At 37.8% G+C, this 72,089-nt stretch overlaps 4 protein-coding genes across 5 annotated transcripts; 2 read left to right on the forward strand and 2 right to left on the reverse strand.

The window, feature by feature from the left end:
• The first annotated feature begins 6,111 nt into the window (after positions 1-6,111).
• LOC131691265 (ATP-dependent RNA helicase DDX24) lies at positions 6,112-8,905 on the forward strand. Its single transcript, XM_058977536.1, has 5 exons — positions 6,112-6,418; positions 6,482-6,901; positions 6,958-7,571; positions 7,624-8,661; positions 8,719-8,905. The coding sequence occupies exons 1-5, from the start codon at positions 6,218-6,220 to the stop codon at positions 8,852-8,854; spliced, it is 2,409 nt and encodes an 802-aa protein (XP_058833519.1). The 5' UTR covers positions 6,112-6,217; the 3' UTR covers positions 8,855-8,905.
• LOC131691266 (sister chromatid cohesion protein DCC1) lies at positions 8,903-10,585 on the reverse strand. Its single transcript, XM_058977537.1, has 4 exons — positions 10,363-10,585; positions 10,221-10,302; positions 9,103-10,160; positions 8,903-9,044 (listed from the first exon to the last, which is right to left on the reverse strand). Exons 1-4 carry the CDS (start codon positions 10,377-10,379, stop codon positions 8,945-8,947), a joined length of 1,257 nt encoding a protein of 418 aa, XP_058833520.1. The 5' UTR covers positions 10,380-10,585; the 3' UTR covers positions 8,903-8,944.
• Positions 10,586-14,449: 3,864 nt separating this feature from the next.
• Positions 14,450-39,332, forward strand: LOC131692296 (uncharacterized). 2 transcript variants are annotated; one of them, XM_058979265.1, is made up of 5 exons: positions 14,450-15,016; positions 15,676-16,710; positions 16,773-17,573; positions 31,552-32,444; positions 33,098-39,332. In XM_058979265.1, the coding sequence occupies exons 2-5, from the start codon at positions 15,685-15,687 to the stop codon at positions 33,189-33,191; spliced, it is 2,814 nt and encodes a 937-aa protein (XP_058835248.1). In that variant the 5' UTR covers positions 14,450-15,016; positions 15,676-15,684; the 3' UTR covers positions 33,192-39,332. The 2 variants fall into 2 exon arrangements, with proteins under 2 accessions (XP_058835248.1, XP_058835249.1); XM_058979266.1 differs by having other exon boundaries at positions 14,450-15,003.
• Positions 39,333-43,501: 4,169 nt separating this feature from the next.
• On the reverse strand, positions 43,502-45,457 carry LOC131691860 (DNA polymerase interacting tetratricopeptide repeat-containing, protein of 47 kDa). The gene is made up of 4 exons (XM_058978536.1): positions 45,179-45,457; positions 44,368-45,125; positions 43,942-44,106; positions 43,502-43,876 (listed from the first exon to the last, which is right to left on the reverse strand). Exons 1-4 carry the CDS (start codon positions 45,317-45,319, stop codon positions 43,768-43,770), a joined length of 1,173 nt encoding a protein of 390 aa, XP_058834519.1. The 5' UTR covers positions 45,320-45,457; the 3' UTR covers positions 43,502-43,767.
• Positions 45,458-72,089: the final 26,632 nt, after the last annotated feature.

A 72,089-nucleotide genomic window follows, 5' to 3' on the forward strand; every position in this document is an offset into this window, starting at 1 on the left:
TATTCTTAAAAATGTATAGTCTTTTGAATAAAAATAAGAAAAAAGGGGTTAGGTCGGACGAGAAAGGTCTATTGAACCAATTCAAACGTCATGCTAACATTTCGATTCAAGCTTCAATTAATTTTGAACAAGAATACAATGTTTGGTACACCATGTATAAGAAGTTTGGAAGGAACAGGACCTTGGCCAACTAAATAGAAAACCTTGTTTGGCAAGCGATCTGCGGAAGTGGCAATATATTTATTTCTTCGTCACATCTGGGTATGTCAACGGACAAATCCACATGAAAGCGTCCAAAAGTGACTCCTTGAGATCCTATGAAGGCTTGACACTTTCTTGCCGGATTTGGCATGTTTCACTCTGCCCGGTCAGTCTTAGACTGGCACAGAACCAATAATGTTGCTTTGGCACTAGACTCCGCCTTATCAAAAAACTACAAGGGGCAGCTCTATGGGGTTGCACGAACTGTACACATAGGACTATACTACTTAATGTAAAATATTTATTTTCTTAGTACATTTAGAATAATAATAAATAAAATGTATTTCTTACGTACAGTTTAAGCACAACCAATCAACAACGAATGTTACATATTGCACCAAACATTCTTGGTTATAAGGTCGGTCGTCAAACAGTGAGATAACATAGTCTTCACTAAAGGGATTAGAATGGCAAGGCGACGCCATGTTCCGTTTGAAATTTCAATTGAGCTGTAGAAGCTTATAGCTGAGTTCGGATTCAGGACGGAACATGTCGTTTCTTTGTTTTTTTAATCTCTTTAGTTCTCTCATGCCTCCACGCGAGTCTAAGTCTATTTATGACATTTGGTCCTTAGACCGGCGACGACTGGGTGCTATCAGCCTTCTGCCAATAGTAGCAAAATGAGAGGGTGCGAACAGATCTAATCAAGGAAACACTACCGTAAAAATGAATATCTGATCGGAAATCAGCCGCACAAAACTTTAATCTGACTAGTATTGATGATCGCGGGTCAATACGTACTGAAAATTTACCGCGTCTGTTTTTATGAATCTAATTTCAAGTTCCGTTATTGCTAACCAGCCCGTGTATCTGGTTAACAATTTTTTGTATTTCTCTTCAATAGTCGTTATTATCGCTTGTATACGTGTATTTTACAAAACATCCGATACGTAAAATAAGAAATACATACCTTGATTTATAACATATCGCGCTATCATAGCTCTTTGTCTGTATAACGTGTTCACTCGGAAGTTTTCAACCAAATAAATATACCGTAAAGAAAAAGTAGCGAATTCTGTCCAAATACTGTTACAATAGATAATGATCCGGCCCATTACGCAGATAAGGTTAGCTTTTCTAGGCAATACTCCCACGGTCGGCTGAGTGGAGTTCAAAGTGCTTTTGTTTAGGAAACATAGGATACTCTCGGTAGCCGGCTGCCCAGAGTTAAAAACGAACCAAAAACTAAACAAGTTCATTTCTTTTTCGAGTGATCGTGTACTCGGAGACTAACTAAACAACTACATAATAAAATATTCTTTACATCGCTACGCATCGCTTGATTGAGGCGAATCCTAGACCTTATACCCTTCCAAACCACCAACTCCACGACACCTGTGGAAGAGTCTGATGAATCGTCGTCCTTCCGTTAAGTAGGTGGAGCATCAACACTTCCCGTCTACCTTATTCTTTATCCTTCCCCGTGAACGATGGAGATGGGGGCGGCCGGCAATGATGGCTATCATGTGTTGAGGATTTAATATGGGTCGGATTGGTGTGAATTCCGACTAACCACTTGTCCACTTCCTAAGCTCTTATTAGATAATCAGCAGTCATACGTAATGAAGTCAGTGTGCAATCCGCCAAAATCGTCGTCACAATACAACGCAACGCAAACATTCTTGGTTATAAGGTCATGGTGATCGGATCTGATTAAACTTATTCGAGAACATCTGAAGAAAAACGACAGAAAACCGTGATCGAACTAATATCTAGAACTACATCTTTCTAGCACAAAATCAGCTTTTAAAAATTGTAAAAACTTTTCGATTGTGTGTGATAAAAAACCCGGACCGCTGAAGAAAAATCTAATTTTAAACAATATAATGCCATTTCAGCTTTCTAGTTATATTTCACCATTAATATAACTTTCCTAAAGTTCGCATACAATTGTAACGAATGCAATGGTCTTAATCGTATATCGAAACTATAAATATACAAGTATCGAAAACAATTTTATATATGGACTTTCGTTGTGCTTTTCATCGATTCGCGTAAATTTGTTGCTAAGAAAGTTTTCGTCTTTGCGCAATGAAAGCACAGATTGCCATCATGCAGGTTACACATACAATCACTAACAAATTAGATATATCTACACATTCGCCTAAAACATTGAACCCAAGCGAACAAAGCAAAATGAGTCAACGCTGATGATGATGGGTAGAGCGAAAGAGACAACTATTCCCACGACACTATGTTAACCGTGTTTACAAATGGAGCTCGAATGTACAAACGATTTTGTGTACGAATAATTGTGTTCGAGATTGTACATAAAAGAGTGCTGGAAACGAGCACAACACAAAAAAGCATAGTGTTTGAATGGACGAGCTCAGTGGCGTGTTGGACGACACTGAGTAGCGTACCTTCACAACGATTGTTACGGACTTCTATATCAGCTATACTGGCTGTGAAAACACATAGCACAGTGATCTGCTCCGCCTGCCGTTCAAGAGGCAACCAGGATTGCCACTATTTTTCAAAGAATATCTGGCAGATCAACTAAAAATGTCTGGCAAAATCTGTCACTTAACAGCGACCTCAAAGTCATCGAAATTTATCAATCGTTTTTTGATAAAATTGGGAAAATATGCCCAAAAAAATATGTGTGCAAACGCTTCTAAAATTTAAAAATCTTGAAGGGTGGGAGCTTTGTCTTTTTGGAAATTCCGGACAAACCGTTACTAACCGAACACAGTTCACAACAGTTTATGAAAGAAAAAACTTTTCTCTTTCGTTTACTTCCAACATCTGTGATTGGCGTGTAACGGTTTGTCCGGAATTTCCATTCAAAGTGGATTTTGACAGTTGGCTTTTAGGCCGTAATCATATGTTTGTCGAGTATTGGAATTTATTCTTAGAAGTATTTTGGAGCGATATGCGCAAAACATTTGAAAAATTATCGTGAGATAGCTAATTTATATGCATTAAAAATTCGTTACATACCATTTTTGTAGAATTTACAAAGTGCACCCCCATATCGAAAACAAAGACGTAGTCCTCCGTCAAAAAAAAAAAAATTAAGCCGTCATGAAGGCAAAAGTTCGTGAAATCCCAAAAAAAATAAGTGTAAAAATGTTCCTGTGAGAATGTCTTCACGTATCAACCACACCTTTACCCTAGATTTGATTAAATAGGCCACAGCAAATGTGCTTGCATTTGAGGATATTTGTAGAGCCTCGGACATTTAAATATTTTTATAAACATTCTTGTATTGTGGTGTGTTCTCCAACCCAGTCACCGTGGCAAGCAGAAAGTTAGCAAAAGTTAAGTATTTTGCGAGATTTCTGGCAAAGAATTCGCTCAAATGCAACAACCATTTCTGACAGAAGCGGTTAAACCAACCGATGCTGCTCACTTTTTCCCAAAATCCAGCCAGAAATGTACGGCCACGCTTCCTGCCACATCTTTGTCAGATGTTTTCCTCGATTCGTGCTAAATTCTACCAGGTAGGAATTGCCAGAATCTTTGCACAGTTTATGCCAGGGTTTAGCTCGGTTTCTGTCGAAATTTGCCAGAGAACGCGAGCGAAACCGCGTTCGCCCTAACTAACCCGACAGGATACGCGCAGAAATCTGACAAGGCTGCCAAACCAAGACTTACAGAAATCTAGCAGAGCGGTTTCTGCCAGAAAATTTGCTCTCTCCCAGTTAAGCTCAGCCGGAAATGAACTGGAATTCTGGCTGGTCAAGTTCGTATACCGGCTCCAGTGACACAACTAGTTAGAATCGGTTGTGTCACTGGAGCCGGAATAAGAACTGGAACCAGCCAGAATTCAAGTTCATTTCCGGCTGAACTTTACTGGGCTGGAGAGATCTCTGCTGAACAACAGGGTTGCCAAAATTAAATCTGTATTTTTGTCCTAAAAAAATCTTTTCATCTGTATTTATTCTTCGAAAAATCTGTGTCGATATCTGTATCGAATCAGTAGAGTCGTTTAACCTGGATTTTGCTGAATTATCTATCGAAGATATTAATTCCTCTGGTTTAAATCAGTCAAGCAAGCACCTGTCTACGTCTTCATAAAAAAACACTACAAATCGTTCTGATAATTTCCAGAAATTTGAACTTTACCGATGTGCACAATGGAAAAATAATTTTCTTCTTCATTTAAATACTTTTGTTGATATATAATGTTATATATATATATATATATATATATATATATATATATATATATATATATATATATATATATATATATATATATATATATATATATATATATATATATATATATATATATATATATATATATATATATATATATATATATATATATATATATATATATATATATATATATATATATATATATATATATATATATATATATATATATATATATATATATATATATATATATATATATATATATATATATATATATATATATATATATATATATATATATATATATATATATATATATATATATATATATATATATATATATATATATATATATATATATGACGACCCATGTAGCTATCGAATTTTCGGACAAAAAATTGAGAATTCACAAAGTCACAGAGCATTCCAATCAACGTTTCTGGAAATAGACTTTAGCCAGGCGTTTGCTGAGTGCTAACCTGAGTGTATTACAAACCTTTACCTTACAGAAGGTGCGACCACTCTCATAAGTAAAAATATATTTTAATATAGAGGGCTCAGCTGAGAGAGAGACAGAGGATGTATTACTGAAACTGAAAAAAAATATTCAAAAAATAGTTTTTGTAACATCATTTCTCAAAAATCTGCATATCTGTACATACACACAAAAATCTGTATATCTCGACAAACATATGATTACGGCCTAAAAGCCAACTGTCAAAATCCACTTTGAATGAAAATTCCGGACAAACCGTTGCTGGTCGAACACAGTTCAAAACAGTTTATGAAAGAGAAAACTTTTCTCTTTCGTTTACTACCAACATCTGTGATTGGCGTGTAACGGTTTGTCCGGAATTTCCATTCAAAGTGGATTTTGACAGTTGGCTTTTAGGCCGTAATCATATGTTTGTCGAGATATCTGCACATACATACCCAATAAGAACGGTTGGTTTCAAAATCGTCCAATGACGGACGTTCGTTGGACCAATTTGGACAACGTCCAAATAACCGTTCAACGAACGTCCATCGTTGGACCCGTGTTGAACGATTTTGAAACAAATTTTTGGACGTCTCAGTGGGTACCCAGTGAACAAATCTTCTGGCAGAGACCGCTTTGCTAGATTTTTGTAAGTCTTGGTTTGGCAGCCCTGTCAGATTTCTGCGTGTATCCTGTCGGGTTAGTTAAGCTAGGGCGAGCTCGGTTTCGCTCGCGTTTTCTGGCAAATTTTGACAGGAACCGAGCTAAACCCTGGCATAACTCGGACCTAAACTGTGCAAAGATCCTGGCAATTCTTACCTGGTAGAATTTAGCATGAATCGAGCAAAACATCTGACAAAGATGTGGCAGGAAGCGTGCAGAGATCTTGGCCGTACATTTCTGACCAGATTCTGGATAAAAGTGAGCAGCATCTGTTGGTTTAACCGCTTCTGTCAGAAACGGTTGTTGCATTTGAGCGGATTCGTTGCCAGAGTTCTCGCACAAATCGCGCAAGATGCTCGCAGAAACTCTGCCAGCATCAATTTCGCTTTGCTCAACTTTTGCTAACTTTCTGCTTGCCACGCTGACCGGGTATTCTTGGTCTGAAAATGGCTGAAAAATCTGATTATTCTGTATTTTTGGTAACCCTGCTGAACATGCTCTTGGGAATGAAATGTTTCTACCTTTCCTTTTCTGTCTTGATGATGACAATGACGACTGGTATAATTTTGTTTTGACGGCAATACGTGTTTTGATTTCACGCCGTACACGATCGTCGACACGTGCGTTTCTGCGGTTTCCGCTAATAGGCATATTTTTTAAGTGAAATTAAAGTATGCTAGTAACTATTTCAGGCGGAAAGTGAAAATGGTTAAAAAATCGTCAAATTTTAGGACTAAGTCCAGAAAAATTACACTAACTGGTGCTAAAACACTCCCGGATGCCTCGTGGAAACAGGTAAAGCTTAGCGGGCCAGTGATCTCAGACGATGGAGGCGACCTGGCCGGGTTGATTGGTTTGGAAATTCTAGAAAGTTACGACCGATCGCTAGTCAAAAAAGATAAGAAGGTAACGAAACTTGTTTAAATTTTCCTATCAAATTCTAGACACGGTTTATTCGTAATGTTTCAGAAAGTAAAGAACGACTCTGATGATGACAAAGGTGAACAGTCTAAGCAAAAATCCAAGCGAAAACGGAACAATTCTGACAGTAGTAGCGACGAGGACACAAAAATATATTCCAGGAATGAGAGACGCGGAAAAAATGGGCATCAAGTGAGCACAGTACCTAGTGATTCGGACGAAGATTCCGACTTTGATGATAAACATCGCAAACAAAAATCAAAAATCGAGCCGAAAAAAGCAAAACGAGCAGCTGTCGGCGAAGAGGATGTATCGTTTCCTGGTAAGTTTGTTCTGCTGAAGAAGCCAATTGATGTTACCAACAAAAGCCAAAAAACAAACAAGAAACGAAACAGTAAGAAATCAAATCGGAAAACCACTTCTGTGACAACTATTGATGCTAGTGCTTATTCCGTAACGGAATATTTTGTAAGTAAAAGCAGTTATTTTCAATTTGAATGTAGTTAGTCATTGTCAAATTACAGCAATGGACCGAGTTGGGTGTATCGGAACCAATTATCCGCGCCCTGGCTGACAGAGGTTTTCGTAATCCAACGGAAATTCAAAAACTTTCCCTGCCGGCTGCCATTATGGGGAATCGTGACCTACTCGGTGCAGCAGAAACGGGTAGCGGAAAAACTTTGGCATTTGGTATTCCACTTTTGGAGGGTATCATGAAGCTCAAAGAAACTGGGCAAACGTCTGCAAAAATACCAGTGAATAGGAAGGAACCAGAAGATTCTCGCAAGGGACACGAATTAACACCACCTCCGGAAGAGCTGGAATATTACCCGGATCCAATCGTTGCTGAGGCAGACGTTGGCATGACGAATGGCCTAGAGAAGGTACAGCAAAATAAGCCTCTTTACGCGCTAATAATAACACCGACGCGTGAGCTGGCTGTCCAAATTAATGATCATTTAAAAGCGGTCGCCAAGTACACGGGAATTCAAATAGCCACCGTATTCGGAGGACTGGCCACCGTCAAGCAGGAAAGAATACTAAAGAAATGTCCCGAGATTGTTATCGCCACCCCCGGTCGGCTTTGGGAACTTATTCAGAGTGGAAATCCACATCTCGGTAAAGTAGGGGAAATTCGGTAAGTTGCCTTTTATGAATTAAGTCGCCAAATGCTAAAAGCTTTTATGTAGTTTCTTAGTCATCGATGAAACGGACCGGATGCTCGAAAAGGGTCACTTCGATGAGCTTAAGCAACTGCTGGAAATGATCAATCAAGACGAGGAAACTACCAAACTTAGGAGAAATTTCGTCTTTTCTGCTACGCTTACGATAGATCACGATTTGCCAGAGAAGCTACGGTTAAAGTCTAAAAACAAAAATCTTCAAATCACCAAGGAAACTCCTGGCCAGCGGCTAAACAATCTGATCCAAATAATCGGAATGACCAACCCGAAAGTAGTGGACATCACTCAGCAACACGGAACGGCTTACAGTCTTATCGAATCGCGAATCCTTTGCAAGGCGGAGCACAAAGATTACCACTTATTCTACTTCCTCCGACGTCACCCAGGACGTACGCTTGTCTTCTGTAACTCGATCGAATGTGTTAAACGACTTGTTTCGCTGTTTGGTTATCTGAACTGCGATCCGCTCAGCTTGTTTGGAAGCATGCAACAACGTCAACGATTGAAAAATCTTGAACGTTTCACCCAGAATCCAACTGCTTTGCTGATTGCGACCGATGTTGCGGCTCGTGGTTTGGATATTCCCAACGTGGATCACGTTATTCACTATCAGGTTCCAAAAACGACGGAAAACTATGTGCACCGTTCCGGCAGGACGGCTCGCGCCAGTAAGGAGGGCATCACTGTGTTGTTAATTGGAGCGGATGAAGTGAAGGATTACGTCAAGTTGAACCAGAATCTTGGCAGGACCGAAGATTTACCCATGTATCCAATGTCCGAACGGATGATGAAGCAGATTAAGGAGCGTGTTAATCTGGCACGAGATATAGAGCGCATGGATTTGCATCAGAGACGAAATAATGAAACGCAAAGCTGGGAAGAGAAGGTAGCGAAAGAATTCATGAGTGATTCGGATTTAGACAGTGAACAAGAGGAAGAACGGAAATTGGCAAAAAGTAAGGAAAAACGACAGATGAAGGCGAGGCGTTTAGAGCTAAGTAGACTGCTTGCCACGCCGATCATAATGGATCGGGTGATGATGAAGTAAATAGTGATCAAACTTACGATAATGACGTACTAATAACGGTTTCCTCTTTACAGATTTCCCACTTCTTCTATGACAGATAGTTTCCCATCCCAAAAGGAACAGTCTGCTATCAATTTAGTTCGACAAGTAGCCGAAGAAAATATTCAGCTAAAAAAACAGCGAAACAAGAAACGGAAGAGAAATGATTAATCAATACTTATGAAAATGTATCCTTAGATTATATTTTGTAAAACAACGTAAGCCTATAATACTATTACAGTAAAACAGAGAAAAAGAAATCTAATGCTTCGAAACGTAGATTCGTACTCCATTAACGACCAACGAACGGGTGTGCTTAGCCAAAATTGCTGTTACTCCTAAGGTGGGTGTCGTAAAGCATCTGAAAACAAATTGAATATTAAGAAAAAAAAATCGAACTCAGTTCTATAAACACCCACTCTATGTACGGCTCTATTTGTTCCAAATTCCATCGTTCTTTCGTTTTGAAAAGCATACCGAGTCGGACAAGCAGATTGGTTGGCAAGTCTGCCTCATTCAGTCCACGCACACAGGGAACCGTTCCTTCTCGATCGATTATTCCGATGCCTCGAAGATACTTCTCATTGACCGTAAATCCTTCCGGTAGCATTTGTTGCCAGTTGCTTAGAAAATCGTCGATGTGGAATTTCAAACCTTGCTGTAGAATGTTCTCCGCAAAGAGTGCGCACACCAGATCTTCGCGATACCGAAACCAACCTTCCTCGCGTTCATTCGGTACTGTGTAAACATCGAAGATGCGATCTACTATTTCGTACGGCACAATACCATCCAGCGCTTCAATGGTAGTAGCTTTATCAATTTCATCCAGCTCCCACGAGTTTTCTGCAATCAATACTAACATCAGTGTAATGATTCGATACTCGTACTCGCTGTGCAACATCCGAATTCTATCTTCGAATTCAATCGCTCGGTATTTTTTCAATCCCTCTTGGAACTCCTCCTTGCTACATTGAACAGTATCCAACAACTGTGTAAACCGAAACAACAAACTGCGATCCACTAGATGTTCATTCTCTGCACCGGAGTAACGCGTTAACCGTAAAAGGTCTATAATTTTTCTGTACTTCGGTTTTACCTGGCGACATTCAAAATAGTCGTGGAAAATCTTCACAACATTCTTCCTCTCGATTTCATCAATACTGTCCACCTCTTCTACTACCTCTTCCGTGCTACTATCCAACGAGGTATTGACTCCTCCCTTAGGACTTTTGATGGGCGAACGACTGGTCGCTTGCGCCTGCTTAAGATGGGGAACCAACAGTAAGCTGTTGGAAATTTCAGCTTCCTTAATTTCGTAGGTGCGCGACTCGGTGCAAAGTACGACCTTCTCGTTCAGTGCTCCTTTGAAGGAAACCACTTTGCCTTCCTTGATTTGCTCAAGTATATGCTCGTCTGCTTCCAACAGCTTGAGATTAGACAAATTTGGAGAGACATCGGTGTCCGGATAGTAGATAGCCTGTGCCGTCACTTAAAGGTTATTTCATACGAAACTAGATTATGGACTTGATGTACTAACCTGAGCCGTGTTGGTTAGATTATTGTGGTCCAATTTAGCATATTTAATAATAGTACGAACGTCACTCACCGTACGTTCGTAACTGGAAACAAAAATTGAATGATGAATGAATGGTACTATTACTTATAATGATGTTTCTTACTCTTGACTGAATATCATTTTGAAACTGTTCCCAAGGTACTAAATAAAACAATATTTCCAAATAATGGATAATATGTAACGACTGACAATTTCTTGAACTTCTACACTGGGTACACGAGTGGGCTAGTTTTCAATGCGATTATTATTTTAAAAATATTAAATCCAGTTAAAAAAAAACTTAAGAACTCACTCGATATACGGTGCACAAATTCAAAACAATTCGCGCCATGGTTTTGTTTTTGACGTTTGGAATTAGCTATTTGCCCCAAACTGGTATAATTAGGCTGCAAACTTTCAGTTTAGTGTATACACAACTGATTTATTTCAGTTTACATGGTTAAAATAGAGTCTGTGTACACAGAAAACTTGCTAGCAGTAGGTAATTTTAAATCTGTGCATCCCACTTCCTCCAACGAAAAACGAAAGAGAGGGAGTCCAAATTTACCCCAAAGCCGACAAAATTTCATCCAATTAATTTTGAGTAAAAAAATCATTCCCTCTCCCTCCTTTTCCAGCAGTGAAATAAGGACAGCAAATTAAAATTACCTACTGGTAGGTAATGGATTTTAAGCGTGTATAATACACTCAGCACGCCCACTGAGTAGTCCAAAAAATTGTTTCAAAATCGTTCAACACGGGTCCAACGATGGACGTTCGTTGAACGGTTATTTGGACGATGTCCAAATTGGTCCAACGAACGTCCTTCATTGGACGATTTTGAAACCAACCGTTCTTAGAGGGCGGAAACGAAAAACTACCTAAAATCACAGAGAACAGATATACATGCTTCTCAGTGCTAAAATTGAGTTCCTTTGACTCAATCTCGTGGTGTCGAGGGGGAAGTTAAAATTAGGTAAAGCGTGTTGAAGGTACAGTCGTGATTCGATGGTTGGACACTTTTTAACTGGACCGCTTTTTAGTTGGACCTCCGCTAGTTGTAAGATTTTTGATTTGCGCGGATTTCGCAAAAGTCCTTTCGAATGCAAAGCAATTTTGGCAGTTTTATTTGCACGGATTTCGCAATTAACGCGGTTGTTGCCAAAAATATTCTAAGTCCTTCTGAATGCAAAATGCTCTAATATTTACAAAATCGTTACAAAAGTGACAGCTCAGAGCGAACCTAGAGCGACTCGTTTCTAAAAACGAAATCAGCATTAGATTTTCGGAAAGATGGAAAAGACGGGTCTGGAAGACTCCTTAAGGCCCGCACCTCAACAATATAGGTATATTCGGAATAGACTTCCTCGAGTAGGTGCCAGAAATTGATTTTTGACACCATTTTGAAATCCAAGCTGGCAACTTCAGGTTTAGCGAAATTCGCTATAACCCATGCGATATGGATATTTTCGGAATGGTCTTGATGCGAGAGGCAAGCACTAAATCTTTAATACTGCGCAGTGCAGTGTCTTACATAATTAGTTGGTTTAAGTTCCATAAAATACATTAAGTACTGCAAAGATTTAAGAAAGTATGCGTCAAATTCATTGTTCTTTAATTACTGAAACGAAACTGAAACGCTGTACTTCGCTTTCTTATTTTAAATGCGCAAAATATTTTTCTTACCGTCAAGATGTACTTTAAATACTTTAAGTAGATACATATCGACATTAATTACCTTAAGTACCTTATTAAGTACAACAGAAGTATTTTTAATACTTTTGTTACTTATTTTGATTATAATCAAAATACATTGGTATTTTCAATACTACGCGCTCAAACCTGCCCTCGCGTGCATCTCTTCTTCAAATTTCATGAAAATATTGAAATATTTGAATGTTTTTGTGCCACAACCATCGAGTAAACAGGATTAAGGTAGCTATTTTTATATAATACAAACGTAGTTGATCCGAAATCTTGAGAATAATAACCATTCGCCCTAATTCTGACCGAAACTGTAAATTTCGCCTTTATATTCTATTTGAGAAGAAGGGTCTAAGTCGAATTCTCGAAGAGAAATGCATGTTTCGCCGTTTTGTTTTCTTTAATTATTAGTCGAGATGCTAATGAAAGATCTACGTCGATGCATTTCAAGTGATAAGAAAATCGACATAGATCTTTCATTAGGGCCTAAATTGCAAATGTAAACAAACTGCGTTTTCGTTATTATGACATTATGCGACTTAAATACTACAAGATTGAGATGAAAATTAGTTAGAATGGTTTTTAGTTTTATTTATAATTAAAAAAACAAAACGGCGAAACATGTATTTGCGTCGAGATTTCGACTTAGGCTCTTTTTTTTCTTATATGGAATATTGTGCACGTCACACCAACCTGGACTCCGCACTTTCAAAGTGCGAGGGATCTTAAAACTGCAAGCTGTCAAAACACATGTATTCCAAAAGATAGAGATAGTACCTTCATAGACAGACCAGTCGAACTAACCAGTCTATTGGAAGAATTATAAAGAAGAATGACAAGTGCTTACCAAAAATACAGAATAATCTGTATTTATACAGATGTTTCAGCCATTTTCAGACCAAGAGTCTGTGTGTACAGATATACAGATTTTTCCGTGTATATACAGATTTACAGATTTTTGAGAAATGATGTTACAAAAACTATTTTTAGAAATATTTTTTAAGTTTCAGTAATACTTCCTCTCTGTCTCTCTCAGCTTAGCCCTCTATATTAAAATATATCTTCACTTTTGAGATTGGTCGCTCACTTTGAAAGGTAAAGGTTTACAATACACTCAGGTTAGCACCCAGCAAACGCCTGGCTGAAGTCTACTTCCAGAAACGTTAATTGTAATGTTCTGTGACTGTTAATTTTTAATTTTTTTTCCGAAAATTCGACAGCTACATTGGTTGACTAAATGTTTATAATATTATATATCAACAAAAGTCATTAAATGAAGAAGTAAATTATTTTTCCATTGTGCACATCGATAAAGTTCAAGTTTCTGGATGTAAAATATCAGAACGACTTGTAGGCGGCGCCGGTGGTTGAGTGGTAAGCGTTACCGCCACTCATTCCAGTTGCCTGGGTTCAATTCCAGCCGAGGTCGTTGAGATTTTTCTGAGGTGAAAAAATCTGTGGTCACGTCTTCCTTCGGAAGGGAAGTAAAGCCGTTGGTCCCCGGTCTATGCGTTTGGTGGATCGATATCTAGTCGAGATAGTGAAGTCATCTCTCTGGCGTCGTTAAGGAAGAAGTAGATTACTAACAGAAATATCCTCCTCCTGTGATACTTGTGGAGTGCGCAGTAGTATATACGGCCTCTAACAAAAGCAAGTATCGGACTAACCATTCCGTCCTTTTTCTTCCGCGATCTACGTTCGGGCCTGGTCGGCGCCGGTATTGAACAATAAACACTTTAGGATTACCAGGAGTTGCACATTGAAAGATGGTTCGCTACTCCCAAGCATAATTATCTACTTATTCTCTGTTCAACATCAGCTAGTCCAGATCGATAACGGATTGGCGGCCAGGGGTGGTCGCACAAGCTCAAGTACAATATCAGAACGACTTGTAGTGTTTTTTTTATGAAAATGTAAACAGGTCTTTGCTTGACTGATTTAAACCACAAGAATTAATCGATAGATAATCCAGAAAAAAGTTAAACGACTCAACTGATTCGATGCAGATATCGACACAGAATTTTCGAAGTGTAAATACAGATGAAAAGATTTTTTAGGACAAAAATACAGATTTAATTTTGGCAACCCTGTTCCTAGCTGCTTTCCAGTGAGGGGAGGCACTCTTTTTCGTTTTCAAGTTTCTCTTTGTGCAGTCGTTCTGCACATCGCAGTGTTTTTGTGCTGCTCTATTTTAAATCGGTGTATTTCTCTCTTTGTGGCTCATTGTGTTAGCAAATAACAAGCCTGCTTTCCTGACAGCTTGTCAATTTGAAACAGATTTACATCACAGCATTGCGACCAGCCTAATTACGGTCAGTCCGATTTCCGGCTCATTTTCTGGCTGAACTGTATTCGGAATCGGGCTGATTTACGTTCAGTTCGGTTACACTGTTCGCCTAAATGGCTGCGTGGCATACGTTGCGTACTGTTGCGTCAAAATCAGCGAAATCAGCTGTCATGTTTTCGCCATACAACAAAATCCAGCCAACCAACCATCAGCCATCTTCGGTTCGTGGTTTTCTCTCGGCTTTCTCTCCTCGACCGAACAAGGTGTATGCGTTGTGCGCCCTGCTGCTGGTTTCCAATTTTTTCACAAAAGTTTTAAAGTCGAAGAGAAAACGTCCATTTCGGTGTAATATAATCGAATCTAGTTTCCAGTGGTGATCGGTCATAAAGTGAAACGAAAATCGAGTGTTTGCGAAGCGGAAAGTGTACGGTTAAAGTGTGATACTCGAGAACTGGAAAAATTTTCACTTTGGAAATCGCCATCTTTTTTTCATCATCGTGTCACCCCAAGGCGGAGCGCCAGTGCAGCAGGCAGTAGCGCTACTAGTTTTCCTCGTTATCCCACCCCACCGCAGTGTTTGAACTCGTTCGTTGCACATGAAAATTGTAAACCGCGAGGTAGCGTATAGAGGAAACAAATTGCAGCACTAAACGCCCAGGGAGAAGGAAATTGAATCGGAGCAGTGAAGTGTGCTTGTGAATAGTTGAAGCAGTATTAAAAGTTTTCCCCTGTCTTGTTCGTGTCGGTTGCGCGAGGAAGAGAAAGCTCGAGAAGGTAAATTGAAAAGGTACATAATCTGTTATAAATTTCATAGTTTTTGCGTTTATATTCGTTATTTATATTTATTTTTATGCTTCATAATTTATAATTTTGTGTTAATTTTGACGAAAAACTATTGACTAGTATAACAAACTATAAAAAAGTAAACGTTGAAAAAAGGGTTTTCGTGACGTTTTAATAATTAGCAATAGTGAAATCAACATGAATTTGATTAGTAAAAAGTGGAACTTGTAATTAGAAGTTATGCTTATTTCAATGACTAATCTAATTTCTACTTTTCATGATTTGAAATACTAACAGGAACCACGATATACGTATGAGGCTCAATACGAAAACTACTGTTTTATCGGAAACACGTTGACAAATTCCACTGATCACTTTCTCATTAGAAGAGTGATAACCCTCACCATGTGATTATTGCGTAGCTAACGTATACCGGAGTCCAGATTTCACTATGCTCTATATTGATAAAAATAACAATAAATATAGTCAAAAAGTGTTTTCAAATTTCTAGATATTCAATTTAAATGAACACAGGCCTGTAATATGTACGTGTAAGTCCCTTAGGCGCTGATTCATTTTTGTATTTAAGCAAAAAATTCATTAAACGAATAACTACGCAAAAAGTTTGACGTCTTACTATTTTCTGTTCCTTTCTTTTCTCAGATAAAAAACATGCAGTTTCAAGGAAATGGTCAGCCACATCCGGGAGGCTTTCGTCCCCGTACCGAGAAACCGGACTTTTATGGAGGAGCAGGTGGAGGACCCGGTGGTAAGCCTCACTATATGAACAAAACGGGCGGCCCACCCTCGATTCCCCCGTTCAACCCGAACGGTTTCGGTGGGCCGAAGCCAATGTATAACAGCGGTCCGAACGGGCCCTCTGGTGGTCCCGGTGGATACAACAAGTTCCGCAGTAACAATTTCGGAGGACCCGCTGGTGTCGGTGGAATGCCGATGAAGAAAGACTTTGGAGGACCGAAACTTTACGGTGGTCCGGGAATGAACGGCAATGCAAAGCCGTTTTACGATAAGCCCATGGATTCGTTCGGGGGTCCGAAAAAGTATAATCCTATGCCAAGTTCGTATGGCAATAGGAATGGGTACGGCCCAAAGCCAGATTTTAACAATATGAGCAAAGAAGATCGAGCCAAGATTCAATCACTGAAGGCTAAATTTCCCGGACAAGGTCTAGTGGCCCCGCACTGGGAAAACCTGGAGCCCTTCCAAAAGGACTTCTATCAGCCGCATCCAAACGTCTTGACTCGCACCCAAGAAGAGGTGCAAGCATTCCGTGAAGATATGCAGGTCACTGTTATGGGTAACAGTGTGCCCCATCCGGCACAAAATTTTGAGGAAGGCAACTTTCCGGACTTTGTGATGAACGAGATCAATAAACAAGGTTTTCCAGCACCTACCGCCATTCAGGCGCAAGGCTGGCCAATTGCACTTTCCGGCCGAGATTTGGTCGGAATCGCTCAAACTGGCTCCGGTAAAACGCTTGCCTACATGCTGCCGGGTATTGTACATATCTCGAATCAAAAACCGCTGCAGCGCGGCGAAGGTCCAATTGTACTCGTGCTTGCCCCTACTCGTGAACTCGCACAGCAAATACAGACCGTCGTGCGAGATTTCGGTATTCACTCGAAGCCACAGATTCGCTACACTTGCATCTTTGGTGGTGCGTTGAAGGGACCACAGGTACAGTAGACATCCCCACGTATAACTCGATCCAGTTTACTGATATTCCATCTATTTTGTAGGTTCGCGATTTGGAGCGCGGTGTCGAAGTGGTGATTGCTACCCCGGGGCGCCTGATTGACTTCCTCGAACGGGGCATTACCAATTTGCGTCGGTGCACCTATCTGGTGCTGGATGAAGCGGATCGTATGCTGGACATGGGCTTCGAACCCCAGATTCGCAAGATTATCGAGCAAATTCGACCGGATCGGCAGGTGTTGATGTGGTCGGCGACCTGGCCAAAGGAGGTACAGGCGCTGGCAGAGGATTTCCTACATGACTACATCCAAATCAACGTTGGATCTCTGAATTTGTCTGCGAATCACAACATTCATCAAATTGTTGAAATTTGCGAGGAAGGGGATAAAGAAGGTAAACTTCTTGGGCTACTGAAGGAGATCGCAAGCGATGCGAACAATAAGATTATCATCTTCGTTGAAACGAAGAAAAAAGTGGAAGATCTTTTGAAGAACATCGTCCGAGACGGATATGGAGCAACTTCGATCCATGGCGATAAGTCTCAGTCGGAACGGGATTATGTTTTGCAAGATTTCCGACATGGCAAGAGTACCATCCTGGTTGCAACAGACGTCGCAGCAAGAGGGCTAGATGTCGAAGATGTGAAATACGTGATCAACTTTGATTATCCAAATTCTTCAGAGGATTATATCCACAGAATCGGTCGCACTGGACGGTGTTCCTCGTTCGGAACGGCATACACCTTCTTCACACCTGGCAATGGGCGTCAGGCTCGAGAACTGCTTTCAGTATTGGAGGAAGCCGGTCAACAGCCGACAACGGAGCTGATCGAGATGGCAAAGCAGGTGAGTTAGCGGTCCCGGATTATGTCTATATTTTCTACTAATTTTAACACTAATAGCTTTCTCCATGCTGGACTAAGTGTTTATCAATGTTATGCAAGGTAAAACTTGTTCAACCGTTGTGTCCAACAAAATACCGTTAACAGAGGACGACATTTGAGGCTTTGACCTCGGAACGGCCAACCGGAATTCCGAAAATCTTCCGGAATGATCGTTCCGGGGTGAAACCATCGAATGGTTCCACATAATGATAAAATGCAATTCCTTCCTAGAATGTTACTAGGGTTTTATTGAAACTATCTGCCCTACTATTGAGAATTGAACATTTTTCATCTGAATATTGAAGTATTAGAAAATTTCATTTTTTATTTTATGCTTTCATTTTTCATTTATGCTTTGGGATGTTCTAAGATGTCACTAAGTATCAGTTACGAGCTATGGAACGAACAACGCAACTTCATGTTTTGAAATCCAAAATGCTACTCGGGTTCTCTGTGAGACACATTACACATATTCATTACCTATTAATATTAACATCAAATCAAACTATTCTGACGACTCAAGGACGATTCAGACGATACATCAGCTTCCGTCAACGTCAACGGAACGTTACCGTTCCGTCAGGATAAGTTTATTACTTTTCACTTGTGCCCGTTCACACGTGCCGTACGTCAAAACGTTCCGTGCCGTTGATGTTGTGCGTGAATGCCTCCATTTAACTGCATGTAACTTATCCTGACGGAACGGTAACGTTCCGTTTACGTTGACGGAAGCTGACGTATCGTCTGAATCGTCTTATACTCGATCCACCGCAGTCGTTCAGTTTTCGCTGTTCGAACGACGGGTAGTTCTCCAAACTACTGTTGCAATTCGTAGTTCATACATCGTCTCCATATTCCGTCTTTCAACTGCACCGTAGCTCTTTCGCAACACCTTCCGTTCGAAATCACTAAGAACGTTGCGGTCCCCGGCCAGCATTGACTAATCCATGTGTAGTTGTGTTAGAGCGAGATTGTGGTTAAATCGGCTGGAATTTTTCCCAAATGAGGTTAAATCAGATGGCGAATTGAAAACATCGCGTTAAATGTATGTTGTCTATACACATTACAATTGAATTTGGTGTCCTGGACGTCAAATAAGTCAATAGTCCAGATTTTGTGACCGTAGAGGACTACCGGTCTAATGAACCAATTCCGTAGGCGGTTACCTTAGTGTGGTAGCGCACTTTATTGGACCGAAGGAGTTTTCGAAGCCCAAAGTAAGCACGATTACCTGCTCGAATTCGCCTTTGAATTTATCTGCTTGTGTCATTATCGGCGGTCACCATTGAGCCCAACACACGAACTCATCAATAACCGATATCTTCGCCATCAATCGATATATTCGGTAGGCCGTGTAATGTTTCTTCCTTCGAACCTTTTGCTCTCGTACAGTCGGTCTAATTCGCTTTACTTCAACCTTCAGTAGGTTGTATGTCTCTACCATCGTCTTAAGGTTACGTGCCACAATATCAACGTCGTTGGCGAAACCAAAAGGTTGAACAGACTTCTCGAAATTGATACTCCTCGTGTTATTTCTCGCGCTTCTTCTCACACCTTCCAAAGCGATATTGAACAGTAGACAAGAGAGACCCCTTCAAGTTACCGTCGCCCTTACCGAGTTTCAAATGTGCTCGAATGTGTCCTGATACTCGGACGTCGCGTCCATAACTGAACTCAATCGACTGTTTCATGTGCGGGTTTGGAATCTATAAACAGGTGATGACTTGGCACGTTGTATTCGCGACATGTTTTGTAGAACTTGTCGAATCGGGAATATTTGGTCTGTAGGGGCAGGTGCACCAACAAATCCGGGGGAAGCCGATTTGGCATAAAGTCATTTGGCATAACCATGGCGAGATTCAAATGGTCATTTTGCATAAAGGTCATTTGGCAATATTGAAGATAGATAGCCATTTGGCATGATGATCACTTCGCATAATGCCCTTTTGGCATAAAGCCATTCGGCATAGTACCCACTAAACCTAATTCTCCAGGTTTGATTAACCAGGCATGTAATCGAAATAATAGGATACCAAGTCGATAATTTTCTGGCATGGAGATTCCCGAATTACTATTGCACGATATGGACTATACACATTGCACGAATTTTTCGAAATCCCAACAAAATTAGTCATTACACAGTAGGGTTCGTAGTACCGACCCATTTTGGCGAGAACTGGTACTGCGGTACTGAAGCCCCCAGTACCGGTAGTACCGGTATAATACCGGTACTCGAATATTTTTTTCAAAAGATACGAGAAATACTGAATGCTCAAACTGATTTCTAATTACAGCAGAAGGTTTGTTCGAATGCGGCATCTTCTTTTATTCCGAGATCTAGGCCAATTCAATAACTGTTAAGCAGTGCGACCTTCGTCTACTTCAACAGGTGTTAAATGTAAGAAACTCTATTATCAACAGTAAATCGAAACGATAATGTAAATCCGTCTACGTTGGTCGCATTTTCTCACGGCATTACGCGTTTGCTGTAAATTGGTTTCGACTTCGACTTTCGAGTTTTGCTGACTTGTCTGATCACCAAAAATTACGAATCTCTCCATTCGAAGCAGTTCATCAACTCTAAAATTGTAAGCTACTAAATCGGTGTTCGTTCTTTTATGTAGAAACAATTAGGCGCAAAAAATACAGACATGACAGCCCACAGTCTTATTACGCACCCCCCAGTGAATGACTGGAACCAATCAAAATGTTGCTAAAAAACAAAAAAAAATATTTTGCGTCTCTTATGCTCGATGTGAATACTTCGACCAAATAGTGCAGGAATTTGAACATATCGTACAGTACAACGAGAGTTAGTAATGTTTAACTTCTAGAATTATTATGATGACGGCCCACCTCATTTTTCCACAAAGTAAGCTGAACGGTTTATCTAGAAGATAATAAAATATAATTAAAAGCCACCTTGCAGACCCATATTTGGAAACAAGTCCCACTACACTACATATTTTTTATAAAAAAATGTTGTATGGTACTGAAAATACCGGTACTGGCTTTTGTTCAGTACCGGTATTACGGTACCAGTAATAGGTCGGTATTTCCGGGATTTTCGGTACCGGTACCACAACCCTATTACACACTGAACTTGTTTTAGAGGACCTACTATGCAGCCAACTGCATTTTTAGCATTACACTTTCTTCTGATCATGAAAATTTGCTTGAATTTTACTGGTTTTAAATGCAATGAAGAATTTCTAAGAGTTTACATTATTCAGAATATTGTCAATTCTTCGGAAATATTTTTTGAATATTTTTGATTTTGATAATAACTTAAAGCGTCTGAGATGTTGGCTTTTTTATTCATATGTAGTAAATTGCTTTTAACTTTTGATTTTATTGCTTTGAGCTTTTTTCATTTATTTAATAACAATTAGTCGTGAGATTTTCCTTCTTTTGAATTTAGACAACAAACAAAAGTAAACGTCAAAAGAACAAATATTTGGATACTGTATAACACGAATTAAGTTATTATTGCATAAAGTGATATAAAATTGTAGCAATTCAACTATACAACCAGAAACATATCTCTTCTTCGCCCATTCCCTACAATTGCTTTGATCTGAGGTCTGTAGTTTTAAACTAGCATATCATTAGCAGATTACGATTGTACGTCGATTCCCGGTTTACAATTTCCCGGAAAACCATTTTCCGGAATGTCATTTCCCAGAAAACCATTTCCCGGAATGTACCATTTCCCGGAAAACCATTTCCCGGAATGTACCATCTCCCAGAATATCATTTCCCGGAATGTACCATTTCCCGGAATACTATTTCCCGGAATGTACCATTTCCCGGAATACCATTACCCGGAATGTACTTTTTCTCGGTAAATATTTATTGTATTGAAATCTAAAGAAAACATGTAATTTGAACTTTAAGAACAAATCCAGAGCTATGTTGACTTACATATATGGTATTCTATAGCATTCAAAATCTTATCATTTTATAGAAGGCAATATCATGAACAATCCACTAGAGATTTTGAGCCGAGTTTATAGAAACAGCCCAACGAATCATGTGTTTTTTACCTTCCAAGATGTTTGTGGACCTGCATACACGTGGCCTGGTTACATAGAGAGAATTCTGGTTTCTAAAAACTTTAATTATCACGAGCGTTTACAATTAACCACTTTTTTCGTGAATGGTCTTCGAGATCCAGAGGAATGGGTTAAATTTATCGTCGAAATCAAAGGATTTCATTTTCGCCGTTACAGAAGAGTAATCTTGGATTTGTTCAATTATTTTAACATTTTTATTCCGTGAAAAAGAAATATTTTTCCTTTTGTATGAGTCATTCCATTTACGTATAGATGGAACACCGAGAGAGCTACCAACTTTTAAACTAAACTAACCTATTCTCCTCTATTCTTTATTTCACATTATTCCGCGACAAATAAAATTTACAATCAAGATATGATAAGCTTTATAGATATTGATTGACTGTGCTGGAATAAAACATGATGACATTCTTCTGCATTCCAAGTTTTTGTTTGGTTCGCTTGACATCTTATCTTTGCTCTCTGATCATATTAAGAAAAAAGAAACTCTCATAAACCAATAAAGTACCAGAAAAGAGATTATGCTTAAAAAAGGCAAAGTCTCAAAGAAGATTGTTATGAATTATTAATTTCCAAAAAAAGTATTCAAATTTTAAAGAAGACAAATTCAAAAATTTTTTTCATGATTTACTCATCTCCAAAAGAAGGCGAATAAGCTCATAGAATAACAATTATAATTCAAAAAGTTATAACCCCATAGAAAATCCTCCCGATTTTCCCACCGACTAAATCGGTTTGCGTCGGCACAATCGGCCGACTATGCCACCAATTGATCGGTCGATTGTTGCACCGACTCTTATGGGGGTTTAATATGGACGTCAGCCAACGCGACAACCGATTAAATATGACAGACGAAATCTGTTGAAATCGGTCTATTTCAACCAATTAAATCGATCGATTAGTTGATAGTTTAAAACTGGAACCAGATTCACACAGATTAAATCTGGCGATTAATACGGTGACGAAAATTGTCCACCGACGAAACCCAACTTGGTCGTTTAATTATTCTATCGACCTCGAAGCACCCGTTTTCGTCGGTCGACTGTGAAATTTATGAACTGTCAAATTTTCTATGGGGAAGGCATGTTAGAACCACTAGTACTTAAATCCAATAAAACACCAAGAATATTTTGAAAGAGTACTTAAAAGAATGTGAAACTACATAGAAATAGAAAGTACATATAAATCAAAAACATGCCAAAAATAACGACAAGGAAGCATGCATGTATAAAAAAGAAAAACTGGTTTTTTTAGATGCACAATCCATAAAAATACCAAAATAAATATATCTGAAGCATTGTTGATATGTTATTCTAACTTACATTTAAAATCAATAAAATTCCAAACTACTTTTTGTGTTCTAAAATAGAGAGAATTTCGTAGTTTGTTTGACATTTGCTGCGTAGCAAGTGTAATCAAAATGAGTGGTGGCAAGGTACGTGGTTTAATTTATTTTCCGGGAAATGGTATTCCGGGAAATGGTTTTCCGGGAAATGGAACATTCTGGGAAATGGTTTTTCCGGGAAATGGTACATTCCGAGAAATGGTTTTCTGGGAAATGGTACATTCCGGGAAATGGTTTTCCGGGAAATAGTACATTCTGGGATATGGTTTTCCGGAATATGGTATACCGGGAAATGGTATTCCGCGAAATGACGTACAACCGCAGATTACAATTATAGATTTTGTGTTGTATGACATTTCACAAATGTTTTAACTTTCTTACAAGATGACCAACATAGTTCTAAACGCAAACTCTTCTCAATGCACAAATTCCATGCTTGTGCTATGTAATCAACCTGACACAATTATTCTTCGTCTCGCTGAGATTGATTCCTTCTTTCAAACATGAGCAGTTTTTTGGATCGTACTTATTTTGAGTCAATCAAAATGCAATAAAAATTTGAATGAGTGTTTTCATACTTTATGCTAAATGGCTCTTATGCAAAACGACTTTTATGCCAAACGATTTATGGCAAACAACCAAAATACCATTCAGTATCCTGTACATTTTATGCCAAATGATCGATAATTTTTTTCTTATGCTAAACGAGCAACTAGCCAAACGACTTTATGCCAAACGACGTTATGCCAAATGGCTTTATGCCAAACGTGTTAGTACCAACAAATCCTGCTTGATATGACCCTATGAACTCCCAAACGGTGTTTGGCGGCGACAAAGATTTTGAGTAAGCACCTTGTTGGCACCATTCAACAACGTGATTGTTCGGTAGTTGCAGCATTTCAGCTTATAACCTTTTAATAGATGAGAGTAATTCCTCCACCCCATTCTCCGGAAAAATCTCCTCTCAGATCCAGTGTTGTCATAATCATAATCAAAAAATTAAAAATCAGATCACAGTAGCAAAAAACCGTCGATGATAATCGCTTCCATGATTATCATCTGACTTCACCATTCATGTGAACGTAACGGTAACCAAAACAAGACCGTCACACGATTGCAACACATTTGAGTAGAAGAAATTTTAATAAATGTTCGTCAATATTTTTTATCAGAGTTGTACAGTTAGTCTCTGGTTGATTGCGAATGAAAAATTTATTTGAGAAAATGGAAATAAAATAAAAGTTAATATTTTTAGCAGACGTAAAATTGCTAAAGATAAATTTAAATCGTCGCTCCTAATCCTTGAAATGCCAACCGTTAAGAATATCGGTGCTGGACCTGGTTCTACTTCTGCGTGAGTGAAGCTTTCAACCGAGCAAAATGAACGACGACTACTAGCCTCTCCATCTAGTATGCATTATCTCGAGAACAAAGGAAACGTATTTATTGTTGCCATAATGAGTAAAGTTGAAGTAGGACCGTTGATCCGACCTTACGCCGCTATCGTTGACTTTGAACATTGTTCTATTTGACTGAGTTTTCGTGAAGCGGAATATTTTTAAAATGTGAAAATGGAGCTTTAGGAAGTCGCCTATCTCTTCTTCTTCTTCTTCTTCTTCTTATTCTTCTTCGCTTCTGTTTGGCTTGTTTGTGAAACAAAGCCCAAAATGGCACAGCATATAAAGCTATATTGCCAGTTAATTTTCGTTTATAGTCCAATGGACTTTACTTTTTGTGACTAACCGACGATAAACTCGCAGCGCCACAAAATTGGTCCACCACAGCACGAGTAATTCGCCCAATCAAGGTGAAAAAAGCGAATTATCTAGCACTCGGTGAAAACCAACATGTCGACACGTTGAAATTTTCACCGGAAGTCCGTCGTCTATCTCCAGAATCAGCACCTGCGCAATGCAACACTGATCTCATTCAACATGTTAGAACAGGCAGATATATTCGTTTTTCCGAACAACAAAACGGTTGAAAGTGACAGCATAGCGATTAAGATTCCCGCTTATATGAAAAATGACGATATAGATGGTAAGGCATGTGGTCGCATACCCCTTCTGAGCTAATTGTAAAATGCATGTCGCAATACGCAGATGTAGAATCTGCTAGACCTGGCACTTGGAGAAATTTCTTTATGCTGAGAATGCGGATGGAAAGACCCTACTTGACTACAACTCACAAATCACAAAACTATTAAATAAACCACGCTATGCACCCATAACATATAAATTCCTACGTGCAAGTATTAAATGAGACCAATGAACCATGAACAATCTTTGCAAATACGAAGATACAGATACAGCGGAGAATGCATCTCAACAAACTACCGACTCATCCACGATAAATTAATCGAAACAGAATTTTCCATACAAATATCTGAACTATAAACGGTTGCCTAATTTGTGACAGTTGTTCAGGCCATAATGATAACTGCAAACCAGCATCCACGTTATAAACAACGATGACGGGTTTACGTTGCTCATGCGCAAGTGCACGAAGCAAGTAACAACGTCCGAACGTAGGGACCAATACAGCTTTAATTACGAAGATCTCGACGTAAAACATGAGAGAAGCAAATATTCCCAAAGGTACCATAGGCGAGCAGATAACTATCCCCGCCGCGAAATAAGGTCTCCGTTCTGAATAGAAAGTAACAATAATGTTTTTTTTATTTATATCTTTTATGTATTGAAAATATATGTTAAGCTATCGCTATGGGCCGTGCCAAATAAATTGATAAAAGATTTAAATTTGAGTCTTGCTGAAATATTGAAATAGAAATTAACGGGACGTTTTCTGGGTTACTCCGATCTGCACTCAATATTTTGCACATATCTCGTTAAAAAAAGATTCTTATCATGACAAAATAACTCTGCTTCTAATACAGGTTAAACATCGAATCTAACAATAGGCCCATATGTTACTAAATTTGCGGCAAAGTTCTACTGTATCGATTTTGTAGGCTTTTTCGGCGAATTAAAGGCAAAGAGAAACAAGATATGCAAATTGAAAGGCGGATGGACATTCTAGAGAGAAACGGTGATGGACTTACAGAAAACCTTCCATCATACCGTTATGAGTATTTCTAGTACTAGTTTTCCGTTCCACGTTTTGTTTCGGCAGACTTTGTAGCCAGGTTTTCGTAATGTACAGGGCTATTGCATGGCTAGTGTTATGAGGCGACTAGCTACAAAGAATCTTTCCTGACGGTGGCTCGAACATACGACGGGTGACTTATAAGACCACCCCAGGAACAACCAGACCAAGGTTAATTGTTAAAAGTCGTACGGGTTGGAATACTGTATCGAAGGTATGACATGACGTGAGTTAACTTCCGAGGCCTGGTTTCAATATCGCGAGTAGTCTTAGCATAAACGATTAAATAGGATTTCCTGTTAAATATATACCTGATTACATAACTGAGAAATGACAGAATTTGTTACGTAATAGGGGGCGGGGGGATAAAGAAATTTGTGACAGACAGCGGAGTCAATTTTGGGCAATTTTTGCGTTACATAATTTATGAATGGTCCCTTACCGACCTATTCGGCTGATATTCGCTTGTTCAATCTTTTAACAGCGGAACACTATATGTAAATTCGCAAATCATAAGTATCAAACAGCTCGCAAACATAGCGTCAGTTGAATTGCTTGAGAAATTTCCGTGCGGGTCGACATGACCTTTGTTTCCATATGGACTACGATATCCTGCCTGAAATTTTGAATGTAAAGAATCACAGAAGTGTTATATCCAACAAGATCATCGTTTTACACAGAGGATACAAAAATTCATTCAGTCTATACACATTTAGGTCAAATATGGAATCGGCGCGGGTTTAAATATGATCGGCGGCGCAGTACAAAAAAGGCAAATCCATCGGAGGCGGCGGCGTGGCACAGTGGCGCACAACTCTAGTCTCAATAACCCTTTAATATAGCAAAATATGGTTTTATACCGGTTTTATACCGGACCATGGTGATTTTTTTTGAACCCATTTAAAAAAACTATAAAAACTCCATGCAGCGGGAGTGAAATTCTCGCGTTTTTTTTTTAAGAGCCAATAAGCACGCTGTGAAAATCCACTTTGGGAGGAAATTCTAGCCAAACGATTAATCGCAGTTTATAAATAACAGCAGTAAACGAAAGAGAAAACTTTTCTCTTTCATATAACGTTAACACCCAGTCTCGACGAGCTACGGTTTGTCTGGAATTTTCTCTCAAAGTGAATTTTGACAGTATGCTTATTGGCCGTTTACAAAAAACACGCGAGAATTGGACCATGACATAGGGGTATTATCAGGCATTGCCTTTATCGCTCATATGAGTAAATGCGCCCGTATAGTTTGCTACTGCGACAATAAAAACTCACATTTTCACACGAAAAGTTATTGGCACTCACAAAACTTCTCCGGATAAATACAACGTGTTATTTCTCCGGATAAATAAAATAGCCGAAGAATGAGTGAATTAGTTTATCACGCTATCCTTTTTGCGTTCGCTGCTTTGCTTTCGTTATTCCAAAACACGAAAAAACAAGTCTATCATACTTCTTTGCCGCTTTTCTTTGTAATAAAATGTATTTTTTGAGTTTTAATTGATTTCCACGAAATTAAAATTTTATCACCTTCTCCGGTGAGAAGGAAAAAGTCAAATACATTTTATCCGGAAAATCATTTACACGCTATTTGTGGAGACGGAGAATTTTGCGACTCATCTTATCTCGGAAAAGTTGGACATCGGATAAGCTTCTTGTCGCGTGAGTGAAAGAGAATTACAATGCCTGGGTATTATATTTTTTGCGTTGCCGATTTTATTTGATAATTTCTCAACGCTGCATATCTTTAAAATCGCCTAGTGAAGTACTCTAGTCAATGCCTCTCCTCCGTGTTTGAGTAGCTCACATAGCAGTTGCCCATTGTCAGCGGTTATTTCATAACCATCATGTACACGGAAACAAAAAACTACCTAAAATTGAGTTCCTTTGACTCAATCTCGTGGTATCGTGGGGGAACTTAAAATTAGGTAAACCGTGTTGATGGTAGTTTCCATTTAACCACGGCAAAAATTACAACTCATTGATAGGTTTTTTATATTCAAATTTAAGTTGAATTTACCTAATTTTGAGTTCACCCCAAACAACTCAAAAGTAACTTCCCCCACGGAAGATCTCGACTGAGTCGAACCTCTCGTTTTGTTTTTGACAACACTAATAAGTGCGAAAGCGACGCACAACTCAAAAGTAAGTTAAAAGAACTTTTCTGCAGGTTGTTTTATTTAACCGTGTAGATCCAGTACTGGGAATCTGTCATCGTCTGCATGCCTGTCCAGGTTTTCGGCGCCTGCCATTTAGTTGTTCATCATAACACTGCTTCCACCTGTCGGTCACCTCACATTCATTCGTGAAAAAATTACTTAGCGTCTCTGCACATGTTAGCACATAGACTTTGCACGAGCAGTTCACTTTCTCATTAACGCGGTGCAGCTGCACAATTGGCTCGTTAGCCAGGACATTCTGTAGGCGTCTTTGTCTACTCTGCGCTTGTCTGGATCATTCCTCGATCGCTCTAGTATGGTTCTGCAGTATTCTCGCTCTTGCTGCATTCTTCTCCTCATCCAAATGCTGGCCCTCGCCGTCAAGCCAATTATTTTCTCAATTCGGATCGCGACAGCATTACCTATGACTGGTATCACTGATTCTAGCTACTGATTGAGTGTCGGCGTCCGTGCTCAACAGAAGTTTGTAGACCATCGGCGTTTTTCTGTCAATGCTGGTCTACAGGATGAATGTCATCGATAAAATTCATCATTTGACGACCAAGGGTTGCTGTAAGATTATTCAACTCAAACGACACTACAGTGACGCCGAGATAGAGCACGTTCCTCTAATTTCTCGGTTGTAAAAATTCAATAAAATAGTAGTCTGACGAAAGACGTACTTATCTAAGTATTTTAAAAATTATTTCGAAGTTTTAGTTATAAGGATCAAATTATAATCGCCTACATTTATTATTTCTGTCAACACTGCAAATGCATTGGTATTTAAACCCAGATATGTTCTTCGCAGAGACTTAACATATTACAAAAAACATTAAAAAATTATTCGCTAAGAGGCGAATGATTTAAGGGTAAAATGTTTATAATGAAAAAAAATATGTGGGATTTTTGGTGGCATCCATCGGGGAAAATATCGAAATGGTAAGTGTGAAATTGATTGGCCTGTGTTAAACCAAAGGGGACCATATCGCATACAATGTAATTTCAGAAACACCTACATCAAATTATTTTAGAGAACTCAAACAGTCAATGAAAGTAAATTAGTGTCCTTCAACTTTCTAAGTTAATGACAACTTATCAAAAAATGAATTTTTGCTAGAAAAATACCGGAAAAAAGTCATGGCGCTTAGATCGGTAAGGCTTAACGCAGGCCAATTATGTCAAAGAAATGATTTTGAGAAAGCAGTCATTAGCAGTGCTTTGATTTGTGGTCTACTTGTTGGCACCGCCTATTTCACAATGAATCGCATCTCAGACTGGTGCAATCAATTGTTTATAAGTAGAAAAATTCAATTTGCATTTGATCGTGCGGTTGTGTAGTCCTAAATGAGTCAATGGCATTGAGGGCTTAAAATGTATCCACTGATAATATGGTCGCATTTGCAATGTCGTCGTGGTCATGTATTGTACATTAATTATTAATTTTTTTGAAAATGAGCAGTTCTTCGAATCTGTGTACCAAATAGACCTCGCAAACATACGTGTGATCCAATTGTCTGCTTAGGTTACTTAAAACGATGCATTCCTTCTTTTAATCATGATCAGGTTTGTGAATATGTATTATGCTTTTCGATTGATGTACACCGGTGTAGTGAAGTGCACTGGTTTTGCACTTTCTAGAAGTGTCAATGGAACATCCCCAGTTGTCTGCACTTCTGCTAGAAATTGTAAAAATAGTGCACTTCACCGGTGCACATCAATCAAAAATTCTTTATATGAATTTTGACAGTATGCTTATAGGTCCTTTAAAAAATCCCCGGAATATTCGGAAATATCTAATAATGTATATTCAACAAATTGTAGGGGAACCCGGGGCTACTCGGACCTGCCTAAGTAAATCGCCCTTTCAGGTGGATAGAAGGGAAAAAAATTACCGGTCAAAGGTCTAATTGTTAGTTTGAAACCAGCTATATTTTGGTGCCATAAAAGTTCATTTGCACCACACCATGGCAGCGCTAGGCGACGATTTGCAAAACTACGTTTTTTCATGTTTTTACAATGAAGGGGTAACTCGGGCCTCCCTACGGGGTAATTCAGACCGTCAGTTTTTTAATTTTTTTTATTCACCTATGAAATATTTATAGAAAATATTTCATAGGTGAATAAAAGACACACATCAAAACAAAGGAATGTATACATTTCATCAACGACTGGATTTGTCGTTGGCATCTGCCGATAGGCTTTGAGGCAGACATCAACATGCCCTCTCCATAGCTTCAACCCACTGTCAAAATCTGGCAGCTACTGAGGTAGGTAGGGAGCAAACAGTGATAATAAATATCTCAAGCCTTGAGCGCAGTCCACTGGACCTAAAAATAGATAACGAGAGAGATGTGGCCCGATCGATGAAAGGGAGAGGTGACGATCTGCTTATAGGAGACATTGGGGGTCGATAGGTCAATTGGGAGGAATTGGAGGCTGCCGCGGTAATCACGACACTATTGTGAATTTGTGATGACATCATCACAGTTCCTCGATGGCGGAGTGGTTAACGCACCCAACTAGAGACAGGTTCGATTCCTGCTTGAGGATATATCTTTTCTCGGTGTTTCCAATAAAAAGGTAAATTTTCACCGTTTCTTCATTCTCACCGTTCCGGTCATTCTTTCTCTGTCTGTTTTCCAGTGGACACGTTCATTAAAATCCTTAAGAAAGGAAAAAACAAAGACACATCAAAACAAAGGAATGAAAAAAAATTGCTGTGCGAAAACTTAATTTGGTTAGACACAGAGGTCGATTGGCGCATCATCGTGTGCGTAACCGCAAGCCGCTGAACCGTGGTTGATGGAATAGGGGGTCTGAAGAGCCCCGTACGCTTATTTCACACACAAGTGAGCGTCTTGAAAATATGGGTTTTCACCCATACACAAACATCATAAAATAGGAGCCTCAAGCTTTTCAAAAAACTTTTATCACAGTTTTACGGTTAACATGATTTTTGTTTAGAAGATGGCAAAAAATGAAACATGTTGCATCTCCTTTCTAAAAAAAAAAACTGCAGAATAAGATCAAAATCATTCGTCAAAATTAATGTTTTAGCATGGCGATTACACAAATATGTACGACAGTCAGAAAGTCTTGCAATTTTTTGAGAAATCGATGGGGTCTGAATTACCCCCGGTCTTAATAGCCCCGGGTTCCCTATAACAAGTATCAATTAACATCCATTGTTTGTCATGTACCAGATTTAAAGTATGTATTCTTACGTAATTTCTGTATTTTTGCAATCCCTCAGGTTCCTGGCGGAAAAGGTGGGCGGTGTAGATACAATGTGCGCGGAGCTTTAACATCCATGAACGGATACGGCAGTCGAATGGACCAGAATGGCTTCGGTGGAGCAAGAATGTTCCAGAAGAAGCCATTCGAAAACCGATACGGAGCGCCTCCTGGCGGTAGTCCCGGAGGTGGTAACCGTTTCAACAACATGAATGGTGGTTTGAACAAGTTCGGTGGACCTGGGGGATACCGTAGCGGAGATAGCTGGAATAAGAATGGTGGTGGGTACCAGCAGCAGCAGCAGCAACAACAACAACCGCAGTCTCAGCAGCCACAGTCTGGAGGTCAGCCACAACAGCTGTATGAGCCGCACCAGCAAATGCGATTCCATCCTAAAAATATTTATCAGAATCACAATCAGTACGAAGACTATTCCAACCAAATGGTGGGAGGAGCTCCTCAAGCTTTCAATGCGCATAACGGAACCCGTTTCTACCAGAACAAACCTCATCAGGGGGTTGGAGGAATGCAGCAATCTCAACCAGGTGGTCGCTATAACCCGACCAACCAGTACAATACCGAAGGTGGCCCTAAACCTTCCGGCGGTCGTCCGCCGTATCAACCGAAGCAGCAGTACAGCAGCAACTATGCCTCAGCTGGAACTGGCAATCCGTACCCAGCACAGCTAGCGGCCGCTGCGGCAGCAGCTGCTGCTGCTGCCGGTGGCGGACAAACCATTCCGACAGCTGGATTTGCCACTGGCTATGATCCGCTCGGTGGAGTACAAGGTGCCATGGGCACTTTCGCTTCGTCGTATCAAATTCCGGCCGCTACGGCTTACTACTCATATCCGGCAGCGACTGCCCCTCCACCACAATCACAGGCTCCACCAGTGGTTCCGGCCGTTCAGCAGTAAGTTTTCTTTTGCTCCATGAATCCGAGACCTACATGGAATTAGTGGTATTTGTACTACAAAAGCATGTGATTACCAGTTTAACCCATACAACTCATTCATAATTTAATTGGTGACTAAAAGAAAGGCGGGAGTAGAATCTTTCCCTGAAACCAGTAAAAGGTGTGGTGTGGTTTCCGCTATGATTAATTTAACCTTTTCCTTGTTTTTTTTCTATTTAAACCATACTACATAACGCATAAACGCGCTTCATAATCTATTATAATAAAGATGTAATTGTGAATTCAATTATCGGAAATAATTATAAAATAACCATTTGAAATTGGAATGAAGCAAGCAAGTAAACTTCATCAAAGTATTTAGTATCGAATAACTAAAACATTTATATGAAGCATGTTTGTTAGATAGTAAGTCTAATCGGAGAAGCCATCCTTCACTTAAGCAAGGCACGACACTAGCAAAGTCGGTGTATAACTGCTGCGTAACATCTAAGATAAATTTATTGAACGTGTGACGGATTCATACCTAAGCAGATAAACTATGCATTTTCCAATCATGATTTCATTTTTGTGTTAACGTTATATCGGTAGGAAGAACCAAATTTTGATTCATTTGTGCGTTTTTCTTTTGTTTTTCTTGCTTTCCGTTTCAGAGCTGACGATGGTCGACAGATGGGTTCGTACTCACCCGCCGGCATGGTACCGTGTCAGTTGGTGTCGGTAGAGGATTATCCTCACGGGTGTTAAGTAGGTAGTGAAGAAGAAGAAAAAGTACATTGTCCCTGGTGGTGTGACCGGTGGTAAAAATTGTGATTCTCCCGAACAATTTTCCGTGCAAAATGGACAAGCTCTTCACACAAATCGCTGTGCTCTTGGAAGCTGGTTTACTCGATTGTCCGAAAACAAACGAAGGATTTTGTTAATAGCTAACAGTTTTAATTAGTATTTTATAATTGATGCCATTCAACACTAACACTTTTTTCTACAAGCAGAATTCTGAATGAAAACCAAAAGAAGAAATGTATGATTTTGAGTGATATGATGTGTGCTGGGCGAGGACTGCTCTGCTTCGGCACATTTGATCGACATGTTTCTGAATAACAACATAATTATTGGAAAACGAAAAAAAACTGCCATATCTTTGCATATCGATCCGGAAGCGTGAATCTTTTTTGTACCTCATTTAACCGTTTCTGTTGAATGAGATCTACTTGCTACACTCGTGTTGAAAAGTTCGCCCGCTGATATTTTAGTATTTGAACTTCACCGAGAAAATTCTTCAATTGAATCAACCAATCACATGTTGATAAATGTTTGACGGTTTGAAGAGTGATCGATGAACGAATGTCAACTAGTAGGCTTTATGTGCTGTATCGTTATGGGTTTTGAATGCATGTATCAGTTTCGATATGTATCATACGTTCTATGTTTCGATTTTCGACAAAGAGAATCTAGACGACCCGTTCTACTGCTTTCAGCATAACGGGTTCGATTTTCAAGTTTTGTTCTGAAGTTGTTAAAATAAGCAGATTGATTCTTTTAAAGAACACAAAGTGGTGTCGAAAATATGCATTGCATTAATTCAAAAATAGTTCTACAAAAGGTTCCACGTAACATCCACCCACCTTTGGTCGGTGTTAAATCAGAGCAAACTAAATAGCAAAATCTCAAAAAGTGAGATCAATAATTTCTTCAGCTTCATTTCACATTGGTCAGCTTTGGTAAATGTTACTAATAACAAGAATTACAGCAAAAATCCATTTCAAATTGTACGGCAAAGAACACCGTGATTGAAAATAGAGATCGATGAAACGTTACTTACTTCGGTCTGACTTAACACCGACCATTTGTTCTATTCAGCAAGACTCACAACATGCTTTTGTCCATCTGTCGAAAATGTGTCGATTTGTTTTAACTCTGCAACCAACTCTGCTTCTCTCAATGACAAATTTCTTCCATTACAATACTTATACTACGCGAGAAAACTATGAAGATAGAGCTAATTATCTCGTGAATTTTATCACTTCCTTTTGTAAAATCTGAAAGAGTCTGAGTCTGCTGATCGGCAACCTTGAATACAATACAAATAAATTGTTCAAATGTTTCGAACTACTACTGATTTCTGGACTACTATTGGAGAACGATATAGATTTTTTTCGACTAGCTCTTATTTATAAGGGCAAGGTATTTGTGTACCTCGATGAAAGCGAACCAGGTTCTCACAGTTCCAAGACCGGGATTATTGAATTCTGTTTATTTACTTTTCTCATTTAAAGTTGCGGACTGCAGACAAATATGTTGCAGGTTTTTTACGTGAATCGTTATTTTGGATGAATGCGGGAACTACTGCTCTGTCCGTAAAACCATAAGAATCCCAATAGGGATTTTTGTCGAAAATGAGATCTATTGGATTGTATTCTGTATCACCACTAAATCACAATGAACAAGTAAAATTATCAGGTTTGTTTAGAAAATATCGGGAAAAAAATACCAAAACATGTTTGTCCCATCCATAATGCTTAATGAAAATGTAAATTTTGAACAGCGTTTTTCTCGGCTTTCTGTTTTTCAATATGGGACTCTTATGCTTTTATGGGCAGTGCTAGTATCACGATGTCTATTGTGCATTACGTTGACATAGGCAATACCTATTAGGCATTATCAAATTAAACATCGATCTTTTTCCTCTTTCAAAACGTAAACATTGACGGACGAAATTGTCTGTTTGTTCAGCAATTTTGACATAAAACGCCACAAATTTTTATCTTTCAGGCAAGTTTTTCTAGCTCAAAATTTCTTGGTTGGATCTCATTAAACATTAGGTGCCCTCATACGAGATGAATTACTGAAATTGTATCAGTTATATGATAAATATAATACCGATAAAAATATTTACAAGTCTACTTCCACTCGGCAACCGCATTTGAATAATATGTAACAAAAATATTTTTTTGGGGGGGCGAATGACCCATCGAGGTTAAAGCTCCAATAAACAATGCAATACAAATATTTTCTAGAAGATCTGCACCATCAATACATCGATCAATAAGTGACGGTTCGCTTAAGGGCCTTAGCGCAGGAAACATTTTTCTCATTTTATTCACATTTAAATTGAATCACGCATCGATTTGGCATCTTTGTTACGATGCCGCGACAGAAGAAGTTTTCAATAGCTCCACGACAATAAATTCGAAAAGGCATTGGAATGCTCAAACTTATATTGTATGGGCACACCATCCTCATCGTAATACAAGGCTGTTTTGATAAATAAACCAGTCTCCCAAATACTTTGCAATACTTTCTTTCGAGTAGTGGCAGTAATAGCACAGACTAACAGACATAACACTATGAGAGAATTCCCTCAAATAACATCGATCCGACAATTTTCCCGGAACACTAGCTCCACCTTTTATTCACAGTCCCAAACACTCATTTACTGGTGGGTTACCCCTCAGGTTTGGGAACAATTTTTCACTAGTGGTCTATCCCCCATATGCTTGTTCATATGCCAGTGGCGTCATAATTTCAAATGTGGCTACAGTCCCAACTACAAATATATTTAAAATGGCAGTTAAAGCGGGCGAAGCTTTGTTTTGGAGTGTTATGTCTGTTAGTCTGTGGTAGTAGTAGTAGTAGTATAATTAAAAGCAGTGCTTTTGATTATTCAAACACATTTCGATTGGTTGTGTGAATACATATCACACACAGCCTTACGCATGTACGAACTCACCCACTCGCGTCGTCAGCTCTTGTCTTGGGAGGGTAGAAAACAAAATTTGTGATAGAAAACAGAGCTGCATGTCGATCAGCAAAAAGTGCAGTCCTTCGCAATCATAAATTGAACGAAGAATCTTCCAAATAATCAATGGCGCACGCGCACAGAACATGTACGCAAACATTTATTAATTACCCATCGATAGTGTGTGCTGATCGGCAGCCGACACTTTATAAGTTAATCCTTCGTGAGAACGCGAGCGAAAAGAATAATTGTGATAATCTTTTCTAAAATAATACGTAAACAGAGAGGCAACGCCAAACCAAATAATTACGTTCTGTGTTTGGCGTTTCGTCCAACAAGCATCACGCACTGTGCTGCCGCGCGGTGACGGTGATTACAAATTACAAAGGAAACCTGAAGTTGCATCTTCAGTGTGCTGGAGAGAAATGGAAAGATAGGGAAAAAGCTTGTAACAGGTAGGAGCTAGGATGTCAGGATATATAAAAGAAAGATTCTAACTAATACGAAAGCTGTAGAGATGCCGAGCGCTTGAGACTTTCCACAAGAGATAAATGAAAATAACAAACAACACATGAAGGTTGATAATAAAAATCTAACGAATGCCGCCAGTCAGCATGAAAATGATTCACAGAAGCAGAAAGGGATCCACAATCAACATTTGAACACACAAAAAAAAAAAGAAACAGACACAATGAAGGCAAGAGACTTGAAAACTTTTTTGTTTTATTTACTCAAATTTGTGATATTCGTCGATTTTCGTTCGTTAAGTTACTAGAGACACGTTTTAATCGTAAAAGAAGTAAACAGCGCGAATCAAATAGCTTACGTTTTTAGGTTCGAACCGCGATCCGCAGCAATGTTTGCGAAGTCCGTATCTCTTTCTAATAAACTACGTAGTAATTTTAGAGGTCACATTCCTTTAAAACATACGACCATTGTTTCGTAGGAGGCATGGGGATGCTTCGGGTCCCTTTGGCGCTCTTGGACGCAATGCGAATTCTCTCATTAAACTCACTTCAGTACCTGTCGTTTAAGGAAAGCATGCAGGAGAAAAAAAAACAGTGAAAGAAAACAAGCGAATGATTGATAAGACGAATTTTAATTTAAGCATCAATTTGAAGTAATACGATATTGAAACCTGTTTCAAAAATAATAATGATGAACAAACAGTAATCAACAGTCGTCAGTTGAAGACAGCAGTAGTTAAACAAAGATAAAATCGCAAACGAAGCAAGGATTTCCTTCACACAAATCTAGTCCGATTCACTGTTGTTTTATTTGTATGTTTTTAAAATAATATTTTTCCTGCATGGGGAAATCCAAAATGTGATAAAACAAATCGAGCGACCACCGAGCGTCGGCGGTTGCGGCATTATAACGGTTCTTTTTTTTTTGTATAGAAAAACGAAGAGATGAGACTTAATTCTCGTTAGAGACGCGAAAAACACTAGCAAAACCAAACTATAAGTTATTTAGGAAAGGAGAACAAAAATACGCGTTAATACGGTTAGATGTAAGTGAAAACTATGCGTTTTCCCCGAGCGCTAAACAGTATTTTCACGTGCAAAACCCCAATTGTTATTAAATAGCAATCGTGTGATATTTAATAACAAATTAGACACACACAAAAAGAAAGGAAAGATTTATCCCATAACCGAATTGCCTTTAATGAACTGTGATCGATATCAAATCTCGTCTCGTTCCTTTTTCTCACCACTTTGTTGTGTAAGGACAAGATCGCAACCAAGAGGAGAAACTCATTTTTACACGTTCTCATTTGTTACATCATCTACAATTTACTCTTTTCGTTATTTTACAAAGCTAATAGGTACTAGAACAATACATTCGTGTGTGATTCGGAGTTGTTTATGCTCTGGCTGACTGATTATTGTTGTTTAAAACTACTAGTTAGAAAGTGACACAATACATTTAATTGACGCAAGAAATGTATGCCAAAAGTATTCATATTGATACAAGAGAAGAAAAAAAACTGATGAAATTATGTTTAAAAAGAAAAATTAAAATTCGTCAAATTGTTCCTAGGAAACCACGTGGTTTAATTTTAGTTTTCTTTAAGCTAGAATCGTTAAACAAAAAACACTAAATCGAGAAAATCTGGAACTTCTCTCGACACCAGTGACAAAACACAAATGAAATGCAATAAAACAAAAAAGTTAACCAGCAAACTTTCTTTCATGTAACCAGAGTTAAGTCGAAGCCACGGACGTCGCTTGTCGGTTCAGGATAGAATACACAAGAACCAATCACTTTGTTTCCGATTTTGCAGTAACACAAACATTCGCGCACACCAATTCGTTGCCAGAGTTGTGCTGTTGCACTTTTACAGGTGACACTGCTGTGATCCATTTGATAGGAATAACAGTTATAGGGAAATGCTGAGGTACACACAAGCGAACACGAAACAAAAGGATAAGACAAACAATCATTATCAACTTGAGAAAACAAAAATCTCGCATCGGTGAAACGAACGACTACCGAAATTAACAACACATAACAGATACAAATCAATCGGGTAACTTTGTAATATTGTTGTATAAGCCAGACGGTAGGTCTATTGAAAGTCATCCATGTTTTCCAGTAGGTAAATTCTTGTGCAAATTTGGTGCGACAGGAAACCGAAGCGAATGAAAGATGTAATGAATTTTATTATTAACAAAACAAATGAAAACGCTCGCCTCTCTAGAAAAGCAAACCAAAATCAGGAGACAAACACATAAAACGAGGGAAAATCGAATCGAAAAAAGGGAAGAACAATTTTTATTTACATACATAGGGAAAGAATCATTAAATTGTCTTATTTGTGATGCTATTTTTCACACAGGATACACATTTTTCTTAACAATCGCAACACATTGCGAAACTAAAACATAATGCATATACATACGTTGGTTTTTTTGGAAATGCATAAAACTCGTGTCACGGCGAAAGAACACGTACGCGGAATAAAAAAAAAATGCACCCAGGAAAAGACTAATGTTCTCAGAGAGGAGCATTTCGTCATGGTAGGTGCAATTTTTTGCCCGCATTACTACATAACTGCTTAGAGAAAAAGAATACGAAAAACATTAATGTAATTGTTTGATGAACAGTAGTAACTAATAAATCTATCATATTTAATGGGCAAACTATATCTATAGCCTTTTATGTTGAAAGAAAATATACCAAAGGTCCGCACCAGTCTTCCCAAATGAACATCGAACATCACATTCGCTCTAGTTCTGTGCTCATCCTGAACCATCATTTCGTGTGCAAACTCGAACGCGCTAAAAGGGTCTGTTCCAGTACCAGGAGAAACTAAAAGTACTCCGGAGCAAACAGGAAGAAAATCGCTCCTGTATTATCTTCCTCTCTTTTTTCTTCTGGTAGCAAACCGGAGTGAAAAGGAGCAAGAATGTTTTTGCTCCGGAGCAACAGGGAGTAACTTCCGTGTACTGGAACAAACCTAATGCGTACCAAAACACGAGCACATGTTCGTCTGCACAACCGAACCTCATGTACGTACGCAGTGTTCGTATACACAGGTTCTTGATACTAGTTTTCTCTTTCTCTCACCCATCATCACTAGCATTGACTCATTCTGTTTTGTGTGTGCCTTTTTTATATACGCACACGGTGTACGTACACGGTGTTTAAACCTAAGCTTGCACATCGTTCGCTTGGGTTCGGTGTTCGATGCGAATCTGCACACAAAGGCAAAGCATGTTTGAGGTTGAACGCGTGCACGAAATTTTGTACACGGGTGTAAACTTGTCCATGTTCATGGGAAGACTGGTCCGCACAGACAGAAAAATCTTCATTTCTGATTGTCTCCTCTATCCATGGAAGGTAAAAAATCCTGAACCCCCACCCTCTCCCATGTATATAAAAATAATAATTATGGTTTACATTGTGCCAGGAAGGCATTGAAGTACCGTTGGGAACAATACATCTTCCCGGGTTTTTTATTTTTATGTTTTTTTCCAAATCATTTTAACCTGGTCGAAACATTATGATATTCATATAACGTTTTTTAACAATCTTGCATTTACATTTATGAAACAAACTAAAAATCGTAAGGATAGAAGATAGGCTTTGTAAAACCGGCTTCAAATATTTTAAAACATGAAAATTAAATATAAACATAAATCCTTCACTATGAGAATCGCTTAGAAAGTTCAAGTTAATTCGCTAGCAGGAAGATCCGTAAAACGTAACATTTGAAAGGTAAGTTGGATGAGAAAAAGCCCTTTTTAAGAACCGAGTACCGCAGTTACAATAAAATGCTGTACAAAAGATACGTGAACCCATACAACAAAATTTACGATGAAATTAGAAGGGCTTATGGACTTTTGTTAATATGAAAAGAAAGGAAACGGGACCTCCGTCTAGGATGATCTACAATGGCCAAGTTGCGACTACGACGACGACGAAATGTTGCCTACTTTCCAGCTAATTCTCGAGTGTCTTGTGAATGATGCTCCATCTGCCATTGAGCACGACAACGCGGCCCGTGATGTTCCCGCGTTGGTGCGGTGGATATGGATGTATTTACCATTTCAGAACAATCGGTTCTCTCCCAACAAACAATTTAGCTGGATAATGGTTTGAACAGTTATTCTTCAGCTTATTCCCTCGCAATAATGGCTTGTTCAGCTTTCGTTGTTAGTAGGGCTCTGCAACACAAAAAATGAAAGCGTCTTATGCTCCAGGACTAAGTGCTATGCCTTCAGCTGTTCTGAAAAAATGTTCCAATATTTTAGTGATTCCACTGACGCACCTTTTCAATGTGTCACTTCAGCAGCAAAAATTTGGAGCAAACAATGGTTGGAAGTGTTCAGTCATGTTTCCGGTGCACAAGAAAGGTGACAAAAGTAACATCGAGCGAGAACTACCGGGGAATCACTTCGCTGGGAGTCAAGTCAAAAATTTTTGAATTTCAGCTTCATTGGGGTGCTATTTTCTGCAAGCAAACATTACATAAGCACTTGTCAGCATGGATTCTTCCCTGGTCGATCGGTTGAGATGAATCTAGTTAGCTTCATTTCGTTTAGCATAGAAAAATTCATCCAAGAAACTCCAGGTGGACGCAGTCTACACAGATCTTACTGACTGCTGATTATCTAATAAGAGTTACTTAGGAAGTGGAAAGTAGGAATTCATACCAATCCGACCCATATTAATTGCCGGCCGCCCCCATCTCCATCGTTCACGGGGAAGGATAAAGGATAAGGTAAACGGGAAGTGTTGATGCTCCACCTACTTAACGGAAGGACGACGATTCATCAGACTCTTCCAAAGGTGTCGCGGAGTTAGTCGTTTGGAAGGATATAAGGTCTAGGATTCACTCCAAGCAAGCGATGCGACCTGTAAAGCATGCTTTATTAGGTAGTAGTTCAGTTGGTTTTCGAGTACACGATTACTCGAAAAAGAAAAGATCTTATTTAGTTTTTGGTTCTTTTTAAACTCGGGGTGGCCGGCTCCCGAGAGTATCCTGTTTTCTAAACAAAAGCAATTTGAACTCCACACAGCCGACCATTGGAGTATTGCCTAGGAAAGCTAATATCCGCGTAATGGGCCGGATCACTATATAGGGTAGACGTGCCCCTATTCATCTCATTAGTCACGATGTCACACTATTTCGCTGATAACTCGGCTTACACTGATTGGATTGCACTTAAATAGGTATCAACATCTTTGCTTCGTTCTTAAGAAGCAGATCAATAAAAAAAACTGGCTTGGAAAATGTAAAATACCCGCGCTAGAGCGAAGCGAAAAGTCGAGTACAACGCACCCTTATTCATCCCACCATTTGAGCTAATGCGATAAATAGAGATAGCAGACACTGCTCTAACTAATGTGTTTAAATGGATGGGATGAATAGAGGTGCTAAGATGAATTAGGGCACAGTAACCCTATTGCAAACAGTATTCAAAAAAAAAATTTGGCTATGTTGCTAACCAAAACTACGGAGTGACGCGTTGTAGAGACAGAGTTATGAGAGCCCGAGATGTTATAAATCAAGAAAAATGTTTCATATTTTCCAAATTACGAAATACACGTATACGAACGATAATATCGAACATTGACGGGAAATACAAAGGGTCGTTAACCTGATGCACGGACTTGTTAGCAATAACGGATCTCGAAATTAGATTTATAAAAACAGTCGCCGCGAATTTCCAGTACGTATCTTTGATCATCGATACTAGTTAAATTGAACTCTTATTGAGGCTGCTTTCCGAACAACTATTTATTGAGATAGAATATTAATCGAAGGTTGTATACAAACCGAACCTACAAAAGAAATCCAAGAAATATTTTTGAGCTGCCCAAAATAACCATTAACTGTACCAAAAGATTCACTCTGCAAGACGGATACACTAGCAGTTTCACGCACGCGTCGTTTGTCCCCCTTCCCTGTCAGCATACGACCACAGATCCCAGACGATCTTCACTAATGCCACTTCCGCTCGAAACGAAACTCAGACAGGCTCCAATCCGTCCACCTGTCGAAGTGAACGAATTGACAGCGGTTGGGGATAGAACCCGACCCAGTCCCGAGTTCAAAAACGGCAAAAGGAGGCCTGTACCCCGGTTGGCACCACGGGGAAGTAAGGGATATGTGTTCTGCATCAGAGGTGAATGGCGACATAGATTGGCCTCATGTTTCACGATAATACAGCTTTGTCAGCCGCTTGAGATACTGCTAGCAATGCTTGATGAACTAGGATGTACCACGAGATTCTGCCACTGGCTTCGATTCTACCTTGTACAGCGCGAGGTTGTCGTGTAAATTGGTGACAATGTGTCTGAATCCTTTTCTAATAACTTCGGAGTTCCCCAAGGTAGTACACTAGCTCCGCTACTATTTTCATTGTTCGTGAATGATGCGATCTTTGTTCTGATGCGTGAAGGGAAACTTTCTCCGATGATTTGGAAATATTTCTTGTCATAAGAAATGAAGCCGATTGCCGTCTCATTGATACATTTTACAACTGTTAATTATTTGTGTTGCGAAATGTTTTGTCATCAGTTTTCATCGTACAAGGAACATGCTTAATTGCAACTACAACATTGCTGACACTCAGCTGCAACGCATTGACCACGCAAAAGATCTAGATGTTATTCTTGATGATAGACTAACTTATATCAATCACTTATCAAATTGACTGCTGGGTTTTATATAGTGGGCTCCAAGTTGGAATTTTGTAAACGTCAATTGCCTTGGAATGTTCCGTTGAACTGCCACCTTATGAGAACCGTTTCTGGTTATTAGGACTACATACTTTGCAAGAACAAGGCCATTAAATAGTAAATATTGGTTAGCAGTAATAAATTCTTTTGGAATCTTTTATTCTACTGTATGAATTTCGTGCAAACGTACGAACTAAAAGTCGCCACACGAATGGGAACAGTTTACATCATGCGTTCCCGACCACGGAGCAATGTTTTGGGACTTTAAAATAGAACCTCAATTGAATTCGGCGGATCGGAGTGTAAATCAAGTGTGCTTAAAAAGTTGGTAATCAAGTTCCTGTACATTATTTTTGAATATTTTGCGTTTAAGCATTTATAGATATAAGACTATCGAGTTAGTTTAGACGGTATTCGTTTTTGGTTCACAAATTCCACTTCATGTGATGACCCCTTGGGAAGAACGAAGAAAGCAAGCGTTCCATCCCGCACGTAAAACCTGAGAAATAAAAAGAAAAACATGTGAATACAAACTTTAATGTTACCACAATAAAAAAAACTTACGCTTCCTCCCGAACAATGTCCTTGATTGTTTTCTTCACATCCACTTTATGAGTTTCGGCTGCTATCGGATTCTCATAGTATACGTTCACGTTGTGCGGAACATATGCTCCCTCCTCGTCCAGTTCTAGTGGCTCTTCGTACATGTTGATCAGCACTTCCTCCATTCTGTAGCGATAGGCCATGCAATGAAATCAACCCATATTAAGGTTGAGCATAGAATGGGCAAAAATCGAAAACTGAAAAAAGCACACCGTGTGTTAGATCTTCATAAAAATCAATCAGCAGTACTGTAACAACATTCTACATAAGCTGATTGATTTTTATGTAGATCTAACACACGGTGTGGAAAAAAGCTGCTTTTTTCGTTTTCGATTTTTGCCAATTCTCTGTCCAACCTTAAAGCTGTTCGAAAAGTGCAGTACTCACGTGCATTCCTCCGACAGTTGTTGCTGAAAATCAGTACTCAGGAACTGCGGATAACAGAACACCGTTGGCCAATGAAGCACTCCGTTGCTGTCTGCTTTTACCATAAAATCTTCGAGTGGCAATAATCGTGGTTTCAGTCGCTTCACTTTAGTTAACGCATCAGGCTCCTCAAACTTCACACCACGTTGTTTGAGTTGCTCAATTGTTCTTTTCAACTGTTCTTGCTTTACTCTCTCAGCTTGTGCTGCTTTTCGGGCGTCACGTTCTTTGGTGGCTCTTTTCGCAAGAGTAGTTTTTCTTAGTTCAAGCGCTTGAATATTCTTTGGATCTCTATTTAATATCTCGTCGCACAAAATGACGCACATTTCGAACTTATCCATCAAACTAGCACATTGGGCAGCCCTCCAACGTGCCTTGTCATAGTCAGGTTTTAGTTCAATAGCCTTTTGAGCATCCAACAATGCCGACCGGTAATTTTTGATGAAAAAGTTAGCAGCACTTCGGTTGTTGTATAACACTGCTCTATACTCCGGGTCGGTTGTACCAAAACCTAACGCCTCCGTGTAGCTTAGTACGGCCATACGAAATTTCTTGTGCTGCATATAAAATTTACCATCATCTTTATATGCGTCGGCCAATTCTTGGGTGGTGTTTTCCGCAGGATCATACTTGAGTTGCTGTAATCCTTCCATCAGCGGACTGAGCTCTTCGCCTGGTTCCGGGGGCTTTTGCATAAAGAATGGGTGTTTGGCCATTTCCTAAAAAGTTATCGAATGCCAATAGGAGTAACATACAATGTACCACTCTATACCTCTTCCCATCGATCTTCGGGCCATCCTTCCGTATACCGTCGTTTTTCCAATGAATTTATAAACTGATCTAACTCACTGTCTAATTTGGTTGCTAGCTGTAAGCGCTCTTCGTCCGACATTCCCTTTTTGTTCCGTTCCATGCTGCTACAAATTCACAGAAGAACAACGAATAAAATTCGAGAAATTTATAGGTTTTTGAAACCTTAGGAATTAAAAATCTACAATATTGTACGGAATGCAAAGCATATAAAAGGCAAAAAAACAAAACAAATCTTCACATGGTCGTAATGTCAAAACAAAATAAATCAAGAGTACTTATTCAAAAGGTCCTAAGTGACATTGAGCTCGAACTGTGAAAAACGCCCAGTTAAGCTCAGCCGGAAATGAACTGGAATTCCGGCTGGTTCCAGTTCGCGTTCCAGCTCCAGTGACACAACCGATTCTAGTTAGAATCGGTTGTGTCACTGGAGCCGGAATACGAACTGGAACCAGCCAGAATTCCAGTTCAGTTCCGGCTGAACTTTACTGGGAGAGGCCGAAGTTTCATAGACCTACAACAAATTCTCGACAAACATATGATTACGGCCTAAAAGTCAACTGTCAAAATCCACTTTGAATGGAAATTCCAGACAAACCGTTACTAGTCGAACACAGTTCATAACATTTTTACGAAAGAGAAAACTTTTCTCTTTCGTTTACTACCAACATCTGTGATTGGCGTGTAACGGTTTGTCCGGAATTTCCATTCGAATTGGATTTTGACAGTTGGCTTTTAGGCCGTAATCATATGTTTGTCGAGAAAACCCTATTAGAGAGTTCTATGCAAACGATTTCACTCACACTACTTGGGGGCTTGCTTTCCTCCAGCTGTCATATATAATGGCGATTTCGCTTGAACCTGAAACTGAGTCAGGTTCTAACCCCAACCGCTGTCAGTTCATACATTTTGACAGCAGTTGGGGTTAGGAACTGACTCAGTTTCGCCTCAAACGAAAACCACATAAAACTGTCAGCCAGTTTAAACATTTGAATTAGCTCTCGTAAAGTATTTATAATGGTGTTGAAATGCTCTATGTCGCTGTAAAAATCATTCGGGGGACGTACAATTTCGGTTGGTCATATTCCATCATGAAAATAATCCGACCGAAAAGTTATTTTCGATTTGTTTTCCTCCATCTATGACAGGTAGAGGAAAACAAACCGTTGAACATACTAATACAGTTACAGATTGTCAAGTACTCTATAGAGAACAAATCTTGAGCGTTTTTTCAAAACGTCATATCTGCAATGAGTTACTCTCTTTGTTTACTTTCTTTTCTGTTAATAATTCAGTCACTTTAGCATTTATCCCTCAGCTCTTTGCATAATATGCTAGTTAAAACCACCGTCTTTCGATCTGTACTGTAAAATAAGTGAAAAGTGTTTTAGTGACGCCGTAAAAATCGAAAGAGAAAGTAAACAAAGAGAGTAACTCATTGCAGATATGATGTTTTGAAAAAACGCTCAAGAAAAAGGTGTTTTGATGGAACAATAACATAGACTAACAGACATAACACTCAAAAACTAAGCTTCGTCCGCTTTAACGGTCATTTTAAATATATTTGTAGGTGGGACTGTGGCCACATTTGAAATTATGGCGCCACTGACACATGAACAAGCATATGGGGGATAGACTACTAGTGAAAAATTGTTCCCAAACCTGAGGGGTAACCCACCAGTAAATGAGTGTTTGGGACTGTGAATAAAAGGTGGAGCTAGTGTTCTGGGAAAATTGTCGGATCGATGTTTTTTGAGGGAATTCCCTCATAGTGTTATGTCTGTTAGTCTGTGACAATAATGCCAATATAATCTAAGAACTATGCTCTTTAGGTAAATAATACTAAAAACATGAAATGTTTAGTGCTAATGTAGTTTTCAAGCGCTTTAAAATGATGCGTCCTTTTGAAAATTATAGGACCTTTCACATAGGCCTTTTTTCGGGCTTAAGAATCATACGACGCTGCACATAAGGCTTTTTTCAGCAAAGGTAGCTCTTACGACGAATATTGAATATCTTCAAAGTTTTCGACAAAATGAGCACCGGAATACGAATGTTCTTCATTACTATGGTAAATAGTTACACTGGATTTAACAGAAGTCTTGCAGTAAAAAATTGCGGGAATCTTTAGTTTATATTAACAAACCATTGGCTGGAAGTGGTTAAAACCTTTAGAATAACTAAGCTTTCCAATTATCATTTAATTTATTATACTTTCTAAATTCAACTTTGAAAATAAGTCGCATGATCAGAAGAAAATAATTTCTTTTATTTTGATGCTTAGGACGTTTTTACTAGGTACCTATGTGCAGTGGAAAAAACATAGAATGAAATGAATCATGCGTCGTTTTTGCATGGCGCCTATGAACAGTCGCAGAGGTTTTGAAATGTTTCACGCATAGGTCCTTTCAATTTAAAAGGTTTCAAGTGCAAAATTTCAAAATAAGATCATGAAAACTTTGCGACTTTTTATACAATGCTTGTTATTTTGATAAATACTGGGTATAATGAATCCTGGTTTTCGGTATTCGTTAGCTATGTTGTAATCACATGCTGCGCTGCAAATAACTCAGTTTTTTTTACATTTGTCACTAAGGTCCATTTGAATCAGCACTCTTGATTTATTTGAGCGAAACATGCAGATTTTTACACTGAAAATAAAAAAGTATGCGCACAGATAACAGGCGTTTAGGCTAGAACAAAATTTCTTCAAAAACCTGTGTAAACATTCAAATTGATAAACGTTGGAAATCCGTGTTTCACTTTTGCCATCTGCACAACAGTTTGCTACACGTGTTTGACAGCTGCACTCTAACTACATTGTATCTATCACTTCGCCATCTGCAAACATTTGCCAAACATGTTTCAGTCGTCTGATATATTCGGAATTCCAATAGCGAGTATTTACACACGATTCAAATCGAGCCTAAACGTCTTATCTTTGGTATGCGCGTGAGAATTTTTTTTCATCAAAGCAAGGTAATATACCCGGTCAAACCATTCGGAATTTGATTCGGAATCATGAATGGAGTCAGTATGGATTCCAGATCAAACGCAACAACCGATTCTGAAACCGATTGAGTCGTAATCGGTTGTTGCATTTGATTTGGAAACCATACTGACTCCATTCATGATTCCGAACCGGTTCCGGAATGAGTTTAACTGGGTAATAGCAGACCCTGTTCACTTTAGTTGGAACTGGCGAATACTGGATTTTAAATAGGCTGAATAAACTGTGTTTAAATAGTTCAGCGAAAGTTTTATTCAGCTTACATAACCTTTAATCTGCTTTTAATTAACACGTAGTCTTATAGTTTAGCTTCTAATGTTTGATGGGTGAATATTTGCTAATCAATACATCTTCACAAGTGATGATTATTTATAAGATATTTGTTATTCAATGGTGTTAGAAATATGCCATATTCACTATTCCAGCTAAGAAGCAAACGACCAGGCTGATCTACGACCCAGCTGAAGTACGGGGAAAGCACACTAGGCGGCTAGGCCTAACATTAGATTTTGTGAAGCGTTAATGTAATTGAACGGGTTGTACATGTTAATTGCAATTTATTAGGTGATTTTACGCTTTTTATTCAAGAGAAGGCATGACATGAAGACTCGTGGGTGCAGCAACAAAAAACTTTATTGATGGTCGTCCAAGTACGTATAGTTCATGAATGCCTTTTGTAACGGACACGTTTACTCCAGGCCATAATGGCAGTTTGGTGATGCACATGGTTGTTGTGCAGAATCTCATATCAATCCACAGAGCGTACTATCGTTTGCGAGTAAAATACGCACTTTGTGGGAGTATGTATTAAATTCATACCGCAGCTTTGCGATCGCGTCCCAGTCTATTCGTCATAAAATTTGAACCAATGAGTGCACTATTTAATCCCGACACAATGGCGCTGCATCTTATCATCCATCTAAATAATTTCGATTCATTTTATTTATTTCTTTTGCCTCGAATCTTGTGCGGCATAATGTTCCGGACGTTTTAACGTACTTCCCTTTGGACATTATTATTACACGTTGCCCCGGAGTACTATGTTTCAAATAAACGTGTCATATCTTCCAATACCTTGACTAATTCAATGTCGTTAGAGAATATAAATAACATAATAACTTAATGCCCTGTTCCGATTCGTAAACAAAATTACCATTTGGCTCACAATCGCTTATTGCTGACATCACATGGAGTGAAGGCGCTTCCAGTTACCGGCGATGTGAGCACTTGTTCCGCTATCGGTGTCGGTAAGAGTTGAATCCATCATTTGGATGGATGGATCGGTGATTTGGCGTGAACAATTATTTCACATTCCTTTTCTTTACTTCCGACCTCCTAATATATAGGGTACTGAGCTCATGCTCACCTTAGAAATGTCACTTTTTGATCATGCTATCTCCGCGCAACGTATTGATTAGCTCAAATTGGTCAGTGAAAATTGTAGGGATTGATTAAATGTGTCATTTCGTTTGCACTGGAGTATGTACTTCATATTTATCACTCCAGATTGGTTGTTAAGCCGTTTTTGTTTCGAAATGAAGCGAACAGCTTGATACCGATTGGTGCGCATTTTTCCAATTGTATCTCAAGTAATTATCGACATAATATGGTTCATTCCATAACATATTTAAAATTGGCAAACAACCCTAAGCAGGATGTATATTGAAAAAATGAAATGTGATATTTTTACTTCTTAAAAGGTTAATTATATTTGTAACTTAGTGTGATTAGCCATCGCTAAATATTTCTATTTATCATGTTTCTCGCAGTTAATAGCTTGGTCTTTCACGTGATTTTGCCACCTCTTAATTACTTTCATTATTTCTAAGTGATTTATAGATTTTGTTTTGTCGGAAATATGAACAAACGCTGATTTTTGATAGCAGAAAACAACGATTCAAACTTGAAGTGTTAAAACTTCGTTAAATCTTCCTGTTTTTTTGATTATAGAGGTTTTATAACCTTAAGGTCATTCGCCTCTTCGGGTTAGAAAAATCTCTTATGAAAAATTTCTAACCCTATGTGCGGGGTCGGGGCTCGAACCCAGATACGCTGCGTACAAGGCAATCGATTTACCAACACGCTACGCCCACCCCCTCTTCCTATGTTAATAAAATGTAGTGGTGTTTAAAACCTAATTGGTGAAAATAAGAGTTAGTCAGAGACATTACTGAAGTGAAGTAGAATACACCTTCGCGTGTTCGAATGCAGTCTGGAAGTCTTCGATATATTCAGTCATGATTCGAAATGATGAAGTTAATGTTGCTCGAATTCAATTTTTATCGATATATCATGGTGCAAAGTCTTTGTCTTCCATCAACATGACGAAAACATAACTTTTCTTCCATATACTGTCCAATATTTTAGCTTGATGACAAACATCTAAAGATCAAGTCATGCCATATCGTTTCTATTTAGTTCGGATCGAGCTAGCAGCAAAACGAGCAGAACAATCAGAATTGTCAGTGGAGTCCATAATTTGTGTGCCCGCAGAGATGTTGGCTCTTGTCAGTTCAATACAATCGGGATAGGGGTGCCATACACGTGTTTGTAATTCTCAAATCACCCATCTCTCCCTCCATCATATCGTGGCAAATGTCAAAGTAAGCTCAGATGTCTAATATCACATCAAATTTGGACAATTTTTTACCCCCGCCAACTTCGATTGAAGTTTTTGCCATTGCCACTATGAGAAGAATTTTTGAGCTAGGAAATAACCATATTATTTGACTGGGAATAACTTCAACTCTTGAAAAATATGGGGATTTTGAGATATTTTATCCCCAAAATCCTCATTTTTAACCAAAAAGAAGCTTTTGAACAAAAGCAGTGCTAGTACCTTTCCATTATTCTGATATACAGCTTCTATCCCGGGATTTTCAGATTTCCCGGGATTCAAAATTTAGAAACTAGTGTTATCTGATAGATTTTTTAATTTATTCCTAAAGGCTTGTGTGCTGGAAAGGAAATTCTGCGGGAAATATATTCAACCGCAAACATTTAGAGTGAGTATACTATACTAATTGCAAATTATACTTCTTCAACAGGCTTTTCGTGTTTTTTTTAACTCTAGACGGTTGCCCTGGGATACAAATGTACACGCAACCGTAAAATAACCTACAGAATAAGTTCTTTTAACTTAAATTTAGGTACTTTTGAGCTGTGCATCGCTTTCGCACTTATTAGTGTTGTCAAAAACAAAACGAGAGATTGGACTCAGTCGAGGTCTTCCGTGCAGTAAGGTACTTTTGAGTTATTTGGGGTATACTCAAAATTAGGTAAATTCAACTTAAATTGAAGTTAATTTACTCAAGGTTGAGTTAAAATTTTTGCCGTAGTTAAATGGAAACTACCTTCAACACGGTTTACCTAATTTTACATTCCTGCACGATACCACGAGATTGAGTCAAAAGTACTGAATTGTACCCCACGCCGTTTTTGGACCCGTGTGAAGTCAAGAATTCGGCATTTACAGACTTGGGACCCTAACCATAATTAAATTTAGAGTTCTTAGTAAGAGTAGGAAAAGGTGGTAAAGCCAGTTTGCTTTTGGCCTTCGTGGAAGCTGGAGTCAAAGTTCGCGTGAGGTACATTCAGGGTCGCCAAAAGGGGAAAGGAACGGGGTGTTTCCCCCCGGGCCTGGAGTTGTGGTGGAGGCCCGGACATTACAGAGAAGGAATGATTCAATAACAATTTACTGGAAAATTCAATTAGAGTTTCAATATTGGTATGATTTAATTTGCTCCAATTTCTACCATAAAGTTAATCGTACATTTCATTATAAAGTTTATACTGCATGAAAAACTAATCAAAATAAAACTTTGAAACTTAGCATTCAAAAACAATTTTAACGCGCAATGGGCAAAAAGACAAGATTTTTTTTTTGTAAATTGTGCATAAAAAACTGAAATTTATTTTCTATATCATGTTTCACAATAATTATTTCATGGATTTTGACTAACTATTTAAAAAATTGAGCTAGTTAAAGTTGAAAGTTCTAATAGAAAGAAGAAAACTCAGAAAGAACACTCAGCAACCTTCTTTTAGAATGCTCTACTGTTCAAATAGGATTTGTGACACGAATTCTGAATAACTCCACAAATCAAGAAAGAACATGAAAATCCATGAAGAAAACAATACTTAGTAATTTTTCGTACTTGCTTGAAATTTTTTATTTAATTACGCGAACCCGAAAGTTTTTGTCATCTTCAATTAACTTTAATTAACAAGAAAAAAATGGAAAAATTCATTTAAATTGACAAATTTAAATGAATTTATCCATTTTTTCATGTTTCGTATTTGCTTTTTTGTTTCTTTTTCCATTTCATCCAGGTTTTGTATTCTTTCTACTTTCAATCTCATTTTACTTTTTAGTATATTTTGCCCCATTTTCCAATTTCTATTTTTGCCATTTTTGTTTCCCTTTTTTGTATTTGTCCCATTTATTAATTCGTTTCATCTTTTCACGTTTTTTTTTCATTTAATCTATCATTTTATTCGTTTCGTTGGTATTTGTTTGCTTAACTAAACTTTTATTTTCTATTATTTCTTTGTATTTTTTCATATCTTCCAATAAACCTATTTTAGTATTTCTCTATCCGACTTTTTGCCTTTCTCATATAGAAAGGTTATGCAATCACTCTGAAAAACGTCAACCTAATCCCGGCCCGGAGGGCCGAGTGTCATATCCCATTCGACTCAGTTCGTCGAGATCGGAAAAAGTCTGTATGTGTGTGTATGTGTGTATGTATGTGTGTGTGTATGTGTGTGTGTATGTGTGTGTGTGTGTATGTATGTGCGTATGTGTCAAATAATGTCACTCATTTTTCTCAGAGATGGCTGGACCGATTTGCCCAAACTTAGTCTCAAATGAAAGGTGCAACCTTCCCATCGGCTGCTATTGAATTTTGGATCGATCGGAATTCTGGTTCCGGAATTACAGGTTTCAGAGTGCGGCCACACAGAAATTTCTCATAAAAACTATAGGAAAAATTAAAATAGAATTTTTATTTTTGATGCTAAATGTATTCAAGGTGCATAAAACGTCGAGATTTGATGCAAACACGAAAAAAATTTGACGAAGATTCACTTTTGTGGATTTTGCACATTTTTGCCTTTCTCATATAGAAAGGTTATGCAATCACTCTGAAAAACGTCAACCTAATCCCGGCCCGGAGGGCCGAGTGTCATATCCCATTCGACTCAGTTCGTCGAGATCGGAAAAAGTCTGTATGTGTGTGTGTATGTGTGTATGTATGTGTGTGTGCATGTGTGTGTATGTGTGTGTGTGTATGTATGTGCGTATGTGTCAAATAATGTCACTCATTTTTCTCAGAGATGGCTGGACCGATTTGCCCAAACTTAGTCTCAAATGAAAGGTGCAACCTTCCCATCGGCTGCTATTGAATTTTGGATCGATCGGAATTCTGGTTCCGGAATTACGGGTTTCAGAGTGCGGCCACACAGAAATTTCTCATAAAAACTATAGGAAAAATTAAAAATAGAATTTTTATTTTTGATGCTAAATGTATTCAAGGTGCATAAAACGTCGAGATTTGATGCAAACACGAAAAAAATTTGACGAAGATTCACTTTTGTGGATTTTGCACATTTTTGCCTTTCTCATATAGAAAGGTTATGCAATCACTCTGAAAAACGTCAACCTAATCCCGGCCAAATTTTTTTTTCGACTCGCTTAAGGTTTCTGGATTTTAACAGGGGCGTAGTTGATGGTTTACGGAGCGGGGTTACACTCCCCCTCTACTGTTCACTCCCCTCCTTTAAAAATCTCCTTAAATCACCCCTCAGACCACCACCTCATACCCCTCCCTTTCTAACCCATCATCTTTAAACCACCACTATATTACAAAGCATACCAATTTAAGCTGGGGAGTCGTTCGTTCATGGGACTTTCGCCCTCCTCACATACCCATCGCCGCATGACAAAATGAGTTAGCAAGCAGATAACATTGATCTAATGCTGATTAGCCTAATGGAGTATGATATTTTTTTGTTTCAAGTGTTTCACCGTCGACACGTAGCTCATCAAGTTCGTGGCTGGCATGCCATTGTGTATAAGTGCAAAGTGTACTAAGAATGTAATGGACATTTCCACAATTATGTTGAACATAAAAAGCCTCCGTGCCATAGTTTAGAGAAATGAGAAAGGCACAATTGCACCGCTAGGTGGATTAAAACAGGTTTTCATTTTAGGTTTATCTCATTTGCTCAATAAATACTTTTTTCTATTTCTTTCGTTTTAATTTTTTTCGTGTTGTGAAGTTTTCTGTTAAATATATGCATTTCTTTGGTATGGTTTTTTCAATATTCTCTAATTTTTCTTTATTGGTATGTTCCATTACCTCTTTTACCATTTAAACAATTTTGAATTCCACGTTTTCTATTTTGTTTCTTCTCTCATTTGAATATTTTCCCTATAATTTGATTTTGATCTTCATTTTTTTTAATGTTTTCGGTTTTCCATTCCATCAGATTTTAAATTTTTCCCACTTTAACTTTATATAGAATTATTTTTTTTTGCCCATTTATTTTTTTAAATTTTCTCTTGTTCTTCTTTGTTATAATATTCCTTTTTTTCATTTCTTCTAGGATTTTCATTTTTAGCCATTTAAACCATTTTGTTTTTACATGTTTTCTATGACATCACTATTGTCTGTTTTTGGGCTATTTCCACTTATTACTGTTTTCTATTTTTTCTTCCCTCTATTTTGACTAATTGTTTCCAATTATTTTTATTTCTATTAGTTCTTTAAAAAAGAACTTTTCCAATTTTAAATTTTTCGTTGTGATTTCATTTTTATCTTTTGATTCCATTCTTATACATTATCATTTCTTCTATTTTGAAACATTTTTAACATTTTCCCATTTTGTTGTTTTCATGCATCCATTTTTTAAATTTTCTACTTGATTATATTTCAAACATTTTGTGTAATTTTTATTTTTACGTTTAACTCATTGTATCCATTTCGTTCATTTCTATATTTGTTTATTGTAGTCTTATTTTATTTTTTTGTTGTATTCTTTTTTCTTTCTTTTGCCATATTCGTGATGCTTTATTTTTCATGTTGTTATTTACCCTGTTTCATTATTTTACCTATTTGCAATATTTTTCTATTTCTTCAAAATTTGTCTAATTTTCATTATTCATGTCCTTCGTTTAATTTGATTGTTTCAATTATTCAATCTGTTTTATTTTGCTATATTTTTCAAATAGTTTACATACTTTGTTTTTTGAATTTTTCAATTGCCTTATTTTTTCATTTTCTGTTGTTTTTCCGTTTTGATTTTTTTCTATTAGGTTGGATTCATTTTGTAGCATTCTTGTTTTGTTCCATTTTATCTATTTAATAGTTTTTCCTCGTTTGTTTCTTTTTTTGTTTTTCTCTCGCTATTTGTGAAAACTTTTAATTATGAGTTGTTCAAAAATATTGTACCAATTATATAAATTAAGAACTCACACAAATCACCTAAGTTTTCCCTAAAACCAAAAAAGTCAGTAACACTATCGAACATATGAGAAAATGGTATTTTCAGAAACTGGCAATGTTATAGCGCACTGGCTTGGCCGAATGTGTTGTTTCTTTAACGAATTCTAGGGGAAACCAGACAAAGATTTGAATAAAACCGTGCAATACCAACATCCTGATAAATAGGAAATATTGATATAGCCTGAATACAAATTACTTGCATGCCAAGTTAGCGAAACCGTTAAAAGTGACCAAATCAACTGTCACCAGCGTAATGGCAACCGGGAGGAACAGTGGCCGATATTTTCAAGCATATGAAGCTGTCAAAGTTCACACAGAAATATCTGGTTTGGCAGGCTTCCTTTACATGTGGTTTGAAAAGCGACATTTTCATTGCGACCGATCCCGCCAATAAGAAAATTTATGCGACAGAGTGCATGAAAAAACGTCTGCTACCTTTAATGAAGCAATACGATTATTCCACGCTATTTTGAGCGGATTTGAAACTTCCATTACGGAAAAAAGGACATATAGTGGTATAACGCCTATAAGATTTTGGGGAACCCTTTCAACGCACGAGCACTCGAGCCTGAATAAGGCCAAAACTGTTTAAATAAACTGGCTGTGTACGAGGTGGCTGTACAGAACTTGATGGCAGTAATTAAAAGACGCTCAACCAAATGCTTAGCTGAATATTTATCTAAATTCTATGCTATTTGAGCTTATGAAAAAAATTAATAAAAAACTTAATCATTGTTGTTCGACCAGATTTTGATCATAGACGAAGCCGGTGGTTGAGTGGTAAGCGTGACCGCCGCTCAGTCCAGTGTCTGGCTTCAATCCCAGCCGAGGTCATTGAGATGTTCTGAGGTGGAAACTCTGTGTCACGTCTTTCTTCGCTAGAGAAGTAGAGTTGTTGATCCCGGTCCATGTGTTGATAAACTGATATCTGGTTGTGAAGTTACTTCTCTGGTGTTGGTGATAGACACACAGTGCGTGTTACCAATGTATTGCTGGCCAGAAATATATTTTTTAATTTCAATTTTCACTCCATTTCGTCGTATTTTACAAAACCCAATTTTTCAACTTTCGCTCTTCCAAATAATTGCACTTTTTCAAAAATCACGGAATTCCATTTTATACCCTTTATAGACCATTCTTCAACTTCAACTTTTAGAATCTTTTAATTTTTTTTCAAATCGGTTGAAAATTTGCAAAGTTATAGTAATTTTTGTGAAAAATGTCAAAGCCGCGTTTTTTTACTTTTTTGTTCTGGTCGATTTATGTATCATTGATTCAATGAATTTCGCACTTTCACCTGCTCAGCTGTTTTCGTAGTTAAAAAACGAATAAAATGATATATTATACATTTCTTTTGTTTGCATTTTTACCTGCGAACATTGCTATCAAAGCGTGGGGTATATTTGAACCCCAGTGCAACGTTAAGAGCTTAAGGGACTTAAGGAAGCTTAAGGTAAGGAAAGTAAGTGTAACGTTCTAGTTTTAAGTATATTGTCCAAACCTTACTCTACTCACTGCTATAGAATGTTCATGTTATTTTCATTTTCAAATGCCAACTTTTAGTTCAATTCATCACAATCAGGATTCAGCCTGCCTTAATGATTCACTTTCAAGTTGGCGGGATTTTCATGATTAAACCGTACGTCTTTAATTTGAAATTGATGCTTTTTTATTCACCAACCAAAGTTATCATCTGCTCAGTATATGTCAGTATAGGTTAAATTTTAACATGTTTTGCGTTTTCAAACTTACACGAATAGTAAGTATGTTCAGAGTAGTTTTGCTCTAAAAACATAGTCAATACCCCAGTAGAGAGATATTCAAAGGGTCAATGAAATTGAAAATGAATGGAAAATGATTGAGCAGTTCGGTTGTTTGAATGAATGATGCAATCGAACAACTGCGAATTGAACATAATAGGGTAAGATTTGTGATGTGTTCCCCCTTCAAGTTCAAAACAATCTTTGGTAGAGCTATCATGCTTAACACCAGCGAATGTTTCTAGAACGTGTGGAGAAATTTTTGAACGAATCGTTGAATTAATATTTTGTCAAATGTGTTATACCGGAACCGTACTATACATTATGATTAAATATTTTCATGCCGCAAAATTGAAATTTTTGGGTGCATGCAAAGAAGTACATAACGCCGTGCCTGTCCAATATTCTGCGCATTAGGGTGTCCCAAAATGACATCATGTTAAAAAAGTCATCGGGCTCACTTCTTAAATGAAAGGTTAGGGTATCAGGACCACTTTCTTCTTCGGAGTGAATTTGCTAAAACGCTCCCTACTGGTGGCGAATTTTGATTTTTCGAAAAATGGGCCGATTTTGGGTAAAATTTTAAATTCATGCTTGTTGAAGTGCTCCTGAATTGTCTTGATTTTTTTCATCATTTTTTTTATTTTTCTGGAGATCCAAATGGAGAAGTTTGGTTAGTTAGTTTGTACAAATTGTGGATTGTAAGAGCGACAGAGCCTTTAAAACTTAGTAAAAAGTGTAGTTTTTGGTGTTTTCATTAGTTTTTCATCAAAACTGGGTATCTACAAAATTTTAAAACTATAGGAAACACTTCAGGTAGTTGAGCCAAATATAGGGGCGTATTTTTGCCGAAGAAAGTATATAGCTACCTTTTGACATTTTATGCTATTCATAAAAAATAACACTGTTCTACAAAATATAACAATTTCAGTGAGCTTAGCCCATATTTTGTATTCCGCAAAATAGGAGGAAAATGATGAAAAATGGAGTTTTCTTCTAGTCTCTAGTACATCAGAATCGGTTTTTATGAGCATTTGGCGATTTTTTTAAAATTATTTAGTATATTAATAACCTCTAGTGGGGTTGAAAATCATGAAAATTAAACAAATATGTTGAGTTAGTGGCAAGTTATGGCGTATATTTGTAGAATTGATTTACGCATTCAGATTTTGTATATAAAGTTCATTCCCATGTTAGGTACCCTAGAAAGAAGAAAAATGCAGAAGGGTGGGGTGAATATTGAAAAACTGATCCTTACGTTTTAGATCACACATTTCCGAAATAGTCAATTTTGAAGGTTTTGTATTTTCGAAAAAGTTTTACGACAGAATACAACACATCTTCTAGTACAATAATTTTGGTGAATAAGCCTCCAAGAACTAATTATGGAGAATAAACTTTTCTAAAAATAATTATAGACTTGGTATCATTAGTAAAGTTATAATTATTTTTATAATTGATGGTACAAAAAATCATCAAATTCTCATTAAACCCGATCCTGACGAATTAAAGACAAACAGAAAACGCCGTTTTAAATCACTTTCCTTCTATTATCAAAAAAAAAACAATATGTGGTCTAAGCACATTTGAATTGTTATATTTTTTGGAACATTATTATTTTTGATGAATTGCTAAAAATGTCGAAGGCTCTATTACAAAAACTTATATAACTCATCCCCTTTTACCGTGGCTATACACTTTCTTCAACAAAATTACGCCACTTTATTCGGCTCAACTATTTGAAGTGTTCTCTATACTTTTAAAAATTTGTAGATACCCAGTTTTGAAGAAAAACTAATGAAAAACACCAAAAATTACACTTTTTACTAAGTTTTAATGGCTCAGCCGCTCTTATACTTCAAAATTTGTACTAACTTACTAACCAAACTTCTCCATTTTGATCTCCAGAAAAATAAAAAAATGCTGAAAAAAATCTAAGACAGTTCAAAAGCACTTCAACAAGCATGAATTTGAAATTTTACCCAAAATCGGCCCATTTTTCGAAAAATCAAAATTCGCCACCAGTAGGGAGCGTTTTAGCAAATTCACTCCGAAGAAGAAAGTGGTCCTGATACCCTAACCTTTCATTTAAGAAGTGAGCCCGATGACTTTTTTTAACATGATGTCATTTTGGGACACCCTACTGCGCATTCAAACTCTTTTAATATCGTTTTCAGGGATGCTGCATTTTTGAATGGCCTTAAGATCAAGCAATCCGGATACTCGCCCGTAACAGGAAATCTATTATTGACTTCATCCATCGCTGCACAGTTCGTCTATTATCCGTTTGATTTTAATTCCATCTTCATTCGGAGTGGTGCTGATTCTACTGCGACGGAAATGGATTCCATATATCCCGTTTCTCACTTGATCGGAAATAACTACACACTACCCTCGAGCAGCTGAATCGTTTCATTAAGGTTGGACAGAGAAAGGGTAAAATTCGCAAACGAAAAAGCAGTTTTTTCCACACCGTATGTCAGATCTTCATAAAAATCAATCAGCAGTGCTGTAACAACATTCTACATACGCTGATTGATTTTTATGAAGATCTGACATACGGTGTGGAAAAAAACTACTTTTTTCGTTTGCGAATTTTGCGCATTCTCTGTCCAACCTTAAAGGTTACCAAAGAGAATGCTTTACATTAGATTGACCATTCCATTGAAATGCTCTGCAACGAATTCCAATTTTGGACAGTAACTCCAGCAGCTGCGTTCATATGCGTTCGTATGAATCCTACTGGCGATTACCATAATTTTCGTTATATCCAAAATCATGCTTAAGAAGTTGATGTTGTGTAAACTGAGTGACAAGTTATCAAATGGGTCAATGATGTGCAGCCCACCCAGCCCGGGGACAACTTGACAGATAGTGCTTGTTTCATATATGTACCACCGATTTGATGGTGGCGCTAGTATGCCTTTTTTGTACGACTACCACGAACAACGACACGAAAAAGTTTCAAGAGAAAAGCGTGTTTCGTTACGTGTGTTATGAACGCCGTCAATGCGGCTAGAACAACATTTAGAAAAAGCGTATTCCAAAATGTGGATAAAGAAAAATATTATTAGAGAATAAATTTATCCCTGATTGGAAACCGTCAGCAAAGTTACATAAATCTTATTATAGATTTAGTTGGAAGGTGTTGTTTTTAGCAACCGGCTCTCTTCCTTCCTAAAAATGTTTTGGTTTTCTTGTTGTGTGAAGTTTGTAATCGGTAAATCATTGGTGTTATAAATGAAATATAAATGAAAAACTTTTTGGCCAATGAAAGTAAATCACCAAGCTTTACAATTCGTGAACCTGCGACATCTTGTTTCAAGTTCATTAAGAACGTCAAGAATTCTAGCATTTTGATTGGGAGAATAAACAATATATGTAGGATTTTCTACACATTTAGCAAAATTGGTTTTGAATAAAATTTGTGTGCTTTTATCAGAATTCTGGCATCAAACCAGTAGTGCTCAGTTTCAGCAAGAATGCTGCCAGGAATGTACAATTTTGTTCGACTTCGGCCAGAGTTTTGTTCGACTTTTGCAATAATTCTGTCCGGAAGATGTTGCGATGGTTTTGGTATGGATCCCTTCAGAATTATTCTGGCATTTTCCTCGGCTCTACCGGAGGATGCCTTAGGAGATGTTGATTAGTTTCGGAAGATTTTCGGAAATTCCAATATAAGTGGTAGTGGCTTGATTTTGAAAGTCATCTTCTTGTATTTCCGAAAATCGATTTATTTTCTTTCGGATTTTTTAAATTCCAAATGGAATCTATGTTTCTGTTTAAGTATGGGGGAATGAGGGCAGTTTCTAATGTGAACAGCGAAATAAATTTGATGAAAGAAATGCTTAAATTGATTATTTTTTAGATATGGAAAATAGTAAATGGGATGCGCCTTTTTCAAATTTTGCTCCATTCGAGCCGCCATGACATCACCAAATCACCACAAAATTTGCTTATGAGTTCAATATATGGGAGCTGTCAAGTTGTCCCCGGGCTGAGCCCACCCAACCGATATCTTCCGACAACTATTTTTAGGATATATACAAGCAATCAATCGGGTTTGAAGACTTCTTATTTTATTCTGTTTTCAAGAAATTTTTCTATTGTCCTTCAGTATTCCCGGGATTTTCCAGGATTTTTTCCCGAATCCCGGGAAACTGTAAACCGTCGGGAAATGGAAGCTCCTACTCCGATAGTCTGCCGTATTTCACGATAGCATTAAATATTATTAACCCGGTCTGTACAGCTTCTATTTTTTGCCTAACAAAGTCGTCCACGCATCGGCACTCCCGTTTACAGTAGCTGAAGGACCAAATCGCTGCAGCCATGAACTCCAATCGGCGTCATATGAGCAGGGTGTGAAATGATAGATGTTGAAATTCCTCACGACTAGCACACCGTTAGATCTAATCACGAATACATACTGTAGCAAATTCCGCACCCATTAAGCACGAGGTCAGACAAGTGAACGTGGTCTGCTGAGCAAGTAACAGGCACTTCCTGGTCATACGTGCAGTATCGAATCCTGCCCGCTGAACCAGAGACGACCGTCGTCGCGTCAGTGGCAATCGAACCTTATAAATTAATTTATATATGAAAGCGCGTTCTCTTTAATTATTGCCGCGTGCACCTTTCGATACAATCCCATGTTTATGACTCCTTTTACTTTGTTGTAGTGGAGGAGAGGGTTGGGTGAGTAGATCGATAAAAACCGTCCACTTTGCTTAGCTGTCTACTTACAATCAATGTTTCACGCTTCTTCACTGCTGGTTTCATTGCAAAGGCACACACTTCATGGCACTTTAAAGAGATGGCGAAAAAGTGCAAAGTGCGGTAACTACGATGTTTGGATTACGACCAGCGTTGCCAACATTTTTTTCAAAAAAACTGGAACCTTTCTGGAAAAAAACTGGAAAAAACTGGATGATAAAAAAAAACCTATTTTACCCTTGTAATGTTTAAGTTAATGATTCAATGAACGTAATTTAAAGTAAACACGTATGTTCCATACTGAAATTTTGAGCCAGTTTTTTGATATTGCTGTCCAAATTAAAAAAATATTAAAGCACTCGAATTTGATTGTAATAGTTACAGTCGAATTTTACTTTTTTTTGTTTTGCTTTGAATCTACACATCCACAAAATCCTAAATTTAAGACTATTTGCTAAACTTGAGGATGCGTTTAAACCTTTCTTACGATACCACTATAGCAACTAACTAAGAAATCAACAAATGTTCATGAAAATATTTGACACAATGTATTACCACCTTTATGTTTGAGTAAAATTCATTTGAAATCGAATGAAAACGTACATCCCCGAACCGTTTTACTCACAAGTGGTATAAAAAGAGTTCAGGTTACGATGGATTAAAATCTTATTCTGGGGCACTCGGCATCATCCCATCGCTTACTTGAAAATTCTATGAATCAAGTTACAATTTGTGAGATAAAATACTAAATAAATGAGTATTTTAAAAAACTGGATAAAACTGGCTCAAATTAAAAAAAACTGGACGATTTTTCCGATTGTCTGTTTGACTGGATGCTATTAAAAAAACTGGAAGAATCCAGTTTAAACTGGAAGGTTGGCATCGCTGATTACGACCGTGCTGAGCGCTGACATTGGGGAGGCGTCTCGATTTAACTGTGGTCTGTTGGATTTAGCTTCTGCTCAACTAGCGCCATTCCTACTTTTTAGATGTAAAGATTTTGTCTAATCAGGCATACCTTGTTTTCTCAACAAAAGTTTTTCACTCAAACGATAATTCCCGTCAAAGGTTTATAAACATTTTGTATTCCATTTTTTACTTAACTTTTAATTTAATGAAAAGCACATCACTTTTACTGGGAAATTAATACGTTTCCCAGTAAAAGTGATGTGCTTTTTATATAATTCGCACTAATTGCGCACTAATACTAATTACACAAGTTTTCAAAATAAAAATAAAAATTTGAACTTAAATATTTGAACACTAATTCTGATGTAAAATTGTGTGCTGAATCCGAAAAATAAGGTCCAAAAAATTTACAGTAGAACAGTTTTCGAGTTACAGTAAAAAAATAAAAGTCACCTTTAAAATAAAAAGTACGTTCAGTAAAGTCTAAATATCTTCGGTTGTAGTGCATCGATATGTGATATTATTATGTGAAATTAAAGGTAATTGAATGTACTTTTGGTCGTTTGAACATTTTGTTTTAGTGCGACTACTGCTTCTGACGTTATTTACGAGTTTATTGAACATTTTTCTGTTCATAACCAATGAAAATAAGCATACATATATTAGTTCAAATCGGATGGAAATTGCGAAAGTTTTTAATTTTTTTGTATAATAAGAATTTACAAGTTTCTCTAGGTCAACTTATTGAACCTTCTCGATCCTAGTATTTTCTTGAGCCTATTTCACAATATATGAGGGATTCTCTGTTAGAACTCTGTTAAACAAACAAAATGAAAAATATTGAGAGAATTTGACCACGTGTAGCCAAAGGATTCTCGACTTCTGATAACAATAATTTCAAGCTCAAGGAAGTTATAAGTCATTGAATGGTTGGTATGCAATACTGCGTATAATATTTACAAATAGCATTAGCACTCTTATGATACAAAATTCGTTGTAAATTAAACCCAAACACGTCATAAAATTTGTATTTTGAAACGCTAGCTGCTCAACTGTGTTTTATGTTTTATGACTGTGTTAATACAAACTTTATGAATCCGTAGATATATGTGAAACTACGCACGTCAAGTATTAAAAAATAATAATTTGTACAACTATTATTTTATTTTCCTTCCTAGAACATCTAGCAGTTCGTATTTTGAAATTATGTAGGACATTGAACAACACTTATTTTAGGTTTAACTTTAGAACGCTGCACTGGGGTACAAATGTAAATGAAGACGAAAATTCGGAATTTACCGACCTGGAATCCTAATCATAATTCAATTTTGAGTTCATAGTAAGATTATGACCGCTATGGCTTTGGTAGAGCCAGTGTTCTTTTGACCTTCGCATAAGCAGGAGTCCAAGTTGGCGTGGGGTACATTTGTACCCCAGTGTACGGTTGGCGTTAGTGTTTTGTTCTGTCAGTGGAAATGTGACTAGTGACAATACCAGTTTAAATACTGGTTGTTTTACTACGTAAGTAACAATTAGTATTATGGAATCGTTTTTAACCATTTATTCAATTAATTCAATTTAATTTTGAAGATGAAAATTCGTTCTCATTTACGCTGAATTTAACTTTTTTATTTTCTATTTTTTATAGTTTTATGGCTTGCAAGTATAATCTGCGCACAGTAGCTACTTTAATAGTAGCGTGTTACCAATGTATTACTGGTTAGAAATATATTTTTTATTTCATTTTCTGCCACATTTCGTGATATATTACGATATCCGATTTTTGGATTTTCACTCTTCCAAATAATTGAACTTTTTCAAAAATATATAAATTCCATTTTATTCCGTTATTAAACCTTTCTTTCAACTTTAAGAATCATTAGATTTTATTCAAATCGGTTGAAAATTCACAAAGTTTTAGTAATTTTTGTGGAAAAGCCAAAGCCGCGATTTTCTCTCTTCTTTTTTTGCTCAAGTCAATTTATGTAGGGTGATGAGCCTATTTTCACCATACTAAGCAAGGTGCCTCACTAATTCGGTAATTTCTTGCCTTATAATCAATGAAATGCGTAATAATCGACATCAACCGCTTTGCTGCGTTGTTAAGAACCAATATAATAACACAAATGCGCTGAAAACAGCAAAATTCTCGTGTTTGAGCACAATGAAAACTCGAATCGAGTGCCCCTATTGTTGCGCTACCATTCGACTCCATGCGTTGAACAAAGATGGCAGACACTGCTCTAACCAACGGCTTCAAATGGGTAGGGTGATAATAGAAACATGGCGCAAATAGGCTCATCACCCTACCATTGCTTCAATAAAGTTCGTACTTTCACCTACATAGCGCAATTAAAAAACTAAGAAATTGATATATTATTCATTTGTTTTATTTGCATTTTTACCTACGAAAATTGCGATCAAACGCGTAGGGTACGTTTGTACCTCAGTGCAACGTTCTAAGGTAGAAAATGTAAGTGTAACTTTCTAGGGTTAAAATCTCAAAATACAAATATCAGAATGATTTGAAGAACGTAGAATATTTTGTAATTGCACTTAGATGTTTTACGCAATGTATTGTAGTATATCGAGGACTATATATCAAGAAGACTGCCAACTCTGTCCAGAATCTGGAGACAGTAACAGCAACAACTCCACTTGCGGGTAAAGGTAATACTTCCCATAGTGATGCACGCACACATATACACTTTTACATTAAGCTTCCTACTTTCCTCCAATAGAGGCGCTGTAACCTCTGTCGCTTCTCGTTTGTATGGGGGAAGGAATCAGATATCAGTCTTCTTAATATGTAGTCTTCGAGTATATTGAAGTTTTGTGGACCAGAACAGTAAAATTGGTACGTCATAAAAGCAAATGTGAATTCTATACGTTTTAATGACGTAAAATAAATTGCTAGTAGAACAAACCGTGACGAAATAGGTGGATAAGTTATCATTCGTGATTTAAAATTTTTTTGTATTTATTACATTTGAAGCGCGGAGTTTCGAAATTGGCAACAACTTTAACATATTAAACCGAAATGCCCTCATTCTGATTCTTCAATAAGTCAATGAAGACATTACACTTTTCACCTAGATTGCTTTCAATGTTTTCTTTCACCAATTCAATCTTAATGCAGCAGGGCATACTCCACAATAATCGAGCCATCGTTACCGTTTTTAAAGTTGCTAATTTTGTGTAAGTTTTTTTATCTATTTTTCCGATTTCCTCGATTGCAATGACTCGACAATGACCGGACAAGCCTTACGTTTCGTTGGACTTCTAGTTCTAATTTTTTTCGTTCCTGTAGCTCCCGACAAAATATGCGCGTAAGTAATTCTACTATTTTTTATCAAATACCTCGTCATTATTTGCATCATCGTCAAATTCAATTACCATCGGTTCATCTTCTTTATTCGTCAAAATTATTCGTTTTCTTCTGGGATTTCCGTCAGATTCAGAATGAACCTTCTTATTAATAAAACTCCCCTTACTGTTCATTTCAACTAATTCAGTATCACGTGTAACATTTTCATTAAAACAACTTTTCAAATATTCTATCTTTTTGACAAACATTGTTTTCCAAGCAAGCCAATTTACTCTCGAGAGAGTTGTTGAAAAACCTGATCAGTTTATCTATTCCGTTTCCTACTGCGATGTTTATTTGTGCATCGATGTTTTGCCCGAATCAGTGAGAAATTCAGAAATAGAAGCGAATTGTTCCATCTTCTTATCCAACTCAATGATTATCGAACTGACATCCTGTACTCCAGAAAACTGGCCTGATAAACATTTCGCACACTTGTAGCAAAGACTAGCATTATCAGCCACCCAATGGCCTTTGTTGACCTGGACCATTTTTGATGATATTTATCGCCGCAAAAAGGCATAATACTAGACCTTTGGCGAAACTCACCGTGCTCGTACATTTTGCACACAGGCCACTAATTATTGACCAATTAAACTATAGGCTGTCGACAAACTTTTCCGAACACTTTTATCATATTGATGACAGTTGATTTGGTCATATTTAGCACTTTCGCCTACTTGGTGTGCGAGTAGTTTGGATTTTCGCTATGCGATAGCAATATTTTGCTCCGTTGCTCCTCTTGCTTCGATGCTATTTTTACAATTAGAAACCAAATGTCAAAACAGTAGACATGATGCTACACCCCTACATCTTTTCAATGAGAGGTTTGCAGATTGTTTTAATGCACGATGAAAAAGTGTCAACGTGAAGTAACACCCTTTCAGGAATAAGAATATATTGGCTTAAATGGCACGTTCCCCGTATGTAGTCGGGGATTTGTGCCTTTAACACCCTTTAGAAACATGCGTTTTTTATCGAAGATCCCAAATTTTTAATTTATTATAATTTTACTTTATAGCTTTACACTTGATAAATTATCTTTGAAATGATTCATAACTGGGGACAACTGTTGTAGACCCTATTTTACTTGGTTCACGGATATTCTTTTGAAGAATGACTATTATTCTTTGGCCCCGCTTCACGACAGGGGACCTTCCCTTCTGCAAAGTACCTTACTCTGACATTAATTCAAAATTAAACCTACTATATCTGATTACGAAGTTATGTCTCTATTCCACAATTACACAATAATTTGTTGCGGTTTTACCTAAGCAGATAATGATTCGAATTTATCTAAGCTGTAGTCACTCGTAGGGGTTGTCGATAGTCACGTGCTAACATACATACATTGAGCCACACTGGAGAAGATTAATACAGGTGGTTACAGTAAAGCGAATCACGCGAAAGAAAACTTTTCCTTGAATACCGTTGGAGGAATTACCAATCTCGTATAAGGTCTGGCTTGGTAGAAAGGAGAAGAATCATGATTTATGGACGATAATTTCGTTACAGGTCACATACACGGTTAGGGTTACCAGTAATAAATTATACAAAATTCAATATTAATTCGTCAAAAGGGCGAAAGTGTTTTTTTGTAAACAAACTTGTTTCGCTCATTAGTCTGCTGCAGAGTGGAATTTCATGAAAAATATGCGTTAATGTAAATTTTTACCCTTTGTAGAAGTAATTTCAAGTGTTTTCTACTTCGAAATTATAGTAAATGAAGAGAAACCATCAAAATAAAAGTTTGTTTACAAATCTTATTCGCCCTTTTGCAAATTTAATATGGAATTGTCGAATCAAGCCTAAATATTTTAATTGACTTAATATCCGCTGATGGCAGTCAATGTTAGTCGATTGAATAATTTTTGTTAGATTTCCTTACAAAAATAAGTTTGACGGTTATATACAGCATCGTGATTTTAAGATATCTCAGCAAACGATTTTCAGTGAAATATTGTCCGAGTTTCATTAAGGTTGCTAAATTTAAAAAAAAACTGTTTTAAACTAAAATATGGTAACCCCGCATATCTGGCATGCAGTGATGCAATTTTATATAACGCGCCAAATCACAGTCGTGAATCCGATTGAAGTGAGGAGCTTAGAGAAGTGCTTAGTGAATGCATTTAATGAAGCCTGCATGGTTGGTGGTGGTGACTTCCAGTTAGGCTTTTCCCATCTTTTTTTCTTGATCCATGAGCATGAGTTGTGAACTATAACAGTGTTGACCTGTACCTTTACAGAAATCAACATTGTGAATCGATGAACCATTAGCTGTGCCAAGCACTACTGAGATGAGTTTACAAATTAACCTTAACGGGAAATGTAGCACAGTGAAATAAATAAAAGAAAGTTATAAGTTATAGTACAAGTAAATTACTTAGTTGACACGATTAGTTTAAAATCTTCCCTAGACTTGAACAAATTTTGCTCATTTAAATTGTCTAGCAAAGAAATGTCCCAATTGTCTATATGGGCATGCGCATATATACGGTTCCTGATTGCCGTACGAATCAGCGGTGCATTTGGTTACATCGTGGTTCCATCCTGGGTAGGCTAAACGATGATAGGCGAAAATTATATGTTTTGTTGCGAATGCGAGTGCAAACAAGCGTATGTGAGTGCTGGCTACAGCATGTATACCGAAGCTGATTGCACAGAAAGAAATGCATAATGCAATTATTTATATGATGCCATTTATCATTCATTTATGGCTGCAAACAGTTTGAGGTTGTTGTTCTTGTTTACTGTGCGCAGTGACTTTGAACAGAAGTGTTTCAATTCATGCAGAAGTGTTGCAATTGATGCAACATTAAGTACTATCACAGATAACAGACATTTAGGCTAGAACAAAGTTTCTCCAAAAACCTGTGTAAACTTTCAAGTTTAAAAACGTTGGAGATCCGTGTTTCACTATTGCCATCTACGCAACTGTTTGCTACACGTGTTTGACAGCTGCACACCAACTGCATTGCATCGATCACTGCGCCACCTACAAACGTTTGCCAAACGTGTTCCAGACGTCTGATTTATTCGGAATTTCCGTAGCGGGTATTTACACACGTTTCGAATCGAGCCTAAACGTCTGTTATCTGTGGTACTATTTTATGGGCGTTAGAAAACATTAAATATTGTGATTTTTGATACCACTTGTAGCATTTTGTTAAAAATATCTGAACTCCCTCCATTAGTAGTGCAGCTTTAGAGTAACCTAGCATTATCAACACGATTCAAGATTTCATCTAGCTCTTAGATCACAATCTCAAACACGAGTTTTAGTTTAACTATGGGAAATTCAAAATCTCAGTGCACAGTATGAATGGATTCTATATTGCCAGTGTCCATTGTTACCAGATTCCTTATTGCCGACGCATCGGTAATAAATATAGGATTTCGACTAATTGGGGCGTGGCTGATTTTAACACTGATTTTAATAGCGTTATATTAACAGAGCTGCAGATTTGAAATATCTACACAGTGACACTCAACCTGGAGTCCGCGGACTCCTAGGGGGCCCTGAAATAATTTCTAGGGGTTCGCAAAGATCTTTTATATTTTTTTTCGGTTGAATATTGAAATTAAAAGCTATTTCGCAACAAACAGAAATAATATATTGATAGCAAACAAAATCGATCTTCACCAACAATATTATATCGTCGCCTCCGGCTGCGCAGTAAATGGACCAGCCAGTCCACATAAAATAAAAGTGCCTGTAAAGCGGGAATATATAATTTCGATTGATTTCAAATAAAATCCTCTTTGACGTGCAGTACGCGACGCTGAAATACATGAACTAGCGAAGTGTATTATACTAGAAAACATTAAAAGTTTTATGCCAAAATATAAAGAAGTAGATTCCGTTACAAAACATGCTTGAGAAAATTTTTCAGTTGTATACCAAAAGGCATTCGTGTTGTTAGAATGTGGGTGAAAAATAGCACTGTGCGCCTGCCCAGGTTCCTACGTACCAGTTTTGTTACTAGACGGCGCATTACGGAAAACGATTCTCCGAAGTTACTAAAAAAATTAACCTGCTGTCGTGACTTCAAAAGATAGGTAAGCGCTCTACGTTTTAGCGTCTATCCGCGTTTCGAATAAATGAAAAACAACGGCGAGACTTTTCGCTCACCGATCTATACATCACACACATACATGGATATGGCGATATATTTATTTATGCTTCTGTCGCTAGCAAATGTTCCCACTCATCAGTATCTCGCTTAATCTACCGTGATTCTTATACACTCTCAGTTAAGAAAGTAAGGGATAGTATATTCGGTGTTTGTGGAAACCGCCAAAACAGCTTTTAATAGATGTTGATTAACACCATCAATTGGCCAACCAATAACTAAGGCGCTTTGCATAACGAAACTAACTTCCTGTACCAACAACGAAATAACAACGATTGGTCTAGTGTCTCCAAACCAACAACCAGCACAATAAACGCCGATAAAGACAAGAACACAAGAAACAAATAAGAAGTTTCGACTTCGAACATGACGAAAGCTGTACCGATCATGATATGAACGTGAACGATAACGATAACGCGAGAGAAGGCAAATGGGCTGACTCTCAAGTTGTGGTGGACAACACAGCTGATGCGTCACCGCTAAGAAAAGGGTTCCCAACACGCAGTAGCAGGCTGCATCCACGAGACCCTCCTGCCCGCAGTAACTTTGTGTTATTCTTTTATTTTATATAATAATAATAAATATAAAAATCGATGGCAAGCATTGGGGGTTCGCCAAAACCCAGGGTGAGTTCGGGGGGGGGGGGGTCCGTGATACGAAAAAGGTTGAGAACCGCTCATCTGGAATATTTACACTTAAAACGAATCATCGGGTGCGTAAATGCATCTGTTTTTTCCGCTCTCAGGTTTTTTTTTAGCGAATAGATGTTTGTTGGCTCTAATCTCCGGATGCAGATTTTTTCTAAAAGTTGCAGGTCACGAGTAATTTATAGCAGCGGAGAAGATATTTGAATTGCAGCGCAGCCATGATAAGATTTCGTGTGAAGAGAGAAAGAAATTTAAGGTGTAGAAAAAAAAGAAACTTTGTGAGCTTCGTAAGCTTATTGATATGAAACCAAATACTAACTCCAACCAACTACTCTTTTTGTATGTGAGTGTGTGCCACCGAAAGCGTTTCGCTCACCTTCAACTGTGCGCGAGTAGCTCCATATTCAAAAACAAATTAGATGGATGGATAATGTCTGCGACATAACCGGAGAGATGTAGAATACATAAGGAGTACGTACTTCAAATGTGTTGATACTCATCGTAATTTTACGATAAAAAGTGATTTGGGCTAGGAATATTTCAAAGTATTCTTTATGAAAATTGTTGTCGTAGACGTTGGTGGGGAAGATGCACTGGCTTCGATTCTGGTTGAATGCTTCTGACTTCTAACTGTTTCCGGGCTTTTCTGCTGTCGGAGATGCGATTTTGACGTGATTGGTGTATGTGTAGATCGTCATCCAGTTATAATATTACCAAGCGTTGTATATTTCACATTACAAATTAAACCACTAGATCAATTAAAGAATGTATTGGTCTATGATATAAAAAGTAAGAAATATACCTTCGGGTTTCTACATTGACGTTA

The sequence above is a fragment of the Topomyia yanbarensis genome, chromosome 3 (assembly GCF_030247195.1).
Source record: "Topomyia yanbarensis strain Yona2022 chromosome 3, ASM3024719v1, whole genome shotgun sequence".
NCBI classification, from domain to species: Eukaryota; Metazoa; Arthropoda; class Insecta; order Diptera; family Culicidae; genus Topomyia; species Topomyia yanbarensis.

Excerpts from the sequence above, each read along its gene's own strand:
- LOC131691265 (XM_058977536.1), top strand. The coding sequence starts at position 6,218 with ATGGTTAAAAAATCGTCAAATTTTAGGACTAAGTCCAGAAAAATTACA. Across the intron at positions 6,419-6,481 it reads TAGTCAAAAAAGATAAGAAG|AAAGTAAAGAACGACTCTGA; the intron begins GTAACGAAACTT and ends GTAATGTTTCAG. Across the intron at positions 8,662-8,718 it reads ATGGATCGGGTGATGATGAA|ATTTCCCACTTCTTCTATGA; the intron begins GTAAATAGTGAT and ends TCCTCTTTACAG.
- LOC131691266 (XM_058977537.1), bottom strand. Across the intron at positions 10,161-10,220 it reads ATCTAACCAACACGGCTCAG|GCTATCTACTATCCGGACAC; the intron begins GTTAGTACATCA and ends GTGACGGCACAG. Across the intron at positions 9,045-9,102 it reads CAAATAGAGCCGTACATAGA|ATGCTTTACGACACCCACCT; the intron begins GTGGGTGTTTAT and ends ATTTGTTTTCAG.
- LOC131692296 (XM_058979265.1), top strand. The coding sequence starts at position 15,685 with ATGCAGTTTCAAGGAAATGGTCAGCCACATCCGGGAGGCTTTCGTCCC. Across the intron at positions 17,574-31,551 it reads TGATCGAGATGGCAAAGCAG|GTTCCTGGCGGAAAAGGTGG; the intron begins GTGAGTTAGCGG and ends GCAATCCCTCAG. Across the intron at positions 32,445-33,097 it reads GTGGTTCCGGCCGTTCAGCA|AGCTGACGATGGTCGACAGA; the intron begins GTAAGTTTTCTT and ends TTTCCGTTTCAG.
- LOC131691860 (XM_058978536.1), bottom strand. The coding sequence starts at position 45,319 with ATGGAACGGAACAAAAAGGGAATGTCGGACGAAGAGCGCTTACAGCTA. Across the intron at positions 44,107-44,367 it reads CAACTGTCGGAGGAATGCAC|AATGGAGGAAGTGCTGATCA; the intron begins GTGAGTACTGCA and ends CTATCGCTACAG. Across the intron at positions 43,877-43,941 it reads GACATTGTTCGGGAGGAAGC|GTTTTACGTGCGGGATGGAA; the intron begins GTAAGTTTTTTT and ends TTTATTTCTCAG.